Source organism: Chinchilla lanigera, unplaced genomic scaffold, assembly GCF_000276665.1.
Source record: "Chinchilla lanigera isolate Chin_1 unplaced genomic scaffold, ChiLan1.0 scaffold00088, whole genome shotgun sequence".
In the NCBI taxonomy this organism is placed as follows: domain Eukaryota; kingdom Metazoa; phylum Chordata; class Mammalia; order Rodentia; family Chinchillidae; genus Chinchilla; species Chinchilla lanigera.
This window is the reverse complement of record NW_004955489.1, coordinates 2,477,366-2,545,606: the sequence shown is the minus strand read 5'-3', so window position 1 is coordinate 2,545,606 and position 68,241 is coordinate 2,477,366. Positions and strand designations below refer to the sequence as shown.

Sequence of the window (68,241 nt, the reverse complement as noted above, 5' to 3'; positions counted from 1 at the left end):
CCCACCGCCAGCACGCCTCCTAGGGGCGCCGGCAGCCGGCACGCCTCGCGCCGCCTCCCAGGGGCGCCTGCCACACCTCCAGGGGCGCCCACACGCACCCCCACACCTCCCAGGGGCGCCCCCCTCTTGTCCCCGGGAAGCCGCGGACGCCTCAGCCGACCTGCCGCAGGACCTTCCAGGAGGAGTCTGGGACTGAGTTTTGCTGCTGTGCAGCGCTGCCTAGTGATAATGTCCAAAGGTGTACTTAGGAGCTGACGATCCGTCACTGTGCCCGAGGAGGAAGAACAGCTTTTTATACCATTACCATTATTATTATTCTATTATTGTTACTATTATTACAGGGATCGCCATTTTGCATTTTGAAATAAAAAAGTATTTTATACTGTATCTCATTATCTGCCGCCTGGAGGACAGGGCTGGGGACTGGGGACCGGGTGGGCCGCAGAGGATGCACGGGCCCTGTGACCTCTGAGCTTGCCCTTGCTTCAAGCCAGGGGACATTCGGGTTGCTATTACACGCTCGTAAATCTATGGACTCCTTTTTTCCTTCGTGCTAGGGATGGGAAGATTGAAATTCGTACAAGATCCCGCGTTTTACCATCATCAGATGGATCAGGTTCTGACCTGGAATTACAGAACATGAAGTAACTAATGAACTCCAGGGCCAAAAAACAACAAAAAAAGGCTTTTTGTCACTCGAACATGCATGCTGGAGGTATGTTTCCGGAGCCAATACCTCTGCTTGACTTTTTTAGTGAGACTGAGAAAGAGAGAAGAAAGGGAGGAAGAGAGGGCAAGGAAAACTAGCTCCTCAGCAAGCTCCCCAAAGACACCCTCAGATAAGTCAAGTCCTACCCTGCCTCTTTCCCCATAAACCCAACTTCTATGCAGTTCTGGGCTAGAAGGTAAAACACCTGTTCATTGCAGACCTGAGTCCTCGTGCTGTAGAAACACCTAATTCAATAGCTCTATAAGGCTCATAATGGGGGCCAGGGGCCAGAGGCATGGCCTGAAGCCACCTCCTCCAGTTTCAATCACTGCCTACCTCAGTCCCCGTACAGACACTGTACTCTGGCCACCAGCAGCTGTGGCTAAGGCCACCACCTCTGATCCAACTCCCCCAAACCACCACTATGCACAGACACCTTCGTGTCCTTCTTACCGGGTTCCCACCAGCACCCCTTGACCCTGATCAAATGTCAGCGCTCACTAAAATCTACTCTTTCCCAAAGGAAAGAGCAACCAGAATGTGATAAGGATAAATGAAAAGAAACATTCTGAATTTTAAAGGAAAGTGATGGCAATGATACCCTGTTCTTTCCATCTCCAAAAAGGACCTTTGGCCCTAGATTAAGGCAGAGCCTAATCTTAAATGTCCAGCACCCTCCTCAGGAGCTTCCCCAACCTTACCCTTCCGGTTGGCCTTCCAATGCCTCTCCTATAATATTTTTCCTCCTCACTCCACTACCTCATGTCCATCTCAAGCTCAAGCCTTTCTCCTACTCCCTCTAATGCATTTGCCCCAGACAAACCTATGGCCAGACAGTCTTTGCTTTGACACCTTTCTTCTTGCTGTTCTTCGACTCAAAAGCAGGAGAGATCAACCTGCCACACCAGCCTCCAGGGCCGCTGCATCTGCTCGCATCTCCGCTCTTGTCTGGCTTCCTAGGCTGCCCACCATGAAGCCTGGTGTCTTCTTGTTCCCTGCCAGCCCTTGCACCTTTGTCCACCTGACTCTTCACACCTTCATCTCCGTCCTCCCCCATACACACACAGTCTCTGTGCCTTCAACAACACACGCCTCAAATTCTCCAAGAGAAGTAGAATATCATGTTCTGCCCACTGTCAACCATATGTCAAATTACGTGCTTCAATTTTTAACTGTGTGCGTGTGATATTGGGGATTGAATCCAGGGCCTTCACAATGAGCTGCACCCCCAGCCCTGTTATGTTTTATTTTTGAGGCAGAGTCTCATTAAGTCACTAAGTTGCCCAGGCTGGACTCAAACTCAGTTGTCCACTTGCCTCAACCTCCCAGATTGCTGGTGTGGTCAGGTCATTGGTGTAAAAGGCACAGCCTATATTTGGGGTATTTGTCTATATATAAAAGTACAGATGCCTAAACATATAGGATATATATGATAGATATATAGATATATATGATATAAATATATAGGAGATATATAGATATATAGATATATAGATATATAGAGAGAGATGTTGTTTAGAAGGTAATGCCCTCTGCCTAACCTGGTTCGAACTACCCAGTTCAATCATGTCTGAACTATTGAAATTTCCTCTGTCCTCAATGATCTCCTTATTTCTCTGAATTCTTACTGATATGGGTTCACACTGAGTCACTTAGAAACAGACTCCCCCCGCCAGTTGTTTTGTGGGGCCGGTAATCTCTCTCATAGTATAATCTCCCAGGGGTCAAGTGTTCATAGAAGCCATCAAGTTCTAGGCAAACAGTAGGTTCTTAATGCACATTTGACTGTTTAATCAATTAATTTATTAGGTTAGAATAGAGGCTGTACCAGGAAGGAGAGCAGCTCTGCCCCACAGGGAACTTTGGCAGCGTCTGGAGACTTTCTGTTTGTCTAGTGAGAGAAGCCCTATGCTGGCATCTAGTGGTCAGAAGCCAGGGATGCCATTAAACACAACACACAGGGCAGCCACCTACAATAAAGAATTCTCCAACCCAGAATGTCAACAGGACCAAGCTTGAGAAACTCTCAGCTAGAGGAAAGGAAGGAAAAAACAGTTTTTCTGATAGAATCCAAATAAAGGCTCTGAGGTAGTCTCACACGACTTCATCTGGTTGTGATCAGACATAAGCCCCTCTCCTAACACAGGGACAAAACCTGTCAGTGGTCCCATTCGACTTGACAATTTTATCGGCAACCCAGGAGAGGTGACAGGTATATTTATCAGTTCTGCTGGTGACATAGAGCTGAAGTGGCAGAGTCAGGATTGAAAATAACTCAACAAGCTGGACCGTACACCAGTGCAAACTGATTGAAACCAGAGGAAAGAATACAGTGTAGAATTTAGGTCTAAAGAAATGAACCACATAACCGAAGAATTAGGAAGGCTTATTTTAGCAGCATGTCATGTGAAAAAGGCCTCAGGGTTATCAATGATTACAAGCTCAGTAAAAGCCAACAAGGGGTTGTCACTGAACTGCTAAAACAAAATAATATCTCTTTAGTACAAGTAGAATGTCCAGAAAAAGAAAATAGTAAGTAGGTACCTTTGGTATATAGATGCTGCTCTCTGTTGGTTTGGAAAACAAAGAAGTAAAGTCAGGCTGCCTGGACTTACTTGGGTTTGGCTCTTGTTTTCCTATCTGCTAGCGCTAACAACTCGGACAAGTTACTTCAGCTCTGCTTATATTCCTTGCCAACCTGTAAAGAAGCACCTTCGTCAAGGGATAGCTTTGAAGACTGGATGCAATAATACACGTGAGGTTTTTAGAGCAGCACCTAGAAGGTAGTAGTCAAAGACATAAATATAATAATAGTTACAGTGAAATTTTCAGTCAAAGATATTATTACTATATCTTAAGACTATTTCTTGCTGAGCATGATAGCAAAGGCCTGTAATCCCAGCTACTTGGGAGGCTAAGGCACAAGGATTGCAAGTTCAAGACCGCAGGGCAATGTAATAAGACCACATCTCTTTCTCTCTCTCTCTCTCTGTCTCTCTCTGTCTCTCTCTCTCTCTCTCTCTCACACACACACACACATACACACATGATTTTTAAAGGCTACTTCTTGATTAAATTTACCTCACTAATCCTTTTGCCTCAAAAAATATCTTAATGGAGTGGATGAAACTAATAGTTTTGGTCATAGTGAATATCTGTTAGTTATTTTGCTCTTTACAAAACACAATACTCTGATTCACTCACGTAAATAAATACATAACCTTGTGCTGTGTCAGATACCATCTTGCACTATATTCCAATGAAGACAAATAGTGGGTATCAACTGTGAGAATACTACACAGTTCCCACATTCTTAGGAAAGGTTTAATTGTCCTTCAGTCACAGTAATCAGAACCCAGGGGCTCCATCAGTAACAATCTACTTCTTAACAAGCTTTCACAAGCTAAGCGACAAGCCCTCTCTTCTGAGGGTCAACCCATCAAGGAAGAGGGTTACTCAGTTAAATATTTCTCAGAATGCCAACAGATCAACTAATAATCATGCTTCTCAGGATGATGTCAACCCAGTTATGCCTGGGAAGTGCACAGTCCCTGACCTTTGTGCTTCCTAAAACCCCTACACTGCACAAGATCTGTCTGCTCAATGAACAGAAAGTTGAACAGAAAGTTCACCCTCACCATAAAGAGTAATAAGAATATCTTTTCATTCACTCAGTGCATTAAGGGATGGTGTCACCCTTCTTTGACAGTTCTCAAGGGTCCACTGTGATTTTCTTTTCAATGCTAGGATTAACCCAGGGAACACTGAACAGCATACTCAGGCTTTATTTTTATTTTGAAAGACCTTTACCTCAAAGTATTCTGGTGGACCCTGCACAAAGAGGTGTACTCTGTGCTCCTTGTGCCCAATGCCTGCTTTTCTTCAGCTCTACTGCTGGGTAAGTAAATCTCAGCACTAACCTGAGCTCTGACTAGTTTCACTGATTTCTCGTTGGTTCCTGAGATTTGTAACCAAGCAGATCTTTGTAAAAGATCGTTTGACCCAGCTTCTGTATAAACCAAAGGCTTCAGTGTATGGGTCCTCCTTCCAGTAAACAATTACACCCAGTCCTTTATGTGTGGCTGTTAGGTACTGTGGGAGGTACAGCACTAACCGAACACAGGTCTTTGTACAAGATCATTTGACATTCTAAGCGGGCAGTATATCATGGACTAGCTCAATGTAGGCCTTTGTGGAAGTTCAATAGACCTTTCGTTTTGGAGCCATACCATTTGATTAATATTTTTGCTTTTAAACAGCTTAATCCCCTGCTGCTCACATTGTTTTTGCTTTTATTTGTATTAGGTGTTATATGTTCTGGTTTTGTTCGGGGTTATTTTATTTCTGATATAAGATTAAAGGAGCATTCCATAGGGAATGAACGAAGCCACAGACTCAAAAAGTCATCAATCCAATCCAGACCAGTCTTTGGGGACAATAGTGAGAGGTCTAGTAGACCATTTCTGGGAAAGGTAATTGGCTAAGCTCAGTGTTAAGTCCTTTCTTAGGAAGAGAAACCAAGGGATACACTCTCCTGGGTTTTTTTCTGTCAAAACTATAGTCTCCTCAGAAAGAGCTCCTGCTTCCAATATAAAGGTGTGATGTGGTCCTAACTCTTGCACTTACTTGGATAAAAAGTCAAAAGAACTGAGTCAGAATAGCAATGATCATCATGCATAACTTTTAACATGTCAAAATCCACAAATTAATACATTTAAAAGGAATTACAGAGTCATTAAGGAACAACTCCTCCCCTCCGCAGAGTCAAGTGTTCACTTCTTTAATTGGTATGTGGAGGCTTCCAAGCAAACTTCTAACTTAGGCTGGTCTCCCTCGAAGACTATGATCCCCACTGAAACCCACTCTCTCTCCTTTTTCTCTCTCCAGGCAGCTTTGGGCTTCTCTGTGAGCCACCTTCGTGTTCTCAGAGTTCTCACTGCAAACTTGCTAGACCAGAAGGCAGCCCTAAGGAGCTTGGATCCAGTTGGTCTGGAGCAATATTGAGAGTTATCTGAAAGACTTTCCTAAACTGTAGGCTGCCAGAGAAATTTGCTACACAGTTTGGATTTTATCAGACCCCATGCCGTACTACATAATGACATTCAGTCTATGAGGGACCACACAGACAGTGGTGGTTCCAGAAGACTATAATGGAATTGAAAAATCCCTATTGCTGAATGATGTCATAACCACTCTTATGTTGTACGTCACCCCTGTGTTTGGGGTGAGCTGCCAGTCATATAAGAGTACAGCACATTCGTTATGTGTGGTACATACTACTACACTTGTACCATTATTTTATACACTTGTATGCCTTCTACTTGTATAAAAAATGTTTCCTGTTCAAACAGTGTGCCACATAAGACCAGTAACAGCTTTATCCATCTCATGTTGACCAAGTCTCAACTATATCAACACACCAGGTTCAGTGACTGACCTATCAGTGACGGCGTACCTTTTCGAGACCGAGTACCCGAACTGTAACCACAACACATTTATTCATTGAAAAGCATTAACATTGCAATTAAACCCGAATACTGAGATTTTAGCTTTAAAGAAACAACTAACAACTTGTGATGTCACAGCAGAGAGGGCTCTGCGTGCTCGCTGCAGCACGTGCTAGGTTCACTGCCACAGGTAGATCTTTATAAGTACCCTCAGTGATGTTCATATAATGGCAAAATTGCCCAGCGATGTGTTTCTCAGAAGGTATCCCCATTATTAAGCAGTGCATGACTGCACTGAACTACTGCTCTGGACTACAGATCAGTACACACTGGTTCCACTATTCATTCCTTGTCACCAGGGAGAAAGGAGTTGAATAAGCAGCAGCATAAGAAAGAACAATTTTAGGGTGGGGTGCATAGCTCATTGGTAGAACATGTGTGAGTCCCAAGGCAAGAAAGGAAGAAAGAAAGACCAAAAAAAAGGAAGGGAGGGAGGGAAGAATTTAAATAATTCAGTTATGAGCCAGGTATAGTGGCATACAACTGAGGTCTCAGCTACTTGGGAAGCTGAGGCAGGAGGATCACTTTAGCCTAAGAGTTTGAGACCACCCTATGCAACTTGGTGACAATCTGGCTTTAAAAGCTAAAAAAAAAAAAAAAAAACCTTGGTTGCATAAATACCTTAAGAGAACAAGAAAAATTGAAAATATAGTATGAAAAGCAATTTCAGATACCTTTCTTTTAGAGAATACCACTCTAGTTTGAATATGCTTTGTCTCCTTCAGAACTACTGCTGACATCTGGCTGCCACTATGGTGGTGGAGAGGTGGGGACTTCCAGAGGTGAGGAGGTCACAGGAGGGATTGCCAAAGCTCTCTTAGGACTGCATTCACTACCACGTGAGTGGGTCCCTACAAAGCGAGGCTGCCTTCCTGTTTTGCCTTTTGAACAGGTATACTGGGCAGAGATTAAAAAGTATAAACTAAATAAAAATAAAAATAAACTTCAGGAAACTTTCAAAAAATATTCCAAGTTAGATCCAACAGCTCCAGTGAAGCAAATCTTGCTCTTTTCTTCCATTTTTAAAATCTATTTTTTATGGGCCAAAATATAAAGCAGGGGATTTAATGAGAAAAAAGTAATTGAAATGTGAACCTAATAGCTTGCAAAATAACCAATATGTGCTCAGACATTTTCAGCCAGCTTTAGAAAGTAACTAGGCTAGAAATAAATGGAATTTATAGTTCTCTAGGTAAAATAACTGGCCCTTGAAATAAAAATAAGAGAAAAAAATCTTCCTATCCTCTATGAATTGGGAGCATGTTGGTGAGATAATAGAGATGCTACAAGCAGAAGAATCACTGAAAGAACCCATGTCCCATATTGGCTAAGCAACAGAAGGGTGACTATCCAAAACCTTTCCCATAGTGCTTCCCAGAGGAGATGTTAGCACCCAACAATTCCAGTCCTTCCCCTAAAGTTGTGACCTCAAATCTCAGAGGGTGCCATGTGCAACCATGTTAATTAATCTCTCCATAAGGATGAAACTATGTCAAGTGGGTCTTCCCACTCTATCCCTAGCTCTTAGCTCACTGACTGAAACAGCACAGATGCTCATAAATATTTGCTGAATTCAAACCTCCGAATTGGAGTGTGATCTTCTGTCCTTGACTGACATGAATAGAGGTCTCACTATTGTCCCTACTTATGGGGTCTCAACCCCTTACAGGTCCTGTTGCAAACTCCTTTCTCCTATTTTTTTTCAGATTTTTGAATAAACATTTATTAAATTAAAAAATACTTTTCTTACATTATTCTCCAACAAAGAAGGAAGGAAGGACCTACAGGTATGCGGAAAGGAAGCTCCTGAGATACTGTCACCAAGATGAAATGGGATTAGTTTTGTAGTTCTTATAATCTTCTTCACAAAAGAACACAATCTCCGTTTCAGTGGCAATTCCTGCAGCTTTCAGAGTACTGTCTTCTTTCAGCAGGAGTCTGTCGTCATCTTCCAAACTCAATACGAGTTCATTTGTCTTTGATTTATGTGCTTGATGAATAATCTTTAGTTTATCATACTTATAATTTCTGAATGGTAGTGGCAGGCTGGTCCTCAGAGGGACATCTTGCTTTAGAAATACTATAAATTCCTTTACAGTTTGGTCCAAATTAACTCCATGATACACTACAGGTTTGAAATTGCGGTGTTCAAATGAACGAATGAGGTGAACTGTAATGGTCACTTCTTCAGCAGCCATGGGAAGAATTTCCTTTTAATCCAGCAATTTCATTCATAGGCAGGCATCTTGTGGAATCTCTTAACATACATGCACAGGAGAAAGTTTGTGGAGGTTTTAGTCCATACTTGGCAGATTATAAGGCAGAGTGGCACACGGCAGCAGGCTACAGCTCACCACGCAGAACACAGCAAAGCAACCTCCTTTCTCCTATTACCATCCTTGTCACCATAATGGCTTGAGAGTCACATAAATGAGTCCTTCAGCCTTAAGGAATTTGTAACTGAGCAACGTGGACAGGCAGGCCTCACTGTCTGCACTGAACCACTAGCATCTCTCTGGTGGGGAAGGAAATCTGCCCCTATTCAGTTCTTGTTCCAGTAACTTCATCTGAGGCCAAGTCGGGACCCTGAGAATGAGTACCTGGTAAGGGTGAGACAGGACCCTGCCTAGTACACTTCCCCACATTAGGAGCTAATGACAGTAATGCTAAGTCTCCTGGACAAACAGAGGATCCCTTCCAGGCAACCCCATCATGACTGCTTGGGGGCCCCTCTGTCCTATGGGAGCTGTGATGCCCAAGACCAGGCTGGCCCACTCTTACTGCCCTTTAGGGCTCCTTCTGCAGTGTGTCCCAGCTGCCAGCTTGGTCCAAGCATTAGGGCCTTCTTCCTCGGCCTGGGTTTCACCTTCTTGTATCAGGTGGCAGACCAGCTGGTTTCAGTCCTGAATCAGGTCTCTGACTCCTCTCAAAAACCAACCTCTAAGCAGGAAATCCTGCCCCTCCCCAAAGAGTGGGAAACCACAAAGGAAGAGAGAGATGAAACAGAAGGAAAGGAAGAGGAGGAGACAGAGACAAGAGGAGCAAAAGGGAAAAGGAGATCAATAAAAAGAAGTCAAATTTGTTTGAAACCTCAAGGTAAGACTTTTTTAAAATTACAGTATATATAATAGTGTCACCTTTTGTGTCAGGGCCCAATACATAGTAGGTCCTCCAAAAAAAGGCACTATTAAAATAATGAATCTATTGAAATGAACAGGGCTGAGCTGAAAAGAAATTTCAATGTCAAATGCTGGTCAAAAAACAAGAAATGCCTGATGAGCTTTCAAATGTGTAAGAAACGTGATACTATAAGACAGATGGAACCAGATGTCTGTTACTGACACTCAGAGCATTCTGATCATTTCAGGACAGAAAGTTAAGATGGAACAAAAAAGTTGCAAAGATAGTGGTTTAAAAAAAAGTCTGCCTGTTTTTTTAGAATCACACAGAGATTGCAGTTTGTAAGCATTTTTTAAAATTGGCTTTAAACCAATGACAGACACAAACATTTTGCTGTATCATGGGAATTGCTAACAGTATTCCTATCTGCACGTTGCATCCAATCATCAGCTGATTTAATATTATTAATAATGAGATGAAGAGCTTTGAGGAAGTCTTGTTTTATCTCAAGGTCTTGTCCCATGGGCCAAGAGAGGCCAAAATTTGTCAATCAAAATTCTTTCCGTGCTATTCACCAATCCCTTAATCCCAGTCGAGACTGACTGCTCAAAAGGTTCTGTTCAGAGAGAATCCCAAGGCAATTCTTTGAGGTCAGGAAGCTAGAGAGACTCTGACAGGAAGAGGAAATGCCATTCCCCACCCTCCCACTTACCCAAACTCTCACTTGCCATCCATGGACTTATCATCCATCAGGGTTGCAGCTTTCTGACCCAATCATTTGGAGGGATTAAAATAGCTAGACTCATGCTTCAGAAAACCCTACAGATGATGATGATGATGTGTTTCAAAACAGTGGGCTTTTAAGAGTCCTATTCCCCCAGCTTGTCCAACAGACCTTAGCCATCTCAGAGGCACACACTTTGAAGTGGCTATTTGTTTTTGTTTGTTCATTTGTTTTTAGTGCCAGTATTTCTCTGGGGGTGGGAGGGTTGGTGTGAGTTAATAGGACTTGGGAGCTGAAAGAAGGGTGGAAGAAGTACACAGAGTTAGAATAATCTCACTTCTGCATGCTTGCCAAGTTGTTAAAGGAATCACCTTCCCTTATTTAGCATGATATGAAAACAAATTCCAAAAATCCTAGCTCTTTCTTAATATTCATTTTGGTAAAGCTAACTGCTCCCTGCATCCAGTTTCTAAGCTGGAACAATTCTTAAAGGTAATCTAATTTAATTTCTCTTATTGCCAGGGAAGGGATTGAAACCAAGACAAGGGAAGGGTCTTGCCAAAGTAACATATATGTCGGTGTTGGAAGAGAGACTGGAGCTCAGCTCTCTTGACCCTAGGTCTTTTCAAGAAAACAGCCAAACTTTACAGGAAAGAGTCCCAGATACCCAAGAGCTCATAAATACCGTAGCTGATGATGAGATGGAATATTCAGTTAAAAGATGCTCAAGTAATCCTTGCCTGGCATAAATAGAAAGAAAAGATTTTCCTCACGGTGGAGTTTTCCAGGGTCTGTTTTATACCTGTTAGAATAAAGAATAGAATTTAAGAAAGGTTTATCCTCAGAGAACTAGAATCAATAAATCAACCTTTCTTTCTGTCTTTCTTTCTTTCTTTCTTTCTTTCTTTCCTTTTCTCCTTTCAGTATGGGGGGCTGAACCCAAGGGCTTTTGCACTAAACTACATGCTCAACCTTTTTCTTTTCTCTCTTTTCTTTTCTTTTTTCTTTAAGACAGGGTCTCACTAGGTTGCCCAACAGGCTGGGCTTGAACTTGTGAACCTCCTGTCTCAGCCCTCCAGGGTACTGCCATTATAGGCAGCCACCACACCCAGCCAACAACTGCAATATTTACTGATCCAGCATTTTACATATCTCTTTCCATAATCTTCATTATTATCCTCATTTTACAAATAATACTTTTTTAAGTTGGCTGAAATTCATGGAAGAATCAGACATTAATATTTCTGGGTCTCGTGTTGGTAGGCCCAGGCTCACGCTCTGGGCCAACATGGATATTTATAGCTGAGTGACTCTTACTATAGACTCCATTCCTCCACATATGGACCCTTGCTTTAGCTGTTTGAGTCTCACTGAGGCTCCTCTGACATGTCGCATTGTGCTAGACTCCTTGCCCAGACCGAAAGCACGCAGTTCTCCCTGCTGGGAGCGCCTCGTTGCCAGTTCCATCTCCAAACCTCACATTAGCCTTCAAAACTCAGCTCCAGGACCCCGCCCCCAGAAGCTCCTCTTACTGCCCAGCCTGCCTTGGAGGTCCCACTCTGCTTCTGCCACCCTCCTTGTGCACACTCTGAGCTCTGGCTTACCGGCTCACTTCTCTTCTGTTTCATTACACTCTCTGTAAAGGCAAACACAACACATTACTCAGCACTTTACATTCCCAGCACCTAGCATGGTTTCAGGTCTCTATTAGTGCTCAGTAAATGTTTTATTACCATGAATGAATGAAAAGTAAAATATTTCCCCCTTCTTTTTTTTTCCATTAAAATCATTTAGTAATGTCTCATTTCCATGCTCTTGACTCTTGGGCAACTTCTGGGGAAATGGAAGATGTCACTATGACAAATTTTCCCTCCACTCTGGCCTGATAGGCCACCCAAAGAAGGCTCCCCAGGGTTAAACGGGCACTCAGTAATTTCTGCTTCCCTACAAAATGCACTGATCACAGTGGAAGAATCTGCACACTATACTCTGCAAGGATGAAAGAAGAGGAACTCATGAAGTGAGGCACCAGCAGCAGAGAAATATCAACAGTTTCTGCAGAGAGACAACTAATGGACAAGTGCAAAGTGACTCAGCAAACCTGAGGCTGCTCAAGCCTAACTGGTCTTGATGGGAAGTTGACAAGAAGCCAGGAGCCCAGGAGATCTCAGCATTGGAGCATCCAGAACCCCAGAAAACAGAGGAAGAGAGGGGAGTAAAAACAGGAGGAGATACCTGCACTCCACAACTACTCTACCTGGAGAAGGAACATGTATTTTCTGGAGAAAACAAAGATCAGACACAGAGTTGGAAAGAGTGGGATTAGAGAAAGCCTCTGTACTGAAAGATGAGATTTCCCAGCCCCTTTTCCTGGCCCAGATCCCAGAACAAGAAGAGTCTGGCTTATGCCCCTCTCTATCCAACCTACTCTAATCCACCATAGGAATCATCCCCATAGAAAAACCCAACCAAGGAGTAAAATACAACAGACACTAATGTATGAATGTCTCCAAGTGAAACTGGATCGGACTACACTAGTCCAACAATTGACAAGCCCTGTCCTCACATGCAAAGCTTCAGCAGCCAAGGATGTGGAGGATCACCAGGCATGGGGTTGGAGACCACAGAAAGGCAATCCAGAAAAGAGAAGACGCCCTTGACAGTCACAGCAATCACTATCCCCCCAGACACAATGGAAGACAGTACATCCCTGAATTGGGATGAAGAAGCCTTTTTTAAAAAGTACAAATAATAAGAGAAAGCTCTTTAAAATAAAAATACATCTGGAAATTTTAAAATTATAATGAAGCACTGGAAAAGAAAATGATGGAAATCCCCCAGAAAGTAGGACGAAAATGAAAAAAGATTTAAAATGATAATAAAAAATAAGAAATTTAAAAGATCAGCCCAGAAGCTCTGATATTTTAGTAAGAATTCCAAAAAGAGAGCACAGAGAAAATGGAAGGGAATCTATTAACCAAAAACATTATTTCTCCAAACTTACAAAACAGAAGATCCTTATAATGGACCCAGTGGGTACCCAACACATGAACAACAACAGCAAGAAGCTCTCATCAAAGCACATTATTGAAAAAGGTTAGAACCCCAGGAATAAAAGATCTGAAAAGTTCTAGACAAAAGAAAACAATTCACAAACCAAAGATCAGGAATCCAAAACAACAACCAGACTCCTCAGGGTCAACACTGGAAGCTGGAAGCTGAGAGGCACACAGCAGCATCTTCCAATTTTGAAAGAAAATAATCTCCAATCTAGAAATCCGTCCCCAACAGAAACAATCCAGGGAAAGGTAAATCAAGGACACGCAAACGGGCCTGACCAGAGCTGTCACACCAGCTTCTGTGCCGCTCAGTCTAATGGGTCAATGCCCCCATAGAGATGTTAAAAATGTGAACTATTTTTCCTGTCTGCATCAAAAGAACTCCCTACCATTCATGAGGAAGTAAACTAAGGGGGAGAAAAATAGTAATTCCCAGATAATAGCAAAGGGATGTTCTCACATCAAGAAGCCGTAAACCTCCGAGTCCAGGTTGGGAGAACAGGAAGAGAGCTCTAAGAGGCACAGCTCCAGAAGGAAGAGAAAGGGAGGGAGAGAGGGAGAAGGAAGAGGACGAAAGAAAGGGCAAGCAAGCAAACTGATAGGTTATCTGGTTAATTTGACCTATTTATCTGAGTTTCTAGCTTTTGTCAGAGTTTGGAGAACACGAACAGCGAAGAAAGCAAACACAAATGAGAACATTATTAACTCCCCTGGGAAATAAAGACTAGAAGAAAAGACGCAATCATAATACACAGCACAACTCAGCGGTAAGCAGTGAGTCACAACCATATGAACACTGATTCATGACTTTATTAGAATTGCAATATTATAGTATTATGACCCTAGAAGAAGAGGAACAAGACTCTGTGTTGTAAAAAATAAAAATAAAAAAATTTTAAAAATAAAAACCCCAATATTCCTTAGTAGCAAATCAGCAAATAACTTCTAAACCTGTACAATCAAGAAATAGCAAAATATATATATATATAGTCTAAAAAACTATGGAGTTGACTCGGGGGAATCAAGATTTAATAGTGATTGCCTCTGAGAGCAACCAGAGTGAGGGGAAGTAAAAATTGCTGTTATTCATTATAACACAACAGTTTCCCAGACGAAGTGTTGATGCATAGAGCCGTTAGGCAAGTCCTGAACAAGCTATGAAGTGTTTACCTAATTACCTAACGCTGAAGTTCTCCAGTCTGTCCACAGGTTACTTCAGAATCACCTGCAGAGAGGCAAAGAATACCATAGCTGGACAGTGGTTAAAATGGCAGAAAGAACCCAGACTTTATACAGGACTGTTCAACGGGGCAAGAGAGGCCTCAGCACACAATGCCTGCTGGACAAATGGGGAGTTATAGCTGACTCGAAAGGTGGAGAATGGCGAATGGAAAATTACCAAGAGGAAAGAAACATGAAGGGCAAAGGAAGAGGGAGGACCCGACCAGCAGGACTCTTCCTGGAGACAAGGGAGAGCGAGGAGGGATCAGACAGCGCTTGGGGCGGGCGGGGCGGGGAGAGGCGGGGCGGAGAACGCGATCCCACAGGGGAGGAACAGATGGGGGCGGCTTCTTGCTCATTGACTTAGCAGGGCTCTTGCTTAAATTGGGTTTTGCGAGGAAGAGCACAGATGGGGCTCACAGAAACTCCCGGAGCCTGACTACCATGGGGACAAGCAGAGGATCTTGGTAAAAATACAGAGTCCTGGCTCCCGACCTTGATGAATTACTACCCAGGCCTTGGTGGGCCTGAGAACCTATCTTTGTTCCCCAAGAGGAATCGGTGAGGTTTAGAAACCACCTAACCAGAGCAGACACTGTGAATGTGTAGGGAGGGGTGAGGGAGCCACTCATGGATCCGCATTTTATGTGTGTAGCTGTCCCTGGGTATCTGTCCGTGTGTTCCGGATCTGTCTTTCCCTCTCCCTCTCTTCCATCCTCTTTATCTTAATCCATAAATACCGCTGGGCTTCTGAAGACTGCCCGAAAGGAAGCGCCGGGCTGATTCTAAACCCCTGCCCTTATACCTTTCTCTCCCAACCCTGGGGCTCCCTCTCCTGGCAGAAGCCTGTTAAAACGCTCAGCATCCTAAACCCAGAAATTCTGCCTCAGTTCTCTCAGCCGCAGGCCATTTTTCAAGGCTATTGCCAAGCCCTCGAGTTCCCATGAGGACAGAAAAAGGAAGATGAAACCTTGGAAAGACTTTCTTGCTTTAAATTTGTGAGTGTATAAAGATTAGGAGGGAGTGGCTGAGGCAGAAATTCAAATACGAACACATGGGTTGCCAGGACATAAGGAATTTAACTCTCCACCTTCTTTTCTTCACCTTCGCCCAAGATTTATGGGTCGGCAGGGAAGCCACATTCATCTGCTTTCCAAAAATGGAAGGAGGGAAACAAAACAGGCCAAAAAGCTCACTGAATTTGGAAGCAGAAGGCAAGGATTCATTATCCGCTATTTTCCTCGATTCTCGGAAAGGGTCTCCTTCCCAGAGCCATGGGCCAGGTCATCTGGAATAGGGCTATATAAATCATGTCCCTCTGTGATTCTGTCTTCACACTCCATTGAATCTTTCTTACAAGCTGAGAAAATGCTCAGCTTCATGGCATCTGGCACGGAGCAAATGCTCAGAAGCATCTGAATGAAAGCATAACTCCTTACTCCCCCGAATCGAAACCCCCTTCAGATGTGCATGCTTCTGGAGCTCCTCAAGGGATGTCCCACACCATCCTCACACTGGACACCGTGCAGTGTTTCCCGTACAGCTCCTGCAATGCTCTCTGTGCTCCTCACATACTCTTCAACTCATGGCATTCCGGTCTCAGCACTCACAGCTCCCCGGTATCCATCACCAGTGACCCCCGCACCCCACACCCGATGCACCACCCCTGCCCACCCTCCTCAGGCTTTGCCATCTCAGTCTCCCCGAGGTTGCCCTCCTTGGGTGCCGTATTGTCTGGGATCCTCCTGCTCCCTGTGCTGTCCATTCTCCCTCACTGGCTCCCCTCTCCTAGTAAAGGTTAGTGTAACATTCCCTTTCTTAGTCTTCACTGTGTCCCTGATGGTTTCATGTATTCCTAAGGCTTCAGCTTTAACTTATGTAACGTCATTCTTCCAGCTCTGGATCTCTAGCCTAGGCCTTTCTCCTGAGCTCCAAATACTTACCAGATACTTACAACTAGATGTGTCCAAACCACCTCATCCATTCATACTCCAAAAATGCTTACTGAGAGCTGCTGTGCGCCAAGTACATGCTAACACTGGCGATGCACTAGCAGGCAAGGTGGGCCAGCCTCTGGGAATGTTTTGACCACATTTCATGTGGTTTCTTTGTGTGCCACTTCTCGGTTTGTCAAACAAAACACAGGACATCCAGTTAAATCTGAACTCCAGATAAACAATGATAAATGTGTCAGTGTATTAGTGAGGATCTCTCAATAGTTGAGATAGATAGATAGATGATAGATAGATAGGTAGATAGATAGATAGATATTCTTTACAAGTATTCATTGTTTCTCTGAAACTCGAATTTAACTGGATAGCCTACATTTCTGCTTGTTAAATCTGGTAACCCTATTTCCTACCAGAAGAAAGTGAAGTACCCCTAGGCACCCTAAGAAATTTCACTGGCTGCAACTGTTCTGCCACCTTGATGGGCTTGCTGCAAGTTGGGCCAACAGAACAGAACATTCAAGGGGCTGAGATGAGTGTGGAGTGCTGGGGGCAGCCCTCAGTGGGCTCGTGCCTGGCTCCCTGTGCTAGCTACCTGTTTCTGCAAATCTTCCAAGGAGTTGTTTCCTTGGTGGTGTGTCCCCTTTCCCATCGTGTGTCCTGTGAGCCCTTGGGAGCCCAGCCAAAAGAAAATCCTGGAAAACTCCAACTGCAGCCAGCTTACCATCACCATGGCCCTGCCACAGTGGGGGTATGACCACACCAAGGGCCTCACCAGTCTGGGGGACAGGGATCAAGTCCATCTTGTTCACACAAGAGGGTCCCTTCTTTCCCTGGAGGTACAGCTCTCACAGGCAAATTGATTCCAGGTATGTGTCCTACCAGGGCTTCCTGCTGCACAAGCTGGGCATGTGGATGGACCAGTGGATCCCACCTTGCTTCACGTTCTCAGGTCTAAGATGCCGTTAGGTGGAAAGTATGAGGGAATCTGCCCAAGGAGTAGGGTCATGCAGAAGCACTGACAAACAGGATTTCTTCCCTCATGAGATATACAAGGGAGGGAAGCTGAGTGGCAGAGCCCTTGTCTGGTGTGCAGGAGGCACCAAGATCAATCCCCTAGCACTGAACAAGGAAAAGGGGGAGAAGAGTCTGCTACTAGATAAAGTGATATAAAATGGTAATTTTCTCCTGTCACAGGGAACAGATTTTGGCAGCTGTGGTAAATTGATGAGTTCCTAAAATCAAACCAGAGGAAAGCTGGGATGGGAAGTGAGAAAGGGAGAATTTCATACTCCGATACTAAGCTAGGTTCTCTCCAGTAGCAGTACCTTGGTGCCCTTCTCTCTCAGGAAGGTAGAACCTCTGAACACCCACCTTTTACTCTGAAGTTACCCACTATGCCCCCAGCAGGACTAGTTTCCACAAAATAAAGGGGCATTTTCTTAACAAAGCTACTAAAAATTCATGAAAAGTGCAACAGCCGCTGCCTTGGAAATGACAGGCATTCCTTTCTGCCGAATGCATGGGAATCCCCTGGCCACTCCTCACACATTTTGCCGTCTCTTCTCCATCCTCCAGACCTGACCCATGCCTCACAGTCCCCTCTCTCATCAACTACTGCACTCTTCTCTCCTCCTGCTTGTTTGTGGGCCCATGTATTCAGTCGGGAATGATCAAGTGATCACACAGGAGTGTCCTGGCTGGCCTCTGCCTTGCATCCTCAGTTGGAGGAGCCCGCTTAGTGCCAGTACTTGCAAATCACAGGGCTATGTTGAAGATGCCCTCTGGAAACCTGTTCTAGACTGCTGGTGGTCAGTAGATGACACAAGGGGATGGCCAGAAGTGGAGCCAGCGGTCTGCTTCTTCACTATGGCAGGAAAAGAAACTTGGCTAGATGTGGGAAAATGTAGCACAAAACAGATGCTAGGTGAAACAGTCAAATTTCCTGATGTGTTTGTTTCATTTTGTTTTGTTTATTTTGTTTTAATCTGATGAGAATCCCAGCGAAAGGACTTTGGGGGTGGGCTTGATGTGAATCCCAGTGGTTTCCCTGGATTAAACCCGGCTCCAGAAAGATAGAGATTTTCTTACTGCTGCAGCCTCTCAGAAACTGAACCAAAACAGCAAAAGCTTGTTGAATGCCTATTTTGGAACAAGACTTGAGGGGGTAGGCGGAGGTAAAGATGAAAGAGACATAAGACATGTCCTCCGGGAACTGACAAACTAATGCAAGAACCAGCCATATAAATGCAGACACGCAGTGCATTCAGTATTTATCATACAACAGAGTCAAAATGTGGTCCCCAAGGGTCCCCTAGGTCCTCTTAGGAGTTTAAAAGGCCAGAACTATTGTCATAATCATACTAAGATATTACTTGCCTTTTCCAGAAGTTACAGGATGTATGATAATGTGACTGCTCTGACTGCCAGTGGAAGGTATGCTATGTATTCTTGAGTTTAAAAAACCCTCAGTCTTAATTTCTAATGTATCAATGCCAGTATCCATAGGAAAAAGTCATATGCACAAGTTCTTTGAAGTCATCATAATTTTTAAAGATATAAAGGGATCCTGAGAACAAAATGTTTGAGAACCACTGACTTAATTTATCACCAAAATTACAGTGTATATATTTGTTTATACAGTGTTTATAAATATATACAGTATATATATTTGTCATCAATGCATTCTACACAATTTCCATCTAATTTCATGTAAATGATTTTATTGAATGCTCTTCCTGCTTTCATTGCATGGCAGCTGCTAGGTCATTGAATTAATCTGTGTTGTTGGGTTTAAAGGTGTCCTTGGAGGTTATACCATGTTGGACTTTATTTAACTGAGCCAACAATCAGTAGTCATTTCACTTTGTGTTCTCTTGCCCTGTACTTTATCTTCCTCATTACTTCTTTAAACTTATGTTTTCTGTAGTGGCCTTTACAATTCTTTCTTTTTTGGTGGGATCAGACAACAAACCCCTATTCTGCCCATCTTTCTATCATTTCAGCAATATCATATTCAGAAGCAACTCTTTCATTGTTTTCCCGTCATTTCATTACTAATAGTATATGGTCTAGAAAATAATCCTTGCCCTGTCTTCCTCTAAGAATGAAAATGGAGCCTGGTGTATAACGTGTCCTGTTTGCATAAACTCCCTTATTACAAAGTATGCAAATTTTTCTTGAAGTGCAAACAGTATGTAATCTAATTTTCATGTGAATTTTATCTTTATTCTATTTTTGTCCTCCGTGCATCTTGAGCTATATCTAGCTCTCTACTGTTCTCAAATTGTTATTGTTTTCTGGAATTGAACTTCACAGTTGTGGGCCTTTGTTGACAAATTGTTTCATCTCCTCTGGGTCTTAAATTATTTTCTCTTACTCTGAAGTGAAAATTCACTGAATGTTTCCAGATACTGTATTTAGGGTCATAATTCAATTTATCTTAGCTTTGTGTAAATGCCAGCCCTATCCATCCCAGCCCCCATCTCAACTCCAAGTAACTGATGGTCAGTCTTATTTCCATGTGTAAAAATTCACCTCTGTACTGCCGAAAACTTGCAGAATTCAAGATATGCTTCATGATTTGGTTGGTTGGTTTTAAGTTGAAAAACTTAACAACAACACATCCTAATTTCTTTCTCTGAGGATTATTCCTTAAGGAAGTCTTGCTAAAGACACAAGGAGGTGGTTTTTCCTATACTTCCCTGATAATAAAGTGGGCTTCCACTTTATTAGTATTAGTATAGGCTTTCCTATACTTCCCTGATAATAAAGTGGGCCTAATCACTGTGGGCTTCCTCCTGGTCCTGATATAGTTTCAGTCCATCTTCAGCTGGGATGTGGTCACTGTAGGCTAGTTTGGCTTCAAGAGTGATAGGTACTTTTCCTCCGGTGCCAGGCTCCTCTTCCTCACATCCTGTCCAAATTTCTCATTCCTGGTTTAAGAGCTCACTGCCTTTTTTGTTTTGGCACCTCTGTGTTCTCTTTATTCTCTATTAAAGTAATAAGTGTACGTTCTGTGGCACTTGCCTGGAGTCTTGAGTCAGTCTTGGGTTTCCCGCCATCTGCGTTCTGCCTGGATTGCAGCTTCTCTCTGATGTTGTAATACCCTTCCATTGAGCTTGAGTGTGGGGCTTATATGGTTTGTTTGCTTTTATTTATTTTTTTCCAAGACATGCACATTTTTTCTCAAGTTTATTTTGCTGCCTCTTGCTGTTATTTTTAATTGCTTCCGACTGGGGGGGGGGTGAGGCTGAGGGTGAGACTGGGCTTGAATTTGGCTCTTGTTACTATTACTCATATTTCCCCAGAAGCCCACATGCACTCTCTCTCTCCTTCTCTGCCTTTGACAAACCACCCTTGAGAGGCCATCGATCCCTGGCATAGATGGTGTTAAGAGGAAGATGGGCTAGGGATGTTCAGGAATCCTGTACAGTCATGAGCCTGGCCATCTGGAAGTCTCCTCTTGCTCAACGAGATGGAGTAAACATTGTCCATTATGAAATCCACCATGCAGGCTGCCAGGAACAAATGGGATCCCACCCAAGGCCAATCGCTGCTCTGACAGGGAAATTGGCTAGCACTGCCCAAGACTACTCCAGCCTCCCCGTCCCTGATGTCACAATTCAGAGGCTGCTGCCCGCCTAAGAGGTTGTAGAAAGCTCTGTAGGTTCTCTCTGTGTGTCCTACAGGGCTCCTTGGGCCAGGTCCCTTTATGATGGCTTTTCTGAAAAAATACCTCCTCCCCATTCTGATGGTCTTCTTGGCCTACTACTACTATTCTGCAAATGAGGAGTTCAGACCAGGTAAGTACCAATGTGTCTCATTTCGGTAAAATAGGCTAGAAAACACGGGGGGTCTGGAGTCTGCCTAAGGATCAAGATGTGTTCCCGATTCCTAAAGCTGCTGAAAAAGACGGAACCTGAAAGTAGGATGACATCCCCGTGTTCTCCAAACACAGGCCGTGGGCAGGAGGGACAAGGGGAGGGTGATCCTGCACCCAAAAATCTTGCCAAATAGGCCATGCTTTACTTGTCACCCTTATGAAAAGTAATTCAAATCTTCTACAGAAGTGAAGGTATTTTCCCAAATTCAAAGACAGCCAGAAAATGGGGCTCCATAGAAAGACTGATGATCGGGGGACAAAATAGGATCACGGAGTCAATGACTAAAAATGAGGGAAACCCCTGAAATCTCTATGAACACATGTGTTTCGAGTACTTTTTAAATTTTCTTTCAATTGATCAAAATTTGATGAGTCCTGAAACATCTGGAATGTCAGCATTTTAACTGAACCATTTCATCCTTTCTGGCCTTGTCCTTAAGACCCTTCAAGAGAAGGATTTTGGAAAGACAACAGCCAGCCTTGGTTTTGGGCAAACAAGCCAAATTTCTCTTTAGAGCATGTCTGTAAAGGACATGAGCCGTTCATTCCTTGAGTGGCTTACATGATGGAGACAAACTGATCTGGGTTCATAACATTTAAAACTGGAAAGTGAAATGAGACTCTTCACATGGGCGGGAGCAGGAACACTGCTGCCAAATGCAGCGCGGTCCTCATTTCTTTTTGGGGTTCCCCAGAGATGCTCCAAGGAAAGAAAGTGATTGTCACAGGGGCCAGCAAAGGGATTGGAAGAGAAATGGCTTATCATCTGGCGAAGATGGGAGCCCATGTGATGGTGACAGCGAGGTCAAAAGAAGACCTACAGAAGGTGAGGGGTCTTTGCCTGCAGATCCACACACCTGACATGTTCCTATACCACAAAGCCTAGCACATCTCCTCTCTCTCCCTCTCAGCCTCTTTCTCTTTAAATCTTGCATTCTCATACATAGGTTCAAGCACCTAGACACTCACAGGAATATAAAAATATGCATTTAAATATTCAACCTTACACACACACAAACACACACACCATTTTTCATTTAAACAGGGTGATGAGCAGCCTGTCATTTAAGCCTTAATTACTTCAAAGACTGCACCCAAAAGCCAACAGCAAGATGACCCCACTGTGTTGTAATTCTGCAGGTGGTATCCCGCTGCTTAGCGCTCGGAGCAGCCTCCGCACACTACATCGCTGGCAGCATGGAAGACATGACCTTTGCAGAAAAATTTGTTGCGGAAGCAGGAAAGATCATGGGTGAGGCTGCTTCTCCTCTGTCTTTCTCTGAAAGCTGCCCTGAGGGTCACCACAGCTTTGGGGAGGGAAAGGAAAGGGAAGGAAGGTATCCAACCCCAGACGGTCTCTCTCAACTCAGCCGTCTCCTGCAGGAGGACTAGACATGCTCATTCTCAACCACGTCCACTACAGTCCTCTGTCTTTTTTTCGTGATGACATCAACAAGGTACGCAAACACATGGAGATCAACTTCCACAGTTTTGTGGTCCTGAGTGTAGCCGCCTTGCCCATGCTGAAGCAGAGCCAAGGAAGCATTGCTGTCATCTCCTCAGTGGCCGGTGAGTGGGACAGGGACCAGTGTGGAAGGGAGGAGCAAAAGCATGCAAGAGATTGCGCAAGACTCTGTAAAGAACATGCATTTTTTAGCAGTTCCTATACAAAGAAATAACAGTATGAACTTGAAGCTGAAATGCTCACAGTGCTGTTAAGGAGAAGCCGGTTAGCAGATACACATGGACAGGCAGACACGCGAAGGGACAGGAGCGTGTGAATTCAGTGAGGACCAGCAATGCTGAGGATAATATGCTGTTAAGAACGACTGGGCCATAAAAAGTGTTAGTCACAGTAGATGAGCTAAAAAAATCCCTGTCAGTAACAAAAAAAGCAGTGGTTCACAGTGCCCATGGGAAATCTGGTGGTTTGTAATCTGCAAATGGAAGATCAGGGGACATCAAGGGGCTGCTGAAGGTATAGCCTGTCCTGCTGTCTCTAACGGAGAGATACAGTCACAGTGGATAAAAAAGACTTTGCCTCCTCCATGACAAAGAACCATAGGCTGATGATGTTAACTGATGCGAAAGCAGAAGTAAGACTTGAAATGCAACATACAGTAAGTGCTTAGCTGGGGCAAAATGAAATGAACAACAAAAACAACAATAAAAAAGCTAAAAATATTAATAGACCTGCAAATCCAAGAAGTATTCTCCAAAATTTTAACTTGTTACATAAAAACTCCAGCTTAAACAACCAAGTAGGTAGGAGTCAGGAGGGAGGGAACCATGTAAAGAAATGGGACCAAGGGAAACCCAAGCTTAGATGGTGGCAGCCATCAGAAGTTATCACCAGCAAAAGGTTAGAGAATTTCTGGGGATGCCTAGGCCCATTTCATCTTGGACCCAGATGAGAAGTTCTACATACCCTTGTTGATTAGTCTGTTGGAAGGGTATATCTGGAAGGTCCAAACAGGGGGACCAAAATCAGCCATCTAACTGTAGCTCCTGGCAATGTAAAAACAAATACTCTGGAGACTCTGTAAACCATCAAGCATTTCACAAACATCAGTTCTTCTGAAGCTAGTAACACCATCTAGCTTGTGCAGAGTTCTATTCTCTGGCCCAGGCAAGGCCTGCACAGTAACTGGATAGAGGGGCAGTGCATCAGTGCACCCCACCAAACCCACTGATTGATATGCATCCCTGTGCTTCCAGCCCAGAGAGACTCCCCACCCTCCTTAGCCCCTGGCTCTCTGGGCTGAAAGGAAAGGAGCAGATGCATGCTGAGTGAGAAGGTGCTGGGCACACCCTCAGTCCATCGCAGAGCATCAGCCAAAACCTTCACATCAGTTGTAGTGAAGGTGGCTTTAATGATTCCAGTTGATTAGATATGTCCATTCTAAGAAAGGATAACTTTTATAATGTGCTCAGAAGAAATGGGAATTATTAGAGAAGCCCAGAGGCGTGGTGAAGCTCTGATCACCTCTGTTTCTGGGTATCTTCCCGCCCACAAATGACACTGGGTAGCTTCCACAGACACTGAAAGATAGAAATTTACCTGCTGTTCTTCAGAGTTCAGACTTTTTGCTTTGAAGCTTGTCTGTGATCTTGCAAAGTACAGACAGGTTGTTTCCTCTCCCCAGCTAAAGAATATTTTTTGCTCTATGATACATTCTTTCAGAGTCAGTAAATATATTCATTAATCCTTCCTAAGTCCACAAACACAGGATACTAAACATCAAATTGGTCCAAGGTCAACACAAAGTATTGGTATGGAGTTTTAATAGTTTCTTCTAGGGAATACAGTTTATGGTAGGTGTTACATGAAAATCTTATACTTGTAATGTTCTTTGAAGACTCAGCTACTTCTTTAGTATTAACAAAGACAGTATTGATGCTTCTGGTAACCTCCTTGGAGGACATATCTATCCACAATTCAATCTTTTTTGCCAAATCTCTTTATATGTAACACCTAAGCAGTCTCCCCTCCTTCTGCCACATGCTAGTTTAGACATGTTTAGATACTACAATAACAAAGACCCAAGTTCACGACGTTTCAGCATTCAAATGTCTTTTTCTACCATGAAGCAGCCTAGGCGAGGCAGCCCAGGGCTGATCGGGCAGTTCTGCCATATGATGGTATACAAAAACCCTTCGGCCCCAGAACTACCACCACCAGAAATGCCAGTAGTGTCTTCACCTGCATTTCTAGCTAGAGAAAATGAAGAAAGAAGGATATCTGAAAGTTGTCCTCTTCTTCTCTGCCACCGCTGACTACAACTGCACTCTTTACTCAAAGTAGACCTGTGTCCAACTAAAACTCAGGGTTTCTACTTCTATAAAAGGCATTGATAGGGGCTGGGGATTTAGCTCAGCGGCAAAGCGCCTGCCTGGCAAGCGCAAGGTCGTGAGTTCGGTTCCCAGTACCGGAGAAAAACAAAAAAAAAAAAAAAAAAAAAAAAAAAAAAAAGGCATTGATATTGTCTAACAGCTAATAATCTCTTCCACGTCACCAAGAAAAACCTGTGCCTTCCAGGCCACCCCCACATGTACCACACACACACATATGCACATACACAAGTATGTGTACACACACACATGCGCTCTCACTTTCAAGAGCCATCACAAAAACAAAACCCCTTATGTCAGGTAGAAGGTTCAAGGGATGGTAGAGCAGGAGAAACAGTGGGAAAAAATGCCCAATTGGTATTTGGTAAACAATCTGAAACAGAAAAACTAATACTGGAATTTGCCTTTTAAAAAAAAAAATGAATGGATTGGCCAGATCATGTTTGAAAACATCTGGAAAAAGTATTTCCACTAATCAAATGGGTTCACATAGGTTTAATTCTAGATAAAGCTGATTTTCATTTTTGAATGCCTTGGCTTTGTGGACCTCGTAACTGTGGTGCCTCCTATCACTCACACACACACACACACACACACGCACACGCACATGCACACACACACACACACACAGAGGAGGGCCAGAGCTGACTGTGCAACACTGCCTTCTGCTCCTTTATGCCCCCGGGGGAAAGTTGTGGGGGATCCCCCATCCCTCTTTTCTACTCTCAAAATCTATTTAACACCCACCTTATATGAAGTCTTTTTCAGGATTCGCAAGAGCCATTTAAGGATTTCCTCTTTGTCTTTGCTACACCTGGCTCTCACCTTCAAAAACCCTACTTCTAGTTCTCTTTTTGTTTCCTGTGGGACCCCAACGTCATGAATAACATGAAACACAAACGCTAAGCACGCAGGGCAAGCGTGAGTGCAGGGCAGCAGTTCTTCTGCACAGAGGGAAATGGAAGGCATATTTTGGAGTGAAACTAAACACAGTAAAACACTGGGTTTCTTAATTCTTCAAAATGAAAATACACTGAAAGATAGAAGGAACCTCGTCAATAGCCTCTACACGCTCAGCCCTCTCTTCAGAAGCTCTAAAGTGTCTCAGCTGCCAATGAATTTTTCTTCAAATGAATTTTTTTTATTTTAAAGAGAAAAGAAAACAAAATAGCAACAAAGATAAAAACAAAACAACACAAAAACAATAAAAACGATACACAATTTCAGAACAAGATAGGAAATTAACAATGGTTGTTATATTGCTTATGTATCATTATCTTCAAGGAAGTTGCTCAGATTACCAGATGTAAGAATGCAAGATTGATCAAATATTAAAGAGAATAAAAAATAATTTTAAAAAATTAGAAACAATACAGAGTTTCACTAATCAAGATGGTAGGAATTCAAGAATGGTTGTTATATTGCGTATTGCTGCCTTCAAATTAGTTGTTCAGATTACCAGATATAAGCAAATCTTTTTAAAAGACCAACTTTCAACACACCCACATGTATAATTAATTTTTTGCCTTAATGCACTCCTCTTCTGGTTTGCTCGTCTGCAGCACTGTCTCATCCTACCTTTAAAATGTAAGAGTACAGTACTTCAGACACAGACGAAGCCAGGGGCCAATATCTCCTAAGACAATGCTTTACTGGAAAAACTCAAACCCAGAAATGAAATCACTTCTGGACCTTAATCTATTTGTCAGTTGAGGGCTGCCTGTGTGGTCTAAATCTATTTCAAGAATTTCAAATTACAAGGGTGTGTGGGGAACCAGGTTTCTCAACTACACATATCAACTAACAGGATTTGGAATGTCCATAAGATGCTTTGCATAAAGACAAGAATATACAGATGTTAATCTCATTGCTGCTTTCAGCTGGGGCACCCACTCCTTCCTGAAGGGAGGGCCAGCTCCTCAATGCATGATGTGCCTTGGAATGTGGTGGAGGTGGTGGGGGATCCAAAGTCTAGGACGTGAAAAGACTTTAAGAATACAGTAGAAAGCGGTAATTTATCCTTCATCAAAACTGTTGTAATTATTCCAAGAAAATATGTGTTTTTACCCTTAAGCCCAATCACTTCGGAAATAAGCACCACTTCGGAAATAAGCACCACTTCCAAGATGAATAACTGCTACCCGAGTTTCAGGGCCAACACCCTGGCTCCAGGGACCCCAGCAGACCAGGCTCGGCCGCCTGTCCCTGATACCAGTCATGGAGACAAGCAGTGGCGAAGGGCAGGAAAGGGCTTTGCGTGGTGCAGCCACACTGGAAAGGCTCAAGATCTGACTTGAGGAGCTGATGGAAGAGTTGACATTTTATAGAAAAGGGGGCACAGGAGAGGTTTGGGGGTTTGCATTGCCCGCAGGGTGGGTGATCCTGGTCAGACTGTGACTGGGTGGATTATTACTCCCAGTCTGGTTCTTCCAGGCTGCTCTAGGTAGTTCCCATGGCTTGAGGAAAGAGCTCGGTCCCTGTGAGGTGACTGCTTCTGCTCGAGGTGGCAGCTTCTCATGGGGTGGTCCATCTGCATAGGCTCCGTGGGATTCAAGGTGCCTGCCGCTTGAGGGAGGCCACAAGGTGCAGCTCCAGGGAGCTGCACAGGATGCTGTAAAAGCTGGCAATTAAAGGTACCTGCAAATCATGGAAAGACCTTAGTTGCCCTCATTTTAGTGTTCTCAGTCTTGAAGGAGAAAGAGAGAGGTTAGGTAACTTGAGGGCTACTAAACCCTACATCACCAGGTTTTAACAGGCACTCCTTTCAGTGACCGACATGTCTAGGTGCAGAGCTGAACAGGGAGCTGACCCAGAGTTCGAAGGTCATAAGGCAGATATCTAAAAGAAAGGCAGAGATGCCAAGCTTTATATGTAAATATAAGGCAAAGGCAATAAAAAGAGCTTAACAACTCTCAGCACAGCTTTGACTTTTGCCTTTCTGCAAACAACCCCGGTCTCTCAATCTCTGAACTCCAAATTCCCCCTAGAGAAGAGGTATCGCATGGACCCAGCTGAATGGTATAAGTAAATCTCTCCATGCCATTCATAACATGCCTAAAGAAGTGCAAGTACTTAGTCAGGAATAATCAGCTATGGCCACAGAAAGAAGTGTCAGACCAGACGGTGGACACGTCTGAATCCCTTGCATATCCTTTTCTACATATTGCTTCTGTCAGGCAGGATTTTAATTTCTAGGTCATCCAAATGCCTCAGGAAAGCAAAGAATCCATGTTTATCATTATAACATGCTGGGTGAGTACGGAATCAGAGCAATAGGACCTTCATGGCTGTGAAGTATTTCACTGATTGCAAAGTGCACATTTATTCACATTTTAAGGACACTGCAGGAGAGGTGTACTTTACCTAGACTGCAGGTTACAGTCACTACCAGTGGGGCAGTGTAGTTGTCATTGTCCATGCTTGCAAATATAGCCATGGCTGTTCACACTGGCATCATTTTGGAGTTATGTGGTCTGTTGATTAGACACCAGTTATCATGTCTTTAAAACTGACTCCAGGATTCTGCTGTGACAAAGAGTGATGGTGCACAGAGAAATGCAGAGACCCAGAGCAGCCTGGTACAAATCTGATATGAATGAAGCAAACACTGTTTATGTCAGAATGACCCAGATCTTCTAAACCAAGGGCCTTATACAAAGAGAAAAAGGAAGATACCCACAAGCAGATGAAACTGTTTTCCTTTGGTACCAAGAACATGAAAATAGATTGCTAATTTTACACCCAGCAATACAGCTAAAGGCAAAAGAAATCCCCAAGTTCTTTAGGACAGATGTTAAACAAACAAATAAAAAACTGCTGGGTGTGGTGGTGCACACCTGTAGTCCCAGCACTTGGGAGGCTGAGACAGGAGGATCATTGTGAGTTGGAGACCAGCCTGGGCTACAAAGTGAGCTCAAGGCCAGTCTGAACTGCAGAACAAGATCCTGTTTCAAAAAGACAAAAAAAAAAAAAAAACCACAAAGTATCAATTACATCAACTGAAATATAAAATGTATGTTAGTGCTATGTTAATCTTATTTGATACTTATAAGATTTTATTAGAAGATCAAGAAAGTGCCACCACCAAAAGTTGCAAAGAAGGTGTCACACTGACTTGGAAAACATTCTTTTAAGAAACACTGTCAGGTGGGACTGGGGATTTAGCTCAGTGGCACAGTGCCTGGCTGGCAAGCACAAGGGCATGAGTTTGATTCCCAGTACTGGAAAAAAAAAAACAAAAAACAAACAAACAAAAAAAAAAGAAACACTGTCAGGTGATATTGCAGATGAACCTCTGTTGAATCAGAGGTCATAAGGCAGATGCCCTCTTTTTTTAAGGCACTTTTCCAGCTCCATGGTGTGAGCAATGCTTTACTGACCAAGCAAGATTTTCAGGTTAATTTTATACTGTTCTTTCCTTTGCCCTACAATCATTTTTTTCAAGAAGCTTTGTTTTCTTTTAGTGGAGAATGATATTTAGAAAACAAGGTCTTTAAAAGTGCCTTAAAAAGTGTTATTACAAATACACAAGAATGATGCATGACTCTGAAAAACAGACGTGCATATAAGTTTAAAGGAAATTTTCAACAAGTATAAAATAAAAATTTCAGAAGATAAGAATCATGTTATCAAACTATTGACAGGCTCTCTGTTTCTTGGTACACAAAACAATGATTCATCTTTCAACTGTTTGCCCCACAGAGCTGATAATGTACAGCATTTCATCCACAATGATGAAGCTGTGCATTCCTCAAAGGCAGGCACACTATTCCTTCGCCTCTGGTTTCCCAGCACTCACAAATTTGGCAAATAACCAGCACATTCTTCTTGAATGAATAGGTGTAAGGTGGCTTGCTAGTACTTGATTTCTGATTTTGTGTCTTTCCTTAAACTGCTATGGTGACGCATAGCCACATTTCCCTCCATGCTCTCTTACTGTCCCTAAGCTTCTGTGCCAGGGCTTCTCAATGGAGATACTATTGGCCTTGTGGGGTAGGACAATTCTTCATTGTGTGGAACTGCAAAACATTCAGCAACCTTGGCTCTAAATAATTCAATCTAGAAGCCACTCACAGGGGATGAGCAGAGTGGTTCCTTCGTGGAGGAGGGGCCCTGGCCACTCAGGTTGGCCAATGGGAGCAGGATGGAGCAGGTGTGTGGCTGTGAGCAGAGGTGGCAGGCTGCCGCCATGCAATACTGAAAATGAGGCCTCTTAACAAGGGGCTGCAGTGGTAGCCTGCTGTGAATGTCAGAGCCTAAGTAAACCAAGGAGGGGTCAGAGGTGAGAGAAGTGGCCGCAAAGGGGCACATGGATCTTCATGTGGTCTGCCATGGGCTGTCCCAGTCCTGGCAGGATATAGAGAGCATCCGTACAGACATGCAGGGGCAAATGAAGCATGACCACACACAGAGGCATGAACCAATGAATACCGCACACTGAGAATAGCGGAAGCTGGCTTCTCACTATTGGTGTTACAAATGTGAAAGGGAGAAAATGAGCATGAACCCTATGGCAGTGTGCTAGAATTAGAGGTATGAATGAATCAGTGTCCAATGAACACGGGAAGCTACAGAACTAAAGATATGTGAGTCTAGGTATACTTGCGTGTATTTCCCTGCCTCCATCCACTAGAAGGACCTGGGAACGTGCTTAATGCCCAGACCTTGTTTTGTAGGTATCATTCTCCACTAGAAGAAAACAAAGACTCTTGAAAAAAAAAATGATTGTAGGGCAAAGGAAAGAACAGTATAAAATTAACCTGAAAATCTTGCTTGGTCAGTAAAGCATTGCTCACACCCTGGGGCTGGGGACAGAGCTCAGTAGTGTGGTGTTTACAAATCAATCTTGAGGCCCTGCGTTTGACCCTGGGTAATAAGACATTAATAATAATGATGATGATAATAATAATAGCACACAGTACCAGAACACAAAAGTTAACCTTAAAGGATCCCACTAGCTAAATCTGGGACCACTGGAGAATTAAAATAATAAAGATTATAACAGATTATAACCCATTACATACAATAAGACTACAACTTCATGATGATATAAATAATAAATAAACAGTGGAGAAGTCTTTTCCACGTAATGAAAAGTCAAATGATAAATATGGAAAATCTAATAATATTGGAAAATCACCAATTAGCAATTATAGCAGTAAGTCAGCCACAATGCATTGATGGATGTTAAAACCAGTGAGTAAAGTTTAATACAGCATTTACATAGTCTCAAAGCACCACCCTATGCAACAATGAAACAGCAAATAACCTAATTCAAAACTGGGCAATGGACACGAATAGACATTTCCTCAAAGACAACATAGACATGTCTAATAAACATGTAAAAAGATGCTCACCAGACCTAATCACTAAGGAAATACAAATCAAACCACAGTGAGATATCAGTTCATGCCCATTCAGGATGGTGTTATCAAACAAAAAAAGGAGAGAGAAAAGGAGAGAGGGTGGCAGGGAGAAGAAAAAAAAAACCACATGTGGTGAGGACAGAGGGAACCCCATGTACTGCTGATGGGGTGTAAAAGGGTACAGCTACTGTGGAAAATTGTACTTCAGTTCTCATAAAAGTAAAATAGAATTATTCCAGCATGGCGATGCACACCTGTAATCCTGTAATCCCAGTACTTGAAAAAGGCTGAGGTAGGAGGATCACTACAAGTTCGAGGTCAGCCAGAGCTGCAGAGTGACTTTAAAGTCAGTTTACACTACATAGCAAAACCTGTCTCAAAAAATAAAAAAAATAATAATAACAAAAAAGAGTCACCATATGTTTCTGTAAATGTGCTCAAAACAGAGTCTCAAAGAGATATTTATCCATCCGTGTTCATAGCAGCATTATCCACAATAGTTAAACCATAAAAACAACCCAAGCATTCATCAACAGATAAATGGTAAGTGAAGTGCCATACATGTATGTATGTATATATATATATATATATATAAATTCCAACCTAAAAAAAGAAAATTCTAACACATGCCACAACATGGATAAATCTTCGAGACATCAGGCAAAGTCAAATAAGCAGTCTCAGAAAGACAAAGCTTATGATTCCACTCAGATCAGACTTATTTCTATCAAATGCATAGAAAGTAGGATGGTAGCTCAGCAACTGGGGGAGGGAGAGAATGAGGAGTTATTTTTAATGAGTATAAAGTTCAGTTTTGCAACATGAAAAGTGTTCTGGAGATGATGGCAGGAACAGTTGCACAATGATACGAATGTACTTAGGGTCACTGACCTGTATATTTAAAAATGATTAAAACAGTAGGCGAAAAGTACCCCCCCACAAAACTCTTGTTGGTTACAAAAAGAAGAAAAGTAACTTTACAGGGGAGAAATCTTATACAAATGATCCAGTTTAATGAACATCGTCAGTAATAGAATACATTGAACTCATATATCACTTGATGCGATGTGAGGTGACAAACAGAATCACCTCTATGATCCTGTCAAAACTATGTAGTTCAAACCAAGTCATGAGGCAACATCAGCTAAATCCAAACTGAAGACATTGGACATCAGTGTGCTATAAATATTTAACAACCCGCTCTTCAGAAAGGAAAATTTTTTAAACCTGACTTGTAGCATGTCCACAGCGTAAATATTCCCATGACAGGCAGAGCCAAATGATTCAGCTGGCAAAATCTGTGGACATTTAGAGTCAGCTCTCATGATCTAGTATGAACCAGCCCCACCACATCATCTTGTACAAAATAATTGTCTTCTCTTCAACAGTGTCAAGGTCAAGAAAGACAAAGAAAGATAAGGGAAGTATTTCAAACTGAAGAGTCATAACAACTAAATGAAATGCCTGATCCTTGGTTGAATCCTTTAGCTATAAAAAGGATATTATTGAGACTAGTATCAAAATTTGGAAGGGATCTATGGATTAGGTGACAGAAATACACCAATATTACCATAGTAGATTGGATAGTAGCCCCCCAAAAAAGATCCCACATCCTAACTCTATGAAACCAGAGAAATGTCCTTATTTAGAAAAAGAGTCTTTTCAAGTGTCATTAAGTTAAGGACCCTGAGATCAGCCTGCATTGTCTACAAGACTGCTAAATCTAATAACAAGTGTCCTTCTAAGAGACAGAGGAAGAAAAGAGGAGGCCATCTGAGGACAGAGACAGAGATTAGAGTGATGTAGCCATGAGGAATGCTGACAGCAAGAAACGATGTTCCCCTGGACCTTTTGGAGGGAAAGTGGCCACACTGACACCTTGATTTCACGCTGCTTAACCCCTCAGCTATGAGAGGACACATTTCTGTTGTCTTACGTTACCCCATTTGCCATACGTTATGACAACAGCCCTGAGAACCAGTGAATTGCTTTCCTCATTTTGATGGTTATAATGTGGTTGTGTAGGACAGTGTCTCTACATGTAAGAATTTGACACTAAAGTATTCAAGGGTGATAGAACACGAGGTTGGTAATGGCCTCAGTTACAGCAATGACCCTCAAATGATTCAGGAAAAGATAAGTTGTATTTTCTCTACGTTGGAAATTACTTAAAAAGAACAAAAGTCCCTATCCTAGGAATCTAGTGATGAGAAAGTATGAGAGTGGATTTGATGAGGCTTCTCCTGGGTTCTTCAGAGACCCCCTGCAGAAAGTACTACCACCCCCACTACTCCCGCAGTTCCTAGATGTATGTGAGCAGTACCTGCTCTAGCTCATTACTTTCAGCTCCACTTCCTTCAGCCCAGCCCTCCTGGCCCAGCCCACCCCACACTCCTTGGCAAAGGCCCACACCAGCTCCTTCCACAGGATCCACATTTGGTCTCTAGACACCCTGCCATCTGTGGAAATAACAGATCCCACAGTGCATTCATCCTTGTTCTCAGATAGGACAGGCAGCTCCACCCTACTGCTGGCCTTGAGCATTTCAGGCATGAGTCAGATACCAGCCTGGAACTCTGGAAGACAGGTGTAAAGCTCTCCGGATGATGTTCCTGAATGCCTCTCCTGCAGCTGAAGGTCAGGGAGATGCCCGAGCCTTAGTAGGTAAATGCACAAGATGCTGCCAATTCATAATGCTAGGAGAGTTGGCTTGGGCCCAACCTTCAACTGTGGAATTTCTTTGAATCTCTTATTTTATTCTTACCATAGGAGGTATGCTGATACTCTATGACAATAGGAGGAACCAAATTTCACATCTGTTATACAGCCCCCACACCTGCATGGAAGTGCTCTTGCTAAGTCACCTTGTGAAATTTGGCAACAGGTTTTATCTGACTTATCTCCATAGCAGTTTGAATTGTTTCTATACCATATACTCCTTCTTCATTGTAAGCCAAAACATTGTGCCGAGTTCCCTCCAGCAATTCTAAATGGTCTTTCTCAGTCTTTAAGCTCCTCCTCATCACCCCAAACTTAACTGTTGATTTCATTAGGGTTCTTCCAACTTAAACCTTCTCTGTCCATTCCACAGGCTCCCCCGGCCAATCCCATCCATCCCCATCGTTTCAATCATCATCAGATTGAGTTGTCTCAATCTTCCTCATGACAACTCAGTCCTCCAGGCCTGGAGAGGGCAGATTTATGTTCAGCAACCAACTCAGCCCCCAAAAGTGTAGAATTGAAACCATGGGTAAAGAGTGTTAGGAAGAGCTGTGAAGGGAAGGAGGGTCTTTTCTCTCACTGGCTGACCTCTGATGTGTTTCCAGCCTTGAAGGCAAGGAAGCATGGAGACCCTCAGACTGAAGCTCTCTCAGTAGGAGATGTGGCTTATTTGCCTGAGGTCGCTCCAAAAGTCTGAAGGAATCTTTTCAATCCTGGACACTTTCTTCTGAGTTTTAATTAAAGCTGTGGAAAATCTGCCTTTGAAATGGAAATCATTTCAAAATCTCAGCAAAGAGGCTGGGGAGGGGATGAACAAAGCATCAAGGCCTCCCTCTGACCTCTTCTGCATGGCTAACAAGCCCCAGTACACAGCTTCCTGGCCAGCTCTCCAGCTCTTGCTGTTTCTACAGTGGCTAAGTCCCAGCGTCTCTGGGACAGAGCTAATTGCAAACATTCTGGCCTATTTATCACCACGTCTGCACTCACATGTGTCACACTGCTTGTCCCATATTTTGCTTCAGAAAATATAGTCACCGTAGCTCTGTTTCTTTGTGGTCTAAAACTTCCCAGAGGAAAATTTTAGCTGCCATAGGTCTGTTCTGCTGTGGCAACTCCGTTTGCCACACCTAAACCAAAACTTGACCTTGGACAAAACCACTTAAGCTTCTAATCCCCTTCACTTTTATGACCATTTCCTGTGTATCTGAACAGGACATTTATTCATTCATTTTATCTAATAAAGCTCGTATCCTGCCACAGTTTTTTCTACTGGTAGCTGGACAACTGGATCTCATAGGGCTTTCTGCCTACTGTTCGTCCTATGGGAACCTGCTTTTTCCTGAACCTGCTCCAGGGCAGACAAAAACATATTTTTGGTCCCTCTAGGATCATCATCATCATCATAATCATCATCATCATCCCTGGCTGATTTCCAGTCTCAACCACAGTCTCACTTTGACAGTTAAAATGTCTAGTTACATGTAATTTGATTTAAAAAAAAAAAATCTCCCTGCATCAAGCTGGAAGGCACTGTTAGTAGGAAACCCAGGGTAAGAGACATCTGTTCAACCTTTCCTCCCTTCCCCATGTCCTCCTTGCTGACCAGCCAGGCTCCTTGTACCCTGTCTTAAGTAAAAAAAAAAAAAAGAGGAGATTCAGGAAGAGGTAGGAAATTAGAGAGAGGAATAGTTTCACTTGGCTTGCCTCCAGCTAGCAGAGCATTGGCAACTCTGGCCCTGAGAGATAGGCAGAGCTCATGCTCTCTAATCACTGGATGATGATCAAATCTATTCCTTGCATTCAGTGCTTTCACGGGCTCTTTGAAGCCCCTAGTAGAGTATTAGTAGCTTTTCTTGTGATTTGGCAGGAGCTACTTATATAATTTCCTTCAGGCCCTGAAAACACAGTGCAAATACAGGGGAACACACTTAGCTCTTCAAACTGTCCTTTTGGACAGGATCCCTGGAAAGAAGGCATAAGCCCTGTGCAGAGCAAGATGTAGACCAGCCCTAACTCCACCCACAGAGGTGAATTCCCTCACTCAGAGCCACAGCCTCTTAGATCAGTTAGGTCTCAGTCTCCCTCCATGTCCCTCAAACTGAGCTCTTGAAAGGTCTGTTGTTTTTAGTAGTACGGAGGGTTGAACCCCAGGATAAAAAGCAATATGCTACATCCTCGGTCCTTCTTCTATTTCTTACATTCAGAGGGGTCTCCCTAAGTCACTAAGTGGCCTAAGTGGCTTCAAACTTGGGATAGGTCTGCCTTGGCTTCCAATAGGGCTGGTATAACAGGCCTGGGCCACCACACGGGCTCAGAAGGTCCTTTTAAGTTTCCTCTCTCAAGAATTGGTTTGCGGGAAAGTCCTCAACTCTTCTTGGGAGATCTATGAGACCCTGCTAATTCCTGCTCCCTGACTCCCCTCCTCTGGCCTACTCAACTTCAGCCCCTCACTCCCTTGGGGTAGGAGAGGGTCTACGTGACAAACCTACTTTGGTTTTTGCTTGTTTGTATTCCCACATCCCATGAAGGACATAAGGGCTCTGGAACCTTCCTTTAGTCTATGGAGGCCTTTGCCACTGCCTGGTGTGTCAGCCTTTGAATCATAGCTGAACTCAGAACAGAAGCCTGATTTTAGCATCCCAATGTGTATAGTTTATTCCACTTGGACTAGACCTTTTTGCCTTTTAAAAAACCTGAATTTTAGAGGGGTTTTGTCCTCTTCAGCTTTCTGAAGCTTTTAAACATAATTTATAGGGAGCAGAATGCAGTGGTTTCCTCACATAAACTAATTAGCATTATACAGAAAAATGTGTAGGAAAAGTACCTGTGACTAGAAAACAGACTTTAATTAAATGTACCAAGGTCGCTTGGAATGGTAAAAACCTGGGCAATTTTTTTCTTTTCTTTTTTTCCTGCTTTTTGACATATTCCAGCTTCCCTTGAGTGAGTCTGGACTGGCTCACAATCCTCATCTGCTGTTCCAAAAGCCAAAACTCTATGGGGAAAAAGAACAGAAGAATATAGAACTCTGGAAACTAGGGATTTTCTTTTTTTTTTTTTTTTTTTTTGGTTTTTTTCTCCGGTACCGGGAACCGAACTCATGACCTTGCACTTGCCAGGCAGGCGCTTTTGCCGCTGAGCTAAATCCCCAGCCCCCGGGATTTTCTTTTCATAATTAATTCTACATAATTAATTTAAGCTGAGCTAAAGTAAGGTCTTTCTTTACCGTACTGCAAACTTTCAAATGTTTAAGTACAGAAATAATAATACGTCTACCTACAGGATGCCTCCTTTTGTTTGTGTTTTGGGGGTTTTTTTGTTTTGTTTTTTTCTTGTCTTTTTGCTACAGGGTCTCACTATGCAGTTCAGGCTGGCCTTGAGCTCACTTTGTAGACCAGGCTGGCCTTAAACTCACAACGATCCTCCTGCCTCAGCCTCCTGAGTGCTGGGATTATAGGAGTATGCCACCACACGTGGCTAGGATGCCTCCTTTTGTAATATATAGTGTATACCCCGTATTACCTTCTAAAATCCAAAAATCCATTTTGAATTTTATAACACATCCAGCCCTAAGGGTTTTAGATAAGTACTTTTGTAAAGGAAAAATATCATGAACTTAGCTGTTATTTTTCTTGTCCCGCTTGTTTCTCACTGCTTCAATTGTTCCTGCCCGCTGCCTTTGTACCTCCATCTCCACTCTGGGCCTCTTGTCACTGCCTGTCATCAGGGTGCGCTAAAACCTACATCTTGCAGGTGGGCTTTCTCTGTCAGCTCAGTGTCCTTCTCCCCAAGAGCCAATTTACATTTGTACACACGTTTTTCCAAGTGATATCAGTGTGGGCTTTGAAGAGACTTAGTAACTGTTAATTCAGTGGCTGCTCACCCCGCTGTCACTGTAGGACTTTAATCTCCTCCAAAGACTTTTCCTCCCTTTTTCCTTTGAGAGTTCAACAAGCTTATACCAACATGCCTTTCCTACCTCCTCAAAACCCTCCAGGATGGCCCTTCACTCCAGAACACAGACTAACAGGTTCTACAGGGGGTCCTTATGAGCACTAAATTTACAGGTACATAGACCAGTGCAGGCCATGAAATTTGAGAGATGAAATATGGCTGTAATGAGTATTAATGACAATAATAGGTAGTTACGGGGCTGGGGATTTAGCTCAGCAGAAAAGTGCCTGCCTGGCAAGCTCAAGGTCATGAGTTCGGTTCCCGGTACCGGAGAAAAACCAAAAAAAAAATAATAATAATAATAATAATAATAATAGGTAGTTACATTACAGTGTACCTCAGACATAAACTTCATAAGAAAGGCTAATAATTTTTCAAGAATCTTCATCTAGTCTGGACCCTTGCCTAGTAATTCATTTTTTTTTTTACTATTTTAAAATATCTTTTAAGTGTTGCATCTATGCCATGAATATTTTAGGACATCTTCAGCTATGCTTGGCTCATTTCTAATCTCTCTTCTTTCTTCTTCTTTCCCTTTCTACCTCCCCTTTTATCCTAAAAAAATCCAGTTCAGATCCTTCTTTATACCCTGAGTATAACTTAAGTTTTAATTAAGGAAGGCAGTGAGATGTACTGGCTCCGTGAGTGGCATAATTCCTACTGGCATAATTCAGACTGTAACTTCTGATGGTCTCGTGCTTCTGTATCTCTGTTGTCCCAAACATATTAATGCAACAACCAATATCTTATCATCACTCAGTAGGACAGAGTAGGCTAAAAAAGTGTACCCCGAGAGATGTCCACCTGGAACCTGTGAACGACCTCAAGTGAACAAGGGTCTTTGTGGATGTAATTGAGGTCTCAAGATGAAATCATCATGGAATATCTGAGTGGGCTAAAATCCAATAGCAAGTGTCCTCATAGGAAGGGCAAAAGACAGAAGAGAAGGCACAGAGGAAGGGATGTAAAGATAGAGCAAGAGGTCGGAAGGACGCATCTAGTGAAGGAACACCAGGGATGGCCACAGCCATGAGAAACTGGAAGAGGCAAGGGAGGGTTCTCCCCTGGAGCTCTCAGAGGCAGCATGGTCACGCTGATGGTTTTGGACTTGCAGCTGCAGAACAATGACAGGATGAATTTCTGTTGTCTTAAGCTATCAAGTCCAGGTGATTTGTTAGAGCAGCCACAGGAAACATATATACAGGAACCAGCACTGACTTAGCCTGCTCACCCATGGGAGGCCTCCCTTGTCAGTCCAAAAGGAAAAGTAACACCATTTTTATAAATTTTACCTCTTTTGGGATTCACTGTCAAACCAGAGAGAAACTTCACCCACAGTGGAATAACTGGCTTAGACACATGGCTCCTAGAAAATAGTCATGGAAAGAACAGTGGCTTTTGTAGAGGAAATGCCACCTAGGGTTTGAAAGCATGGGCCACCACAGCCAAACTTGAATCTTGGTCTTCCCATTTATTAACCTTGCAACTTTGAGCAATGAGTTAGCCTTCAGACTTTAGACTGATACATAGGCACTCAAAATATGTTAGCTCCTATTGAGCACCAACTCTGGTGGTTATGTTTGCCCCACCTTCCTTCTTATTTCTGCAGGATAGTTGTCTCTGCTGATTTATCCATTACCATGGTAGAAACAAATGCCCCATTCCCAACCTTAGATGACCTTTCGGTTCAAAATCCACAACAGCAATTAAAACCCAGTTGTTAAACTTAGCATTGGCCACAATTATAACATGTGACCACCAAAGCAAGGCAATCTTGAGGGGATGAGTGTTTGCATCTGAGTACACGGCTGTCCTGAAGGACTCAGTTTCGTTATTAATGAAAAGGGAAGAGATACTGGGTCAGGGATACCACCATAATTTTTCATCTAGAAATTTTGATACATATTATAAGACAAAGAATTCTTTTCAGTTAGCTAAACAACTTTCCCAACATCTGTATTAAGTAAGCACTCCTTTCTTCACTAATTTAGCACACATTTACATTACATTTAAAAACATAAGAATTCCAATTTCAGTAATGGTGAAAAGGCACTGAAAGACCAGTGCTCCCCAGATAATAACTATAAACTTTGGACAAAATATAAAACACAACCATTGAAATCACTGGCAAGTAATAAAAAACAGACAGAAATTAGAGTGTTATTAACACTTGGAAGAAAGAGAGGACAGTAGGAAAGTTTCCCAGTTTTATAGCTTTACACCTAGAAGTAACCCAATCAGTGCCATATCTGAAATAGAAACCTACATTTTGACTAGATTGAAGCACCAGGAAGAAGGGGTTTGGATGGTGATGGCAGCTGGAACAGAAAGGGAAGGATCCTCGAAAGGAAAGAGCCATAGCACCCTGCTTCCCCCAAAATAAGACTTAACTGGAAAATAATCAGCCTTAAAAGCTAGAGACAATAATGCCGGCCCCAGTCAGCCTGGGCTCGCCTCCCTGCCAGCACTATTCTCTTCCTCCATGGTTGCTCTGTAAGGTGAGAAAGGCATGGATAGGCTCAGTGGGACTGGCATTTTTTATCTCTAGTTTTCCAGCTGATTATTTTCCAGTTAGGTCTTATTTTGGGAAAAACAGAGGAAGCCCTGGATCCTGTATCTCATTCCAAATCTCTGTTGTTCCTGAACTACTCAGGGGCAACGCAGACAACAAGCAGCCACGTTAAGATGCAAATAATGGAACAGAGATTCCAGTTGGTGCCCTCTACAAGAGACAAAGAGTTTCATCCAAGTTAACTGCCCACTTGAAAAGTCAAGACTCGGAGGGAATTTGGCAAAATTCAGAGATGCTATAATGTTTATTCGGAATATCCAGGGTACAGAACACATACAGGACGGCAATGCATACAGGAAGAGGAAACATGACCTATGGGAGGGAGGTGATCAACGGAAATCAGTCTTAAGACTACCCAGATTTTAAAGCAGACAGGGATTTGAAAGCAACTGTTCCAACTAGGCTCAGAAAATATTGTGAGGTCTCAGCTCACTTCTATTCTCTCCTATCAGAAAGCGCATAAAGGATAGGTTATCCTATTTACACGTGTCCACATATTCTCCAAAATCTGAAGTGAAAATCAGTCAGGTTAGTGCGGTTAAATCTGTGTAAAAATCAAAAATAGGGATTTTTAGTACTCCTTGTGTAAAAGTAAAACATCCCCTTTCCATTCTCAGTGACAGGTTGTGGAGTGGGTAGAAGGCGCTGGTTAAACTCTTGGGAAGTGGAAGACTCAGCAGTGCGGGGTTGCATGGCTCCAGCAGCCCAGCCTCTTCACCATGCTCACTAGCAATCTACCCAGTGCTCCTCCAAGGAAATCTGTCTTACAGCCCACTCCACCCTATTTTTGATACCTTGATGTTTTTCACATCAGATAACTGAAGGATAACTTAGGGAATAGTGAGAAAATAAAACTCAGAGGCAAACAGACTCCACAGGGTGCTAGAAAGCTTGCTGCAAAGCAATATACATAGCTCTCTCATAAGCTGAAATGGAATACCTTGTTAACCTGTTTCTTCAATCTATCATTTAGGGAAAGTAGCTTATCCTCTGATTGCGCCCTACTCTGCAAGCAAGTTTGCTCTGGATGGATTCTTCTCGTCCATTAGGGAGGAGTTGTTAGTGACTAGAGCCAATGTGTCAGTCACTCTGTGTGTCCTCGGCCTCATAGACACAGGTAAGCTTAAGGCGTGGGAGAAAGTGCCCTCCAGGATGGCCTGCCAGCCACAATGGGTAAAGAGGAGGCTGCTCTCCCGACTCAGGAGTCAGGCCCAGTGCCAAGACTGCGAGCACGAGCACCCTCCTCTAACAAAGCGCTCCTACCACTGGTGGAATTTCTTGCCACTCTCTGACCCCCTTTTCCATGACAACCACCAGGTAGGTCTGCTGAGTGAAACTACATTCATCACCTTGTTCTTCTCTATACACCTTATGTCTTCAAGGACTCTCCATGGCCATTATTTTTCTGTAAGAGACTTATCAAATGCATATGTATTTTTCTTAATAATATCAATAGCAATAAGACATACTGATATAAGCCCTTAGATAAGTTCTGAGAAAGACAATATCATTTTTGTGGTAGTCTTGCCAAAAATGTACCCCAACCACAAAATAATAATGGACAAGCTGAACTTGAGGAACATTCCTTAAAACAACTGATCAGTAGCCTTCAAAGTGTCAAGGCCATGAGAGGCAAGGAAAGACAAATACTGTCACAGACTGAAGAAAAAATAAGAGATTACTTCTAAGTGCAATCTTGGATATGATCTTAGAACATAAATAGGACTGACTGTGGTGGGTTGACAACTGATGGTCAGCTTGTAACACCCAGCTAAACTGAACCAATGTGGGGCTGGGTGTGGGGGGCCCACCTGAGGATTGTTGCTGGCAGCATAAGAGGTAGAACTAGAGAATAAGAAGAGAAGCTGTTGGTTCTCTTGAACTGTTGGTTATCCTGGGGAGCTTGTCTTTCCTGATGAACTCTGCTGTTCTAATCAGAGGAGGAGCTCGGGACCTTGTTGTCACCACGAATGGCTGCAGTTCACTTTGGGGAAGCTCTAGTCTTTTCAGCATCACTTCCTCGCTCCAGAGGAGAGGACAGTGCACTGTTCAATGTCGGGGGGGGGGGGGCTTGTTGCACTGGCTTTCCTGATGCAGACTTGGCTGTTCTCATCATCGGGGGAGCTGGGGACCTCACTGTTGCTAAGGATGGCTGTAGTGCTTTTCAGAGGAGCTCTGGTTTTTACTTTGAGCATTGCTTCCTGGCTCCAGTGCAGATCCTTCAGCCTGTTAGCACAGATCCATGAAACAGGCCTGTGTGAGATGTTGTCGTGGACTTGTGGCGGGGGCATTGTGATGGGCTCTAGGTCTTCAGCTGAACTTGTGCAGGACATTGCCATGGGATCCAGGCCTTCAGCCAGATTCTTTGGTCTTAGTGTGTGGACAGATTTCCTGTACTCTCTTTGTATATGAATCTTGGGTAACTATTATACAATAACCTTATAAATTATATGTCCTGTATTGTTCCCCTTGCAAAACCCCAAACTACAAGAACATTAGAGAAAAATCAGTTTTATAATTTAGCTAATTCTATTATACTTCTTGATCATTGCATCAGGGGAAATACAGTAAAGTATGTAGAGAACATTTTGAACAGTTTTTACAGGTTTTCTCAAAACATGTAGTAGATATTATAAGAAGTTTTATTTAAAGAGTAACTGAGTAGGGGCTGGGGATTTAGCTCAGCGGCAAAAGCGCCTGCCTGGCAAGCGCAAGGTCGTGAGTTCGGTTCCCGGTACGGGAGAAAAACCAAAAAAAAAAAAAAAGAGTAACTGAGTAATCCCAGCACTCAGAAGGCTGAGGCAGAAGGACTGCTGCAAGTTCAAGGCCAACCTGGGCTACAAAGTGAGTTCAAGGCCAACCTGGGCTGCATAGCAAAACCCTGCCTCAAAAAGACAAAAACAAAAGTAATTGAATCGTAGTTAGACAGTGAGATAGGCAAAGGCACAGAGTAAAGAAAAGGAAAGAAGAGGAAGCTGTACAATATGAAAAGGACAAGAAAACTTGGAAGGACAAAGAGCCAACAGTAGTTTCTTTCTAGTGAAAGAATGGGCCAAAAGCCTGAGTTGCATCTTTGGTTTTACAAGTCAATAGGTTGTTATTATACAGCACTCTGGTTTTTTCCCCACTCATGCCTCCCATTGGCCATCAGGACATCACATGACTTCTGTCCTCAACCCCACACACACCCACACACACATAAAATACCCAAACAAGGCACGTGATTCAGCTATCCCAACTACTCACTTTACATTCCACCACAAATCTCCATCCACACAGGCAAGTCCCCCATTCCTATTAGTCTCAAGGCCCCTCTCTTTGCCCAACAGGCTCTGCCCAACAGGCTCTAAACATAGCCAGCCCTTTATACACTCCCTCCAGGGTTTGTGAGGCCCACGCATTGGAAGCAGCCCTAACAATTAAGTGTAGTATCTGCAGGTCTTCCATCACAGACCCAACTCTTCTGTGGTCATTTACAGATGCAGCCTTGAAGGCAACTTCTGGGATATATTCAGCACATGCAGCTCCAAAGGAGGAATGTGCCCTGGAGATCATCAAAGGGACAGCTCTGCGTCAAGCGGAAATGTACTATGATGGCTCAATTTGGGGCCAATTCTTGATAATAAATCCAGGGAGGAAGATCATGGAATTTCTTGCAACAAGATACTTTAACTGGGACAAAGTGATAAGCAACTAAAAACTCCCTTGAAGTTGGACATTTTGAAGGATCTTGCAAATGTTCTGCCTAGTATTTCTCTGAGCTCTACCCTTGAAGGTATCTTCCATCTTCCCAGAGGAAAAATTAAATTGTTCCCGACAACATCTAAGTCCTGGGGTACCTCTCACAATTGGAAGGAGTTCTTCTAACACTTGCACAGTGGAACTGTAATTATAATAAATGTTATGAATCACTTTACAACCAGCAGTTATAAAACTGATAGTAACCCTAGGTACACTTTTATCAAATTTACCTCATAATATTATCACGCTTAGCACAATATTAATTATAATAAATGTCACATAAAATTTGTAAATTCAAAACTGGTAGCTTAACTTGAGTTCATTCAGTGTGGTTCCTTTAAGAATACACACACAAAAAATAACACAAACAAATGAAATTTGTCAATGTGCATTTCTTATTTCACAGTCTGGACTTATTCTTTGTTCCCAAGTTGAAGAAACCGCCATACTTGCAGGAGGTGGGCGTCCCATTTTTCTCATTTCCATGTGTTTAAGATACTCCCCGCATTGCTGCACACTGCTCCTCTGAGGAGGAGAAACCTGGACACAAGACACTAATGCAAATTCAGGGAAGCGGAGGTCCCAGCATTTATGCCTATAACATTGCTCTCAGAGCCCACCAAGCACATATACTTTACATGGACATGTTCGTTCAACTCTATACTGGATGTTTGTAGAGAGAGAGATGGAGTTTAAATCCCACAACTCACTGATGCAGTCTTTATTCATTCATTCAACAAATATTTATCAAACACTTGCTACACATCATCGAACTTTGACCAAATGGGAAGCAAAAGATCAGCCATATACTAACAACTCAGCAAAGCCCTCTATTGGTCAGCACCCAACAGGCAAGAAATAGCACCCTCTTGTTGGATCATTTTAGTATAATTTAATAAAAGGAAAACTATTTACAAAAAATGTGAACAAAGCACAGGGAAATCACAAGCAATACCACAGTTATCTTGAGGCTATTGTAGCTCTTTCCACTCAGAGAGGAGAAAAGTGTTACTCTCTACAAGGAGAGACCTCTGTAGAGCATGACTCTGTAGAGCATGACTTGACAGGAGCTGTGACATTTGATTTCAGGATTTGATCAGACCAGAGACCAAGAGGGAGGAAACTAAAGGGATACCCAACCCCCAGCCTCACTCCTCCCCCAATCTCAGATCTCTGGCCTATGCTTCCTATTAGTTGAACAGGGCTCCAAAAGAGCAAACTGGTACCATAAGGGTCAGCTTCCCCATACACCAGGAAGGGTGGGGAAAGAGGGAAGGTGTTCTGGAGAGAGAGACCGAGTATACTTACACAGTATGGACTCAAGCCCTCAATGTAGGGCTTCCCTTCTGAGTGATGCTGGAATATGGAAGCATGGGAAATTTTCCTCTTCCTGCCTCTGAATCTAAATATATTCAAATAGATTAGAGTCTGTTGAGCCCACCACCACACAGACAAGAAGCTGGATCTGGGAGTGTGAATAAGTCTGAACTTTTCTTAGAAAGTCCTTCCCAGGCTCTGCCCAGTGCAAGGCAGGAGGAAAGACCCGACTGCTCCTGTTTGCAGGGAAATGAACTAAAATCATGAAGTCTCATTTCCTGAGACAGCATACTAACACAAGGGTTCAAACATGCACGCTCATAATATGTGGTTTAATGGATGTCTCAGGCTTCTGACCAACTCAGTCTAACCACTCAGTCTCTTGTAGAAATGAGGCCCCTCTTCCCAGTCAGAAGGGTGCAATAAATCTTTTTCTGAAGGGTAGAGACAACATTAAAGCTGAGTTAAAGTTTACCTGGGGAGAAATGAAACCTTCTAAATGAGGCTTTCCCCAAAACCCAAAGGGGAAGATCTTCAAAAGTAGGTCTGAGAACTGAAACCATCCACACCCACATAGCTTCTTATCTTCACTAAGGTGACATTAAAATTCCATTTCAAGAATCTCTTGTCCAGGAAGACCTATTTTAAAATGCTTAACTTTCAATAGATAGCATGAAAGTGACTGTTAACGCTTCACAACTCTTTGGAACCCTTACTTCAAAACCTGGGCTACACTGTGCTCCCTGCATTGTGACCCTCACCTCCCTGAAGCCCCGTTTTAAGTAGACTTTAGTGCTTCCTTAACACCTGCCTTTCCCTCCCCTGCTCTGAGGAGTCAGAACTCCCATCCAAGTAGAACTCCCCTATAGCTGGGTGAGCAACACTAGCACCACCACCATCACCACTATCACCACACCCCACCCCTGCCCCTCCATCCCCGCTTTGCTTTTCAGCAGGTTATCTCAGTATGCTTCTCCGGAGCCAGTACTCAGCAAGCCCTTCCTCAGAGGCCTCTTCAGGGCTGCTTTCAGTTCCTAACCTACTCTCTTCCCCTTGGGCAGCTGTCCCCATTGTCCAAGAACAGGAGTGCCAACAGCTACAGCCAAGCTCCCATTTCACCATGGTACCAACAGCACAATGGCCCGTATCACTGGACAAGTTCCACTTCCTGGCTCCCATTATCATGAGCTTAAAGACACGTGTACATAGATGTTTAGTTGTACATGGCATGTGGAATCCAGATGTATGTCACCCACATCTCAGCTACACTGACACAAATCCAGCATCACTTGTGAATTCCAATGGAATTCTGCTCTCACTGAAAATATTAATGAGCAAGGAAGCATCTCCCTGGTACTTCAGAGGGAAGAAAATTGAGTCTGTGTTCATTTACTGCTCATCACTTAACTCAGGATGATTTCCTGTCAGCCGTGTGCTTCTCAGAGTGCCCCTCTTGGCGCTACCTCCTACATGAGTCCAACCCCAGAGAATCCAAGCACTCTCCTTCCACTCCCTCATTTATTACACACACGATACTGACCTAACTTGAGGCCACTCAGCAACATCTTATTTCTAACAAAAGTAATGTCTTCCCATGAAGAAATTTTTATATTAACTATTAAGAATTTCACCAAATGTTACATTTGTAGTAGCCGCCAAAAATGAAAATAACCTTTATGTCTACCTATAAAAATGTTTAGAGGACATCACTATTATGAAACCACTATGTCATAATAACAAAGGATCAGGTCAACTTGTACATACTCACAAAGAATGAACTCCATCCATGGCACACGGATCGGGCATGTGCATGCATACGTGTGTGCACATATGTGTGCAGTAGGAAGGCTAACTAGCATAAGGTGCTATTGTAAGGCACAGGCAAGTCTTCCCTCTGAGGAACAGATCTATCATTCTTAAAAACTGTAGCATTAAAGGTTGAACTGTATCCCGCAAAAGATATGTTGAAGTCCTAATTCCTAGTGCTTCAAAATGTGAAGTTACTTGGAAACAGATCACTGTAGGAATAGCTAGGATAAAAGGAGGTCATCTGGATGAGGGTGGACAGTCTGACAGGTGTCCTCACAAGAAGGTGGCTGTGAGAAGGCAAACAGAGAGAAAACCATGTGGTGACAGAGGCAGAGTTTTGAGTGAGGGGGCTGCAGGCAAAGAATGCTGAGGATTGAAGACCTCCACCAGCACATATCTCTCACCTCCAAGAAAAAATTCTCCTCTACAGGTTTCAGAGGCACTCAGCTCGGCTAATAATTTGATTTTAATCTTCTAGCCTCCAGAACTGTGATTTGATAAATTTCTACTATTTTAAGTCACCCAGTTTGTGGTACTTTGTTGCTGCAGCCCCAAGAAAGTAATATAGGCAGTAGCAACATAATCAAAGGGTGCATAGCTTGACTCAGAATTTCACTTCTAGAAATACCAATGCAAGAATTTGATATGATTAAAGCAGAATCGTGGGCTTGGAATGTAGCTCAGTGTTATGGTGCTTGCGTAGGCTGCCTGAGGCCCTGAATTTGATCCCTAACACCAAAAAAAATTTGTTTAATTGTGTCATACCTATATCAAAATCCACTGTGATCCCATCTCACTCACAGTAAAAGTGAAAATCCTTACAGAGGCCTACAGCTCTGATATAATCTGGCTCTGGGTTTGCTCTCAGACCTTATTGCCTACCATCTCCAGCCACACGTGAAGCATGCTCTTGCTTCTGTGTGCCTGGAATGACCCACGAGGTCAGAGACCTCGCTTCCTGTAGGTCTTTCCTCACAGACTGCCTTCCCGATGAATCACTCCCTAATCACCCTCAATAAAATTTCAACCCTACTTGGGCATGTTATATCTCCCTTCTCTGCACTTTCCCCCTCTCTTTATCCCTTACAATTAGCTATCTTGTTTGCTCATTTATCTTATTTATCATTTGCCTGTCCCTGTTTTAATTACTATGGCTGCATAATAAATCATCTCAAAACTTGGTTGCTTAAAACAACATTTGCATGACCCACAAATCTGCTGTCTGGGCAGGGCTCAGAAGGGATAGTTAATTTCTGCTGCATCAGTAGAGCTTGCAGCTTTAGGACAACCACACACCCATGGTCAAAGCTCTGAAGCTGCCGGGCATGGTGGTGCACACCTGTAATCCCAGCACTCGGGAGGTTGAGGCAGAAGGATCAATGCAAGTTCAAGACCAGCCTGGGCTACAAAGTGAGCTCAAGGCCAGCCTGAACTGCACAGTGAGACCCTGTCTCAAAAAACAAACAAACAAACAAAGAAGTTCTGAAGCTGCACCAATTGTAAGGACAGGGAATGCACACCTCACCTCTTGTGAGAAGAGTGTCAGTGTCACATGGTAAGGAGAACATCTGGGGAGGTCTCATGCCAGGGTAGCCACCTCTGGAAAACAGTATGCCACAGTACTCATACTAGAACTGGCTTTGGAGCAGACCCAGGTCAGCTGCTTGCTCCTTGAAAGGCAATACTGTGCTCAGGAGTGAGAGTTGGTAGGGAGGAAATCAGGTGTGTTTAATGGCCAGCCCCGAGAAGATGTTTCCAAAGCCCCATCTTAGGGAACTCAGGGCCACACGGGGACTTTCTAGGGAGGAAAAGAAAGGGCAAGGGGGCAATGGGCAGAAGACTAAGGGCTGAATGGGGTTTACATCACCCAGGGCATGTGTCTCAGCTAAATACAACACATTATTTTTCTGTAAGTTAAACCACAACCATTTACACACTTTGTGCTAGTTGAGCACAGAATTAAAGACTAAGGAGGGAAGTCACATGTCCCAATACTATCTAAAGGTCACCCCAGCTCTGGGTTCTACAAATCTAAAGAAAGACTATTTAGCAGTTAACATTTTAATCACTCAAATGTGGTTTTTCTTTAGAATATGGTATGCCAGCCAATAGGAAGGGTGGCAGCCACTGCTCTAACTTCCTGCGGGCAGGAGTTCTTTCTGCTTAGTTCCTTGTAGCTGAGCTCCTAGAAGAATGCCTGGCACATGGGAGCCCAAGAAGACCAGGGATGTCTGATACACGTGATAAGCTGTTGCTCCAGACCCAGAGTCCAGGCTTCCGAAGCTAACGGGCAAGAAGCCAGGTTCCCAAGAGCAGAGGCCCCGGAGATTGTCAACAGGATAGATGCAGGAGGCCGATTAAGAGAACAGATGAATGCCAAGACAGGAGCACGATCAGATGGCACATCTACACCCAAAGTTAAGTTAAAGGCAGTTTTTGCCTTCAGCCTAAGCCCTTAGAAGTTTCCCTCAGGTCCAAATACATACTAAGCTCTCTTTGGCTGATTTTGCCCACTTTGGCTTATTTGATGGCACAGGGAGAACCAGAGAAAGATGAAAACTATCTTGTTAATATTAAACTAAATCTTTCTTCATGTTCAGGGATTTACTGGTCAATATTTAACAACTCGCTCTCCAGAAAGGCTGGGGTGGGAGCTGAGTTGCAGGTGAGTAAAATTAACCTATCTCTAAGATGTAAATCCTGCATCTCAAGCCACCGACAGGGTATGGCTGCCTGTAGCTGAAGAAGAGGCGGGCACCATCAGCTTCTCCAGAGCATGTCTCGGAGTCTAGCACTTTCCACATTCCTGACAGAATTAATTCTCCGGAAAGAGAAAGTTCACTGCCTGTTCCTTCCAGGACTTGAAGTCAAACAACAACATGATGCAAACTTTCTTTTTTTCTTTCTTTCTGTCAGGAAGCACAGCCAAGCTGACTAGCAGACTGGCAGGAAATCTTTCCCCCACTGCCAGGAAAGGGGAAGGAACCAGGTATCCCAAAGACACAGGAAGATCACACTCCTCAATTCTAACAGCATCAACATCTTGCATGAAACACACAGCCTTAGCCAAAGTGTCAGAGAGGCCAGGAATCCAGGCCTTTGTGTTTGTTGGGCCCGCATGCTGCTGGGAGCCATAAAACACTACAGTGACTGGCAGTGGCTCGGTCAAGGAGCAAGGCTAGGCAGCAGGGCCAGGGCCTTCAGAGATCCCAGATCCTTTGTTCTTTCCACTCAACTGTCCAGTGCCCTCTTTGCAGCTGTGTGGTCCTGAGAGAGCTGCTCTGCCTTGAGTGTCACTCACTCTTTCAGGCAAGAAGAAGGAGAAAGGCAAGGGCAGAAAGGACGCAGCAGCTGAATCCGACCTCTGAGGAGGGCAGACTGTCGAGCTCCATCCAGGCGTCACCCCAGATCAGGTGAGCTCTAACTTAACATGTTCCCAAAAAGTTCATGTGTTAGGACTTTGTCCCCAGAGCAGCACAGTTGGCAGCTGGGATCTTCGGGATGTGATAGTGCTGTGAGACTTTGCTCTTAGGAACGGATTAATCCACTTGTGGATTAATGGATTAACAAGTTATCAAGGGAAAGGCTTTTTCTAAAAGCAGATTCTAATTTGTTGGCTTCACTCCACCACAGGGTGTCCCCTGCCACGCAGTCACCAGCAGACACCGGAGCTGGGCTGCGGGGCTCTTTAGAATCGTAAGCAGACTCAATCTCTTTTCTTCACAAATTACCCAGCCTACACTACTCAGCTGTGACAATGGAAACAGATTGGAACAACTGTCCATGGCAAGATTCAAAGGACTGAGGCAAAGAGTCTCCAGAGTATTGGTCTCTAAAACTTCCAATCACATATTTCATTGTTTAGTCATAAAAATTATTAGGCATGTATTCTAAAAAGATAAATCACTATGTATGCAATATATGCATATAATATTTACTAGCATAAAGTATACATAGAAATTTTTTTTAAAAAAGCATTAAAATAAATGGAAATTCTTCTCACACCCTGGTAGTTCTTCCTACATGTCCCCACTGGAGATGACAGAGTTGTATTATAGAAAGAAGTCAGCATGCATTACATTTTTAATCAGGCTTTTGGGACTTAATTTATGGGACAAACCTTCCCTGGCTAAAGTGAGCTCCTACTGCAGCCCAGAATATACTGTAGAATGGAACATACGGCCCCATCTAGCATTGCCTACTGTCCAGGGAATTCTGCAAGGGCGCACATTCCTCTTCAGAGCCTTGCAACACATAAGCTCATCAAGTCCCACAGCATCTCCTAATTTCTCAAGGGAAGTATGCAAACCAAACTAATTTGCAGTAGTAAGGGAAAGAGGAGCCACTCTGATACAGATGTTCATGATGTCTCACAACTGTATCCAGGAACTCCGCCTCAGGGTCAAGATTTCAGTGCCCCTAGTTTTCCATCCCTCTACGTTCTTAACCCTAACTTCTTTAGTGTTTAAAAGAGGATGGGACAAGGAATAGGAAAAGAGCGACTATGAAAGAAAAGGTAGATGAGAAAAAGAGAAATTTTTTTAAGGTAAAACAGTTTAAAGCCCCAGTAACCACAGATCAAAAAGCCAAGAGACACAGCAGTAAGTGTACAGAGGTCCAGCACACAGCAGACAAGGACGTGGACCTAGAGCCAAAGGTAATGCCACAGATGGGTGGGTGTCCTTTCTTTTCTATTTTTAAATAGACTTTACTTTTAGAGCAGTTTTAGGTTCACAGCAAACTGAGCAGGATCTAGAGAGTTCCCATACACCCACCGGCTCCCTCCCTGCACCTTCCCCACCAACACTTCCTCCAGAGCAGCACATTTGCTATAGTGGACAAATCCACACAGGCAGATCAGCGTCATTCAAAGTCCGCAATTCACATGGGAGTCACTGCTGGTGTAGAGTTTTCACAGATGCACAATAACACATAACCATCAGTACAGCAGCACACAAGTTTCCCCACCCTTCAAATCCTTGTGCCCTGTCTATCTGTCCCTCCCCCTGCCTTCATTGCCATCTTCCACAACCACTGACCATTTTATTCTGGGGACAATAATGTTTCAAATATATCTTCTACTCTGTTCTCCATTCTACCCCCTTGGTTCTCTCTCACATCCTCTTGATATCCCAGTTACACATATGTTAACAACTTGATGTTTTACCGCAGTGCTTAGATGTTCTACTGTGGACTCCCCCCATTCCCCGCCTCTCTCTTACTTTAGGTGATTTTTGTTGACTGGCCTTCAATTTCACTGTTGATTATGTTGCTGTTTTTGATGTCTAACATTTTGTTTTGATCCCTTCCTTAAGTTTCCATCTCTTTGCTGACATTGCCCATCTGGTTCTATGCTACCATCTTTTCTTTCAGAATCTTTAACACAAATGCTCACAGATGTGTTAAATTCCCTGCCTTACAGTTGCAGCATCTGAGTCCTCCTGGAATCAGTTGTAGTAACTTTCTTACCTCTTGTGAATGTTTTTTCTTGCCTTTCGACATGGCCTGTAATTTCTATTTTTGTTTTATGTATTTGAGGGATACCACATGAGGAGACAGCAAAATGAAAAGGCAGCCAGTGAACCAGAAGAAAACATTTGCAAATCATATCAGATAACAGTTAGTATTTAAACTATGTAAGGGACTCACACAGCGTAATAGCAAAAAGAAAAAAACCACATCAGAAAAAGGGTAAAGGACCTGAACTGATGTTTCTCAAAAGAAGAAGTAGAAATGGCTAGCAGGTGCCTCAGAGGGTGCCCTGCACCACTGACCATCAGGGAAGTTCAAATCAAAGCCCCCAGTGTTAGCAAGGGCCTGGGAAGGCAGATAGCCTCGATCATGGTGAGACCTATACATATGCAGACTTCTAAGCAAATTGAAATAAGACAAATGTAACATCGTGCATTTAATGCAAACAACTCCATCTTCAAACGTGCCTAGGTGCAGCTGTGCTCAGTATTTAAGATCACAGAGGTCTAAGTTGGACTTAAGAACAGATATGCAAAGGAAGGGGCAGCCACCGAGTCCTGCACAGAGGCACAGCACTCTGACTGTCAGCATTTGTCTTTGACCTGGAAATAACTTATAATAACAACTAATCTTGTCCAAAAGGTCAGTTTTCATAAGTAATCTAGGCATAACTGTAAAAGCATAAATAAAATAAATGTAAGTGGGATAAATGTTCATGAACTTTCCATGTAATTCTTAGTTATGTTTAATTAAGTAACAGACACAAATATGAGACATTTAAGTAACTTAAAAATATCTGAGACATTTCTAAGTAACTTAAAATACTGAAACATCAATTACTAAGTATTCCTGGATTCTTAAATTATAGGGAAAATGCCATATATTTGGGTCTATTAATAAATGTTTGCATAAATTTTTGATGTATGGAAAAAATTCAAGATTGCTTTCTGGCAGGGTCTTCACTTCATTTAAAAATAAAGTTATTAAGAGTCGAAAATTCTAATCCTTGTATGTAATTTTATACTCAGATTGGGGCTGGAGAGCAGCAGGCTGCAGGGAGCAGGCCAGTGGGCGGAGGCCAGAGCCAGGCTAACCTGTGGGCCCGAGGTTGTGCTAGGCCCCGGTGCTGACCTCCAGCAGGGTAGGAGGCATTGCAGCGCTGGGGCAGTGGCAGAGGAGGAGCTGGTGGTGTGTGCAGACCGCTGGGAGCACCGCTCCAGCAAGGCCACATGGCCCATTTTCCTGAGCTGCATCATCACAGCGTGCGGTCACGAGCCAGGCTTAGTCCAAGTCTGGTGGGAGACAGACTCTGCTCCGCAGGCCCGCATCCTGGAGGTGATGGCCAGGCATGGGGAACCGACTTGGGCACTGTGCCACATGGTCCCCTCCACAATTAAGGCCCCCATCTACCTGTTGTGCCTGTGCCCCAGCTCCACGTTCTGCCGATGGTGCGAGCTGGTCAGGTCTAAGTACTCCTGGATTCTTAAATTCTAGGACGACGTAAGGTCACCATTGCCAGCTGTGACCTCAGCAAGTGGAACAAGGCCCTTGAGGGATGTAGGGCCACTGTGTGGAGATGGGTATTACACGCTGCTGGGGCTGCACCCATGCACTCCTGTGGGAAACCCCGAAGGGACCTTCTAGGCATCGCCTGGACTGACACCGTTCCACACCAGCAGGAATTAATCCACAAACCCCAGCATCTCCTTGTTGGAGATCAGCGTCAGAGCCAGGAATTGCTCTCCAAGTGGACTGGCCACATCGCTAGAGAGGCAGGGAGGGTCAAGGCCCAGGTTGCCCCTGCTGCATCACCAGGTACCCAGACAGCTTCATCATCAACAGCATGCCTCAGGTCTGGAAAAGGGACTGCCGATCTGAAAGGCTGTTTTCAGGGAACTCAGAATAGCACCTCCCCAAACTAGGAAGTGCGTAATCCCGTAACTCTGCCAAAGACTGTGTTGCCAAAAAGAGAAAAAGCCACCTGCCTGTGGGAAGCCATGTGCATTGCATGCTGTTAATCACCAAAGCAGGGAGCTCCTGAAGAAGGTGTTCAGTAAGTGCTCAAAGGCTGAGTCACTGATGACCAGCTTGAAGCTCTTTGGACATCCCAGGTGAAGCCCACAGTGTGACAGTCGTTCAGCTTTGGAAACAGGTATTTCATATTTTTCCCCTCCAGAACTTTTTACATTTGCCACAGATTTAATGCAATCTCGATCAAAATACCAATAGCATATCTCACAGATTTAGAAAAAAAAGTCCTAAAATTAACTTGGAAACAGAAGAGACCTAGAATAGGAAAAGCAATTCTAGGCAACAAAGCCTTGAAATTATACTACAAAGCTACTGTGATAAAATCAGCATGGTACTGGCAAATAAAAACCGACCTGAGGATCAGTGGCACAGATTAGAAGATGCAGAAACAACTTCAAATGCACTCAGCCACTTTATCTTTGACAAAAGAGCCAAACAATTCACTGGAAGAAAGAGCCTCTTTAATAAATGGTGCTGAAAAACTGATACTGCACATGCCGAAGATTAAAACTAGACCCATGCACAAACTAAAATAAACATGGATCAAAGATCTAAATATTAAAGCAGAAACACTAAATCTGCTGGAAGATAGAATAAGTAAAACTCTTGAAGACACTGGTGTAGGCAAAGACTTTATGAACAAAACCCTGATTACATAGGAACTATCACAATGAATCCAACTAGGATCTCATCTTATTAAAAAGCTATGGGGAAAAATTTTTGCCAGCTGTTCCTCAAAGAACTAATATCTAGAATATACAAATAACTCAAAAAAATTAGGCACACCTCCCCAAATTCAAAGATCCAATCCAAAAATGGAGATCTGAAATGAATAAACATTTCTTATATGAAGAAGTAGAAATAGCAAATAAATATATGAAAAACTATTCAACATCACTGGTCATTTGAGAGATTCAAATTAAAACATTGCTGAGATTCTGTCTTACTCCAGAAAGAAGGGCTATTGTTAAGAAGTAAATAACAAATGCTGGTGCGGCAGTGGGGAAAAAAGAACCCTTTTTCACTGTCAGTGGGAGTGTAGGCTATTGCAACCACTGTGGAAATCAATGAGACTCCTCAAAAAACTATGACAAGAAGTTCCATTTGACCCAGCTACTCCCCTTGTTGGTATCTTCCCAAAAGAATTAAAAGCACCATACCACAGCAATGTATGCACACCCATGTTTATAATGGCACAGTCTGTAATAGCTAAATCCTGGAAACAGGCCAAATGCCCATTAACTGATGAATGGATAAACACAACGTGTTTTTTTATACAATGAAGTACTACTCAGACATAAAGAAGGATACACTTGAGACATTCACAGCTAAATGGATGGACCTTAAGCCCACACTCTTAAGTGAAATACATCAGACACATATGTTTAAATACCACATTATTTCTCTGGTGTGAGAAACCAGAAGTGTAAATAAGGACCAAAATGTGTAACAGATACTGCGAAATAAGAAGTAAATGTTCACTGGGAAGGGGAACTAGAGAGGGGAGGGGGGAAAGGAAGGAAGGGGAAAAAACAAGAAGTGAAAAATGGAAACAAAGCTTTCATAAATAAGGAGGGGAAGAGGGGCTGATGGCAGGGGAGGGTAATGGGAACAAAAGAATCGAGTTAGGTCATTACAGATACAAACTCCCTATGATGGATGTGATCATTACGTATATCTAAAATGCACCAATAGACTTAATTTTAAAAATAAAAAAATGAAATGGGCATGGTGGTGCATGCCTGTAATCCCAACACTGGGAGGGTGAGGCAGGAGGACCACTGTGGGTTCAAAGCTAATCTAGGCTATACAGTGAGTCCAAGGCCAACTTGAGCTACACAGTGAGACCTTGTCTCAAAAAAAAAAAAAAAGAAAAGAAAATGGATTTGCCACCATTCAGTTTGCAGGACTGCCTCAGTGGCTGTTTGCCAAGACAAGGCCCACAAGCTGTGCCTCACCGGCTGACCTTACTCTAAATTCAAGTGATCTATTCAGGAATCTAATGCATATGACTTTCTTTGATTGCTCCTCAGTTCTACTCAGTTTAATAGAGAAAGAGAAATTATTTGAATAAAGTGAACAGAGCCTCATTTTATTTTATTTTCATTTTAAAGAAAAAAATAAAATAACAATAAAACAAAGTTTCAAAACAGGTTAGTAGGAAAGTTACAATAATTAACACATTGCATATTATTGTCTTGGTAGTTGTTATTCAGAGTACAAGATATAGGCGTGATATCTTGTCACAACAATATTAGCAGAAATCTTTCTTTTCAATGAACTAAGAGAAACGAGGTGTATAACTATCTTAATAATCTTGTGTATACATATTTTTTTCTTTTTCCCTTTCTTCCTTTCCTCTATCACAGTTTGTCTTTTCTTTTGAACAGCTTCTTCTCAATTCATACTATCTATTGCACATTTTGGACCTTATTTACTCATTCAGTTTCTCGCACTAGTAAGACAATATGATGTTTATACATATGGGTCTGATTTATTACAGTTATGAGTATGATCTCAAGTTGCATCCATTCACCTATAAAAGTCTCCAGTTTATCCTTCTTTATGGCTGAATAGTACTCCATTATATTAAAATAATCACTTTTTTTTTAACCATTCCTGTTGTTTTTTTTGTTTTGTTTTGTTTTGTTTTGTTTGTTTTTTTTTTTCCGGTACCGGGAACCGAGCTCAGGACCTTGCGCTTGCCAGGCAGGCGCTTTGCTGCTGAGCTAAATCCCCAGCCCCACCATTCCTCAGTTGATGGACATTTGGGCTGTTTCCAAGATTTATCTATTACAAACTGTGCTACCACAAACATGCACATATATCACTGTGGTACAATGTTTTTAATTCTTCTGGGAAGCTACCCAGAAGGGAAATAGCTGGGTCTAATAGGACCTCAAATCCTAATTTTTAAAGGAATCTCCACAGTGACTTCCACAGTGGTTATACCCGCCAACAATGGATAAGGGTTCTTTTCCCCAAAGCTCCACCAGCATTTGTTATGCAGACACAACCCCAAACACACTCAGCCACTTTATCTTTGACAAAGGAGCCAAACATGTTCACTGGAAGAAAGATAGCCTCTTTAATAAATGGTGCTGGGAAATCTGGCTTTCCACATACCAAAGACAGAGTCTCATTTTAAAAGAAGAAATTAAGATTTGTTAAAAAAAAAAAAAAAAACCTATAACAAAGACATAAAATGTGTTACTTTATTTTTCTGAGATACAGTCTCACTACTTAAACCAAGCTGCCCTGTAACTTGCGGCAATCCTGCCTTAGCCTCCTGAGTGCTGAAAATATAGGCGTGCCCCATCACACTTGGCTTATGTACTTTTATTAAGAGAAAAATATTAACTCTAAATACATAGAATTTTTAAGGATTATTTCCAAATGTTACAGAAGAAAATATCGGAGAGAAACAGAATGCAAAGCAATTATGAAGATTAATTTTTAGTATAGAAAATTAAAACAGAGAAAAGAGAGAAGGAAGGAAGGGACAAAACAGAAGAGGGAGGGGGAGGGAGGGAATAAAAGGTTTAAGCAAATCATAGATGGGCTGAGCAAGCAGCAAAAGATTTTTTTTTAAGTAAAAGGAGATGATTTATTTAAAGGTGGGGGACAAAGGGGAAGAGAGAGAGACAGCAGACAGTGACTCCAGACCAGTAAGGAGTATTCCAAAGGGAAATACTCCACAAAAGATTTCTAAGGACAAACTTTATGAAACGAAATTTGTGTAACACCAAGTTTTCTATAATTAGAAAAATTATTTATAAGGTTTCCTACAAATTGAACATTAATATACTGATAAACAAAATCTGCTTAGAGCAACAAGATTTTCTTAAAATATTTACCTGCTCTAAATAAAAGTTTACAAGAGGTTTTTGTTTTTATCAAAGATTTTCTGTTTTATCAAGATGACTTGCGGTGTTTTCTGTTGGCATTACTAGTTTTTGGTTATTTAGCAAAACTGAATCTTAAAAACAGTAAAGCTTTTTTTAATCATCTAATTGTTTTACAGTCTTCTAAACCACTTTATAATGCTGATTAAATCTGGTTAATAACTCTGGTTAAGAATTACAATAATATGTAGTGTATTACTGCTGTAAGTATTCTAGATTATGTAAAATATAGAAAAGTCTGATGGTCTTGGTATGATGCTGTCAATCATGAAATCTTAAAATACTGTATGCAATAAGAATAACTAAATCTTTTTGTCAACTGCTGAACTCTCATCAAATTTTAACCATGGCTCCTCTAAGTCTTTTGGCATCGCTGATTCTTTAAAACATTTGCAATCAAATTCAGACTCTAACAAGTGCTTACAGGTTTTAGATAAAACTAAACTTATTTTACAAACAAATTTCTTTTTTTTATTACCTTTGGCAAAATTTGGTATGACTGCTGGGAAAAAATTGCTTCTTAGCTCAAAACTACTATGTAGACTGGGTTCGTTTTGCTCATTATTACTGTTTTACATTGTCCTTCTTGTCCTTCATAGTTTTTTGCATGTCAAAATTCTGCAGAAGTACAACTGTTAATGAAACAATGCTGTCCCAGTGCTTTCAGAAGATAGCCATCCCCACAGAACAGAAAGAACTGAATTTACCAAGGTGATATAGGAGACTAGGGAGTGGCAAAAGCTGGCTGAGGAAATGGGTCTGACCTGATAACTACAGGATCCCGGACACATGCTCAGAACAGTTCCCAAAGCCCTGCACGTGGACTTCTCTCGAGAACTCCAGCAGGTTTTCAGTATGATGGTCTAGACCTGACATCAGCCTGAGACATGGGATCCCAGCTCCACCTCTCAGGACCCAGATATAGACAATCTCAGGGGTTTCCTCCAGATTGAGACAGCATAAAAGCACGCATTCATGCCCTGAAGGCTTTGCTACCATACCTCTTGTGATAGCCCAAGCTGTGTTTCCCAGATGCAGCAGGTACTTTTATCTTTGCTCTTTCCCTCTTTTTCTATGTACTCGACCCAAACTCACTCTGCAGAGCCAGTTTCTTTCCCACTCTTCATGTTTGCTTTCTTAAATAACTTTGCCACTGCTTTTTGCTTGTTGCATTCAATTCTTTGTTCAAAGTGAGAAGAATCTGGAATCCGACTGTGGAAGGAGAGGCAAGCAATCCAGAACTCAGTAGCATTTACTTAACAAACACACTGTAGGTAAACTTGGCTTGAAGATTGACTTGAAGATCTCTCCACCTTTGCTGCTCAAATGTGGCTATGTCGTTGCCTCTGGTTACCAATCACTCCATCTTCCCACCCCAAACCCTGACCAGACCAGACCAACAGGACAGGTCCATCCTGGCAGCAGGGACGACTGAAACCTAACTACAGGATGGTTGATCAGTAATGTTTCCATAGAAAAATACTGATCAAAACTAGGAAATGTGAAAGAAATGTGCATTGTCACAATAAAAATGGAGTCACTTGTGTCAACCCTGACATTGAAAAAAAAGTGAATAAAGCTAGGAGGTTAAAGGAAAGGATCTTATGTATGATTCCCTGACAGTAACTATCACAAAAGGCTGCCAGAACCGCAAGCTTAGACATCTGTCACCACAATCTCATATAAAAAGTACTTTCACGAGGGCATAGGCCCAGCCATTCAGCTTTGAACTGACGACATCTGTGATCAATCACTGTGGCCATGGACTATTGCTCTAATATATCTCATGTAATCTTCCTCATTTTTGCCTTTAACAACTTCTCCCTGCCTGAACCTCTTTGAATACACCCATTGTTTACTATGGCACAAGTACTCCCATTCCGATGTTCTGCTTTTCCCAAATAAATGTCTTTGAAGAATCTCTGCTTGGTTTTTTTGTTTGGTTTGGTTTGGTTTAGTTTGGTTTTAGATTAACACCTATGACTCAGCAATTCTTCTACTGAGTATATTTAAAGGAAACGAAACCACTGTGTGGTAATATCTGCACTCCCACGATCCTCATGGCATTATTCCTAGCATACAAATACAATGGAACATTGTTCAACTTGTAAAAAGGAAGTACTGCCATTTGCAAAAGCAGGCATGAGCCTAGGCAACATTATGCTAAGTAAAATATGGTAGGATAGAAAGACAGACACTGTATGACCTCACTTACCTGCAGAATCTTTTTTTAAAACTTCAAATACATACAAACAGAGACTAGAAAGATGGTTCACATGGGAAGGAAGCAGTAGGGATGGAGAGATAGAAGTCAAAAGGCACAGAGTTTAAAGTATACAGGATCAATAAGCCTAGAGACCCAACGTGCCCTGACGGGGTAGCAAAACTCTACCTCCATCCTTTTAGGGTCTCTGTTCGGTCCAAGAATTAGGTTGATATAAGATAAATCAGAGAAAGTCACACAAATTTAATACAAGTTTCATGTGTACAGGAGTCCTCATAAGTAAATGGACACCAAAGAAACAGTTACTTACATACCAAATTGGATGAAGAATAGTAAATTATGAAAATATGAGAAGTCAAAGGGGCTTGGGCTCAAGTGTATATCCACACAGAGAAGCCACCAGGAAGAAAGAGCTAGTTTAACAAAGTGGGTTTGTCGCACTTTCTCCCCCTCCCCACCATAAGGAAGGAACTCCTCAGCAGCCTCTAAGGAACAGCTATGCTTGAAGGGAAGCAAAGGAAAAGGAAAGGGAGGAGAGGGGAGAGAAGAAGGAAGAAAGAAGAAAATGAGAGAAAAATGTCAGGTGAACAGTAGCTGAACTGGGGAGGCTTTGGAGAGGGGTTCCCAGGAAGGAGGAGGAGGAAGAGCGGCCTTAGCAGACGATATGTGGTATGCAGCATAATCTGGATCCACAGGGTAGAAATTTAGGACTGGGAAAAAGTCCTATACCCAGGAGGGCTGAGGCCCAACTGACAGGAGAAATAAATGGCAGTGTGCACTTTTCCCTGGGCAAGGCTCCTCCACTGTCCGTGAACAGCCCCCAGGCATCCCTATCGCAGAGCGGACAGGAGCTGCTTGGCCTCATGCCAGGCCCTAGGCAAGACACTCTGCTTCCGGCCTCCCTCTGGGGAGGCAGCAGCGCCACCCAGCAGCTGGGTGCGGCACCGCACGATTTCTGCCCCTGGACAACCCCCGACCAAGAGCCTGCTCCAGCAGGGACAGAGCTGGAGGGGGCGTGGCCACCCCCCGCACCTGCGGCCTGGCCTTGCCGGCCAAGCTGAGGCGTCGGCTGGCCTGGAGCTGTGGGGAAGCAGGTCTGTTCCGCAGCGACAGCTAGTGGCCACCCTCAGACACAAGGTGCTCCGGGCCCCGCAGGGAGAGAGGGAGGATGCGTGCGGGAGATTCTTGCTCAGAACAGAGACTGGCTGGGCTGGGGATTTAGTTCAGCGGCAAAAAGCCTGCCTGGCAAGCGCAATGTCGTGAGTTCGGTTCCTGGTACCGGAGAAAAACCAAAAAAAAAAAAAAAAAAAAAAAAAAACAGAGACTGGCTGGTGGCAGTCAAAGCCATTTTTGGGCAAATGGCCAGTAGGAAGCCCACACTCTTTAAATGTGCATGGATCCTGGCCACCTCCCCAGCCACATCTCAGGCCACTCGCCCTACTGTGGGCTCCCGAGGACGCAAGACTGCCGGTCCTCTCCAGGCGCGCCTTGGGCCTCCGCTCGCAGTGCTCTTGCTCCATACAAATCCCACTATTCGCGCCTCCGGGAGTACCTGCTTCCTCACCGTGGGCCAGTCTTTCAAGGCTGGGGTCGATGCTCCACCACCTGTGCCCCACACCTCTGTCATTTTTAGTATTTGTCCATCGCTTGCATCTATCACACTTTAAATTTACCTGTGAATCCCATGTAGCCATGTGAAGGTGCTTATCTTACTTATTGTTGCATCCCCAGGACGGGTGTGTGCAAGGCTGAGAAGCAAAGAGCTCGTAGGTCCTGATACCAGGAAAAGCTTCAGTGGAAATAGACCCAGAGAACATAAGAACTTTGCATTTCGAAGGCGCCGTGTGAAGGGATCTAAGTCACCGGCGGGATTCCAGCTACTGCTCCTGGCACACACCAACCTGCTTTTGCCTCCTGCTGACACCAGCAGCCCTGAGTCCTGCCCTGTGGGGACTGTCCCACGGGCTGGTAACCGTCCCAACCTTGCCAACACCACCAGTGCCCTAAGCTTCAGCTCCTCCAAAATGTTATTAGAAATCAACTGCTCACCGGGTGTGATAGCACACACCTGTAATCCCAGCACTCAGGAGGCTGAGGCAGGAGGAGCGAGGTGAGCCTGAGGCCAGCCTGGGCTACACAGTGAATTCAAGGCCAGCCTGGATTACCTAGCAAGACCTTGCTTTAAAAAAGAAAAGAAAAGGAAACCTCAACTGCTTCTTCACAAACCTGCTGCAGCAAATCCACTCCAGGGAGTCTGTTTTAGAGGAAAAACACTTCTTTGCAGGACTATTTGTAAAAATAAAAATTAGAAATGACAAAAATCTTCACATAAATAATGCTAAATTCTTCCATAAAGCCTTAAAAATTATCAGTCACATGATGTAAAAACTAGTAAGAGTTTCAGCACATTGGAATGATTTTATTTTTATTTTATTGCAAACATACCGGTAATACTTACTACATTCAGGCACTAGTCTACTGTATGAATATTAACACATTTAAGACCTTAAAACAGTCCCAAGAAGTGGTTGTGTTATTATGATTCCCATTATTTATCCCAGATCACATTTGGTGTGGTCTGACTTAAAAGTTAAATGGTCCATGGGGCAGGAGGATCGCTGTGAGTTCAAGGCCAGCCTGAACTGTATAGCAAGACCCTGTCTCACATCACACCCCCCAAAAAAGAAAAAAACAAGAAGGAAGAGAAGGAGAAGAAATTGTTAAATGCTCCACAAAGCACTCACTTGGAAGGACAGTATGAAGCATTTCAAATATTTTCCTCCCACATATAACAGTGTGACACATATTCATAAAAGAACTTTGTTGGCTGCATTGTATTGGGTGAGCCTAAAATTGTACATGTTTTAACTTTTGCTATCATTTTCTGGGTGTAGAAGGTCCATGTGCTTATCAATCTTTCCAAGTGATTGATTTTAAATGATTTTTTTTTCCTCTTACAAATATACTCACAAAATAGTATCAGCCAAAACACACCAACTCACTAAACCTACTCCTCTGTTTTCATACAACTGCAGATCTGAATGAGGGTTTATTTTATTATCACCATTCATAAGTCACCCATAGATGCTCCCAGTTGCAAATGTTGCTAAAGCAATAGCAATAGTAATGTTTATTCAGTGATTTATGTTATTCCATGTGATCCTAAAAGAATCCTGTGGAATAGGTATGTTCTCCCTGAAGCTGGGGATTGAAACCCAGGGTACACGCTTTTTTTTTTTTTTTTTAGATAGGGTCCTGCTTTGTAGTCCAGGCTGGCCTTGAACTCACCTTGGAGCCCTGGCTGGCCTCAAATTTGCAACAATTCTCCTGCCTCAGCCCCTTGAGTGCTGGGATTACAGGTGTGTGCCACCACGCTTGGCCTCAGAAGAGGAAACTGAGATAAAGATGTTAGACAATTTACTATACTTGAACAGGTAGTAAATAGTAAAGTTTATCTAACCTCACACCCAGACAGTTCAACTTTCCAGTGCCCATGTCAATCTACTGTCCCAGGCTGCTACTTGACAGGGTGGTTTACATTAGCAAAAGAGCAAGTGACAGAAGAGATAGATAAATAAAGGAATCTTGTTACAGTGTTGAAAGCTACCACAGCTGAGAATTAATTATTGTAATTACATAAAATTATAACTAATATCCATTTTTATTATGTGTGCTAAATTATATTTACACTGCATTTACCAGTGGCTTATAATCATCCTGAACAATAGTAGGTTACATGGCTACTGTTTAATATCAAGGAAATTATTAAACAGATGGTAATATGCTGTTATCAAACACAATAACACTAAAAAGTGAAAACTAAGGGGAAAGTGTAAAAATAAGAAAAGTACTTGTAACTTAGTACCAAGTTTTAAAAAAACACCTAACTGTAGGTTTGCTACACTTAAAATATGTTTTTTTAAAAAGACATACATAGGAGCAAAAACTAGAAGGTATGTTATGGCTTATATCTAGATGTCCCTGCAAAGCCTCTTGTACTCACAGGTGCTGTTTTGGGGAGATGGCTGGATCATGGGTGTGTGATACTGGATTAGTCTACTGACTGGTTTAGTATGGTTCTAGGTATGGATGATGGAAAGACCCACCTTGGGTATGAGTGGCACCAGCCAATAGACTTGTAGCCTGAGTGGAATAAAAAGGGAAAGGAAGGCTGGTTGCGAGCTGCTTTGCTCCTGCCACACCATGGACTGTTTCTCCTCTGCCATGCCTTTCTGGCCTTGGAGCCAGCCAACCATGAACTGAAACCTCTACCAACTGTAAACTAAAATAAACGTTTCCTCCTTTAACTTGTAGTTTTCAGGTATTCTGACCTAGCAGTGAGAACTAAGACAGTAATATAAGACATAGGGAACTAATTTTTGTTTAGTGGTAGTAGTATACATAGTACAATCAGGGGCAAAAGGACCACTCCCCTCCACTCACCAGAACTTCAGCAATGATCTAGGCCCAACCCCCCTGACCTTTGTCCTAAGGCCTACTTTCTAGGAGAAATAAGAATAACAAAGACCTCTGGAAATTTCTGAAATTCCAAACTAGGACACATGGATGCTATTCCTGTTGATATGACCTACAATGACCTTTCTTCACTTGGAACTCATTAAAGGGTCATATATGTGGACTGCATCTCATACATCCAATTATAACAGAGTAAATTATGACAAAGGCCATGCATAATAGATACAACTAACATGACTCAGCACTCTACAATCATGTTGTCAATCAGGCTCTGAAAGGCCCACTGGGAGGTGCCCTAGGCTCAGTGCAGTATTTTAAATTCTTAAACCCAGTGCCTTCCAGCGCCCTTGCCATTTTCCTTTCTGTCAACATAAGCCTGCTGGCTCTGAGTACTCTTTCCCTCTTTAAACTTCACTGAACATAACTACTTTCTTCTTACCACTGAGTACAGTGTCTAACTCCTCATTCATCATGCATAAGAACCTGGAGACCTGTTCAGAGACCCCATCACTCATGGTAACTAACATCTTGGCAAGCCAGCCAGGAGGTACAAAGAGGCAATGGAGATTCTAGTTAGTTCAGCCAAAGGTTTTTCAATTGTCTCTTTCTTCTCTCTCCCTGTCTCAAATCTCATACCATTTTTGTTTCTGATGTTGGTTATTAGGGAGACAACCTAGTGCCCCCCACATAGCAGTGGAAAGGGAAACCACGTGGCCTTTGTGTTTTAAAGGCACACAGGTGCAGAGGAAGGGCACTACTCCAGTCCTTCTCAGCCACAACCTTCCTGGATCCCAGGGCCACTTGGCAAACCTGCCCATAGATATCTCCTGCCAGGGCCTCTCAGGGTACTTCTCTGATACTGCCCCCACTCCTCCCTCTGTCCTAGTTGGTTCTCATGTTCCGATGATCTTGGCCTCAACATTGTCTCCCTATCTAGAGTGATGTGTGACCCGTAGTTGTTGACTGACTTCTCACTGGGAAGATTTCTTCTGCCAGGAAACTTGTACCCTTTTGTGAGGTGTGCTGATGGGACTGCAGGGTTGTTAGGGACAGAAGGAGGAACTAGGGAGGGTGAGGGACTATACAAGAGATCAAGTTTTTAAAGTGAGGTCCTGCCTGGGCTACTGATGTCAACAAGGTGCAAACTTCCACCTCTCCCAAGCTAATGGCAGTTTAGATGGCCTTCCCAGTTTGTTGGTCTCTCACTAGGTACATGTCCTATCTCTAGTTCTTAGACTGCCACCTACTAAGTTCCTCACTTATTAGGCTTTCCTTGGTTCTTTGTAAATGAACAAACTGCACCTGTCCTACTTGCGATGGTTGGCAGAAATCTTATCGGGACCCAGAGACCCTATTCCTCTAGAAGTGGGTCATAACTAAAGACCACTTGTCAAATTACTCATCTGTGCCAGGAAGGGTACCCAAGAGGCACCTATGCAGTGTAATTTGTCAGGGTTTTACCAAAGGAAGTGCTTACTACTCCTCTGTAGGCATCTATAACATTAGGTGATTTCCTAATTGGCTGCAGGCGTATAGTCAGTAGGACACCCCAGCTCCAGAGCCCCTGTCTAGGAAATGGGTTGTGGCCAAAGAGGGGAGATCCAAAGGTCCAAAGAAAGTGGCACTGGTGCATACACAAGACCCGAGATGTCTGGCATCTGCCATAGCAGTTCAGTTTTATCAGAGGATGCTTGAGGGAAGAACAGTTAGGCTGCCTTGTAAAGTTCCCGTGCACTGGTCAGGGACCGAGCCAGGGAATCCTCTGTAACGTCCTTGAAATCTAATCCCAAGGAGTTCAGCTTCACCAGGGGACACAATGAGGCTGGACAGGTTGAGGACAGACCCGGTGGATGCCCTGTAAGGTTCACACAACCTAATTCTTCCTCCTCCTGCCCACAGACTCATCATGGAGAATGCCCCACCCACTCCACTTGACTCTTTGCTTAAATGCCCTCTCAGGCACTGGGTTAAACTGACCTTGCTGTAGCCTACCTCCTTATGTATCATCCATGCCCTCATGGGATAAAGACAACCTCCTCAGTCCACCCCATAGAAGGTTTAGGTCTGCCTGCCATCTGGCTTTGGACTCAGGGAATTCAACATCTAAGCCTGCCAGCATTCTACCCCTTCAAGAAGTGGCAGTCATAGATGGTACCATCTGAGTTCAGGTCCCTTTTACAGTCATGGACACTCAGCAGTGCAAAGAGAAATTGGGTAAATTTTCTGAGGACCCTGAAAAATTTGCTGATGGTTTCCATATCCTGACAATGACTTTGATCTGACCTGGTGAGATGTCCAGTTCACCCTGATTTCTTGCTCCACGGCAATGAAAAGAGGATTATAAGTGCTGCAAGACAGGCCAACCATCAGGCCTTAGTGATCACCTGATGGTAATCGGCCAACTGATGCATCATTTGGGCCCCAAGAAGGGCCTGAGTGAGATTGATTGGAGAAGCCAAATGGAGGTTAAACGTCTAGACCATCTTAGTGGGTATGCGCAAGGGCATGCTCAAGCCTGTAAATTATGATAAGGTCACTATTATCAGTCATGGCTCTGATGAAAATCCAGCTGCTTTTTTGCACCAGCTTGAAGAGACATTTCATGAGTACACTAATTTAAACCTGGAG

At 43.1% G+C, this 68,241-nt stretch overlaps 1 protein-coding gene and 1 pseudogene across 1 annotated transcript; one reads left to right on the top strand and one right to left on the bottom strand.

The window, feature by feature from the left end:
* Positions 1 to 7,921: 7,921 nt before the first annotated feature.
* Positions 7,922 to 8,490, bottom strand: LOC102024346 (annotated as a pseudogene).
* A 12,401-nt stretch (positions 8,491 to 20,891) lies between these two features.
* Positions 20,892 to 44,679, top strand: Hsd11b1 (hydroxysteroid (11-beta) dehydrogenase 1). The gene is made up of 6 exons (XM_005404538.2): positions 20,892 to 21,094; positions 21,870 to 22,000; positions 22,315 to 22,426; positions 22,558 to 22,743; positions 41,612 to 41,755; positions 44,118 to 44,679. Exons 1-6 carry the CDS (start codon positions 21,004 to 21,006, stop codon positions 44,333 to 44,335), a joined length of 882 nt encoding a protein of 293 aa, XP_005404595.1. The 5' UTR covers positions 20,892 to 21,003; the 3' UTR covers positions 44,336 to 44,679.
* Positions 44,680 to 68,241: the final 23,562 nt, after the last annotated feature.

Bases quoted from the DNA above. Each gene is read 5' to 3' on its own strand.
- Hsd11b1 (XM_005404538.2), top strand. From the start codon at position 21,004: ATGATGGCTTTTCTGAAAAAATACCTCCTCCCCATTCTGATGGTCTTC. The intron at 21,095-21,869 runs GTAAGTACCAAT...GGGGTTCCCCAG, and splicing joins AAATGAGGAGTTCAGACCAG to AGATGCTCCAAGGAAAGAAA. The intron at 22,427-22,557 runs GTGAGGCTGCTT...CGTCTCCTGCAG, and splicing joins GGAAGCAGGAAAGATCATGG to GAGGACTAGACATGCTCATT.